Source organism: Eretmochelys imbricata, chromosome 6 (assembly GCF_965152235.1).
Source record: "Eretmochelys imbricata isolate rEreImb1 chromosome 6, rEreImb1.hap1, whole genome shotgun sequence".
Lineage (NCBI taxonomy): Eukaryota > Metazoa > Chordata > Testudines > Cheloniidae > Eretmochelys > Eretmochelys imbricata.
In genome coordinates, this window is record NC_135577.1 from 112,436 (window position 1) to 179,889 (window position 67,454).

Genomic DNA, 67,454 nt, shown 5'->3' on the forward strand with positions numbered 1-67,454 from the left:
AGTTCAGTCCTTGAGGGGGCCATTTAGGGATCTGGGGCAAAAATTGGGGATAGGTCCTGCTTTGAGCAGGGGGTTGGACTAGATGACCTCCTGGGGTCCCCTCCAACCCTGAGATTCTATGAATCAGTTATTGGGCTGAAAACAGAGCGTGTCAAACGAGATCAGTCCATGGGGCAGCAGGCTAAGAAGGCAGACGGTCTGAACCAGCTGAGATAGGAGGGAGAACACCCCAAGAACCAGTGTGACGTTCCCCAGGTACCATCTGGACCGACGGACAGGCCGTGTCCCCATCGTTCTCTCCTCTGGCGTGCCTCTCACGTGGCTTTGCCATGCGCGTCACCATCCCCGGTCTCCCCCGCCCCTCCAGCAGGTAACTCACCCCTGGCGGTACTGTGCGGGGCCTGGGGCCGGCCACTCCCGAGTTACCCCACAGAGCCACCCCGGACCCGCTCCCGCGCTCTCCTTCCCGCAGCTGTCAAATCCTTTGGGAGTCTCCCACCTGCCCCTTTCCTCCCGGCCCCCCGTTAGTATCTAGGCCTGTGTGTTAGCCCGCGAGAGACTTTTGGGTCTGATCTTTAACACTCTTATATCCTTCCTAACGCATGTGACCAAAGCCCAAAGAGGCGGGGTGGGACGTCTGCCCGCAGCCAGGTGGGGTGGAAAGAGAGAAGAGGTGAAGCTGACAAGTTGCTGGGCACAGAGCAGGTGTGAGTACTAGGATGAGTAAACGAGACCGCCAGTCAGGGAAATAACCCACTTCCTCCCCACCCCCCCACGTACCCATTCGCTGCACCAGCCCTGACTTGGACTCGAACTACGGTCCCTGGGTGGCGCACCCGAGATCACCTATCCACTGACACCTTAAAGACTCCCACACCCCGGTCTGGGTCTACGCTGGTTGTGGGCTAGGTCTGTATCTGGGAACCTGGGAACCGATACTCTGGAATCTCTCCTCACTCCAGCCTGACCCCCGCCGTACAGCACCTGCCTTCTTAACTTGGGTAAACTTCATGGTGAACATTTGCTTTAATAAAAGGTTTGGAGCGTACACTGGGAGGCTGCCTGGCTCCTCTCTGAAGCCAAGGTCAAGCAACCAGTCAGGAAGGGCGAGGGGCATCGGAGCAGGGAAGGGGGATGCGGGGTAAATGCTCCATGGTGTCGGAGTAGGGGAGGGGGACACAGGGTAAATGCTCTGTGGTGTTGGAGCCGGGAAGAGGGACACGGGGTAACTGCTCGGCAGTGTGAGAGCCGGGAAGGGGCTGTCACGGAGTGTGGGGGAGTCCAGGCCCTGCACCCCTCTTCCAGGGATTCACTGAAACTCTCAGCCAGCCAGTAAAACAGAAGGTTTATTGGACAACAGGAACACAGTCCAAAACAGAGCTTGTGGGTACACCCAGGACCCCTCAGTCAAGTCCTTCTGGGGGAGCAGGGAGCTTAGACCCCAGCCCTGGGGTTCCCTGTGTTCCTCCACCCAGCCCCAAACTGAAACTAAACCCCCCCAGCAGGTTCCCTGCTGCAGCCTCTGTTCACATTTCCGGGCAGAGGTGTCTCCTCCCCCTCCTGGCTCAGGTGACAGGCTCTCAGGTCTCCCATCCCCAGGGCACATTCCCAGGTCAACACTTCCCCCTCCCTGCAGCGTCACATCCTCACATCTCTCCCCCCTTCGAGACTGAACTGAGCGGGGTCACTGTGACCAGTGACCTGGGGAAGTTCGGGGCCCCCTCTCCGGGACAGCGCATCCGCTATCAGGTTGGCCCTTCCCTTCACGTGGACCACGTCCATGTTGTAATCCTGCAGGAGCAGGCTCCATCTCAGGAGCTTGGCGTTGGCTCCTTTCCTCTGGTGCAGCCAGGTCAGGGGAGAGTGGTCGGTGTAGACGGTGAAGTGTCGCCCGAAGAGATAGGGCTCTAGTTTCTAGAGGGCCCACACCATGGCCAGGCACTCCTTCTCGATGGCCGCATAGTGTTGCTCCCGGGGTAGCAACTTCTTGCTCAGGTACACGATGGGGTGTCTCTCCCCCTTTTCATCCTCCTGCATTAACACCGCCCCCAGTCCCGTGTCTGAGGCGTCGGTGAACACCACAAAGGGATTGTCAAAGTCTGGGTTTGCCAGAACTGGGCCACTGACCAGAGCCTCCTTCAGCGCCCGGAAAGCCTCCTGGCACTGCTCGGTCCAGACCACCTTGTCTGGCTTCCCCTTCTTGCATAGCTCCGTGATGGGGGCGGCGATGGTGCTAAAGTGGGGCACAAATCTTTGATAGTATCCTGCCATCCCAATAAAGGCTTGGACCTGCTTTTTGGTGTGGGGAGCGGGCCAGTCTCTGATCACCTCCACCTTGGCTGGTTCCGGCTTTAGGCGGCCGCTCCCCACCCGATGGCCCAGGTAAGATACTTCCGCCATCCCCACCTTGCACTTCTCCGCTTTTACCGTCAGCCCAGCCCCCTGGAGTCGGTCCAGCACTTGTCTAACCTGGGACACGTGGTCCTTCCAGGTCTGGCTAAAGACACAGATGTCATCAATATACGTCACGGCAAAACTCTCCATCCCCCTCAGTAGCTGATCCACCAGGTGCTGGAAGGTGGCCAGCGCTCCCTTGAGGCCGAACGGCAGGGTCAGGAACTCATAGAGCCCCAGAGGGGTGATAAAGGCTGATTTCAGCCGGGCATCTGCATCCAGCGGCACTTGCCAGTAGCCCTTTGTAAGGTCCATGGTGGTAAGGTACCGAGCTCCTCCCAGCTTGTCTAGGAGCTCGTCCGGCCTGGGCATGGGGTAGGCATCAGATACAGTGATGGCATTGAGCTTCCGATAGTCCACACAGAACCGGACCAACCCGTCCTTTTTGGGGACCAGCACCACCGGCGAGGCCCAAGGGCTGGCAGATGGCTGGATCACCCCCAAAGCCAGCATGTCCCGGACCTCTCTTTCCAGGTCCTGAGCAGTTTGCCCTGTGACTCGGAAGGGGGAGCATCTTATCGGCGGGTGCGACCCCGTCTGCACCCGGTGGACAGTCAGATTAGGGCGTCCAGGCTGGTTGGAAAACAGCTGTCGGTACGGATGCAGCACCCCCCTGATCTCAGCTTGCTGGGCAGGGGTTAGCTGATCCGAGAGGGGAATTGTTTCCAGGGGGGAACCAGCTCTGGTCCCAGGGAATAGATCTACTAAAGGGTCGTCTCCCTGCTCCTCCCACTGTCCACACATGGCCAACACCACCTTCCCCCTGGCATAATATGGCTTCATCATATTCACATGGTACACCCGGCGGTGGTGCGCCCGGTTAGACAGCTCCACCACACAGTTTACCTCATTGAGCTGCTTGACAACCTTGAAAGGGCCCTCCCAGGCGGCCTGTAGTTTGTTCTTTCTCACGGGGATGAGAACCATCACCTGATCCCGGGTGGCGTAGGCCCGGGCCCGCGCCGTGCGGTCATACCAGACCTTCTGCTTCCTCTGGGCTCTGGCCAGATTCTCCCTGGCCAGGCCCATGAGTTCAGCCAGTCTCTCTCGGAAGATCAGGACATACTCCACCACTGACTCTCCATCGGGAGAGGCCTTCCCTTCCCACTCGTCTCTCATCAGGTCCAGGGGGCCCCTCACCCTCCTTCCATATAACAGTTCGAAAGGCGAAAATCCGGTAGACTCTTGGGGCACCTCCCTGTACGCGAACAGCAGGTGAGGTAAGTACTTCTCCCAGTCCTGCGGGTGCTGGTTCATAAAGGTTTTCAGCATCATCTTTAGCGTCCCATTGAACCTCTCCACCAGCCCATTGGACTGGGGGTGATCCGCTGAGGCCCAGTCGTGCCGGACCCCACATTTCTCCCACAAGCACCGGAGCAGGGCCGACATGAAGTTGGAGCCTTGGTCTGTCAAGACTTCCTTGGGGAACCCCACTCGGCTGAAAATGGTCAGGAGCGCATCGGCCACGGTGTCTGCTTCAATGGAAGCTAAGGGCACCTGCCTCGGGGTAGCGGGTGGCAAAATCTACCACCCCCAGAATGTATTTCTTCCCCGACCGGGTCGTCTTGTTGAGAGGCCCCACGTTGTCCATGGCCACCTTCTGGAAAGGCTCCTCTATGATGGGCAAAGGTCTCAAAGCCGCTTTCCCCTTGTCCCGGGCCTTTCCCACCCTCTAACAGGGGTCACAGGATCGGCAATACTGCCAGACCGTGGTAAAGACCCCGGGCCAGTAAAAGTTCTGTAGCAATCTCTGCCGGGTGCGCCGGATTCCCTGGTGCCCTGCGAGGGGGATGTCATGGGCCAGGGACAGGAGCTTGCGGCGATACTTCTGGGGGACCACCAGCTGCCTCCTGGTCCCACAGGACTCTACTTCCCTTGTGGGAGCCCATTCTCGGTACAGGAACCCCTTCTCCCACAGGAACCTCTCCTGGCAGCCTCTCCTCATGGTCCGTCCCACACTGAGGTCGGCCAGGTCCCTGAGCTTCCGCAAGGAGGGATCTTTCCTCAACTCGGCCTGGAACTCAGCGGCTGGGGAAGGGATGGGGCCCGGTTCCCTCTCGCTGGCCGGGTCTGAGGCCTCCGCCTCTCTGAGCCGTGCCCCTCGGCGCTCCCTCCCCACCAGGGTAGGGTCCTGCGCCTCCGGTGTGATACCCTCCCCGAGATCAGGGCGCAGTGCCCCTCGCCGGCTCTGGCTACGGGTCACAACCAGGGCGGTCTGGGGCTTGCTTGGCCAGTCCTCTAGGTCTCCCCCCATCAAAACTTCAGTGGGCAAATGGTGGTGCACCCCCACATCCTTGGGGCCCTCCTTGGCCCCCCATTTCAGGTGTACCCTTGCCACGGGCACCTTAAATGGGGTCCCGCCCACCCCTGTCAGGGTCATGTAGGTGTTGGGCACCACCCGATCTGGGGCCACCACCTCGGGCCGGGCCAGCGTCACCTCCGCGTCCGTATCCCAGTATCCATTGACCTTCCTCCCATCCACCTCCAGGGGAACAAGGCACTCTCTCCGGAGGGACAGCCCCGCGCCCACCCTGTAAACCGAGCACCCTGAGTCCAGAGCATCCAGCCCTCTGGCGGAGCTGGCCTGGGGTACTCTTCCCTCCTGAGCAGGTGGTAAGCTGGCAGCCCCCTTTCCTGGGTCGTCTGCCCCTCGTCCAGCTGGGTCCCTACCCAATTAACCCTGGGTAGGTTGGGTCTGCTCAGTTTGTCCCTGAGCCTGGGGCACTGGGTCCGTACGTGGCCTCTCTGGCCACAGTGATAGCAGCTCAGGTCACGTTGGTCCCCTCGAGCGGGTCGGAGGGGCCCGACGCCAGGCGTTCCCCTTGGGAGGGGGTTCTCCCTATTTCCCCGCTGGGAGGCCCCCTGGTGACTCTCTCTCTGCATTGGGGGGGGCCTGTTCTTTTGGGACTCCTCCCGGCTACCCCCTGACCGACTGTTCACAAACTCGTCGGCCAGCTGCCCTGCGTGCTGGGGGTTCTCCAGCTTTTTGTCCACCAGCCACAGCCTCAGGTCGGAAGGGCACTGTTCATACAGTTGCTCCAGTACGATTAGGTCAAGCAGGTCCCCTTTAGCTCGGGCCCCAGCTGTCCACTTGCGGGCATACCCCTGCATCCGGTTGACCAGTTGTAGGTAGGTGACCTCAGGCGTTTTACGCTGACTCCGGAACCTTCTCCGGTACATCTCGGGGGTCAGCCCAAACTCACGGAGCAGGGCCTGTTTGAACAGTTCATAGTCCCCTGCCTCCGGCCCTGTCATCCGGCTGTGCACCTCCACGGCTTTGGGGTCCAGTAAGGGGGTGAGGAACTGGAGCCTGTCTGCAGGGTCAACCCTGTGCAGCTCACAGGCATTCTCAAAGGCCGTCAGGAAGCTATCTATGTCCTCCCCCTCCTTCCGCTGGGCCAGGAAGCACTTATCAAAGTTCCTTGCAGTCTTGGGTCCCCCCTCACTCACCGCAGACGGGGCCCCACTGCTCCTCAGCCTGGCCAGCTCCAGTTCATGTTGTCTTTGTTTCTCCTTCTCCTGACGCTCCCTCTCCTTCTCCTCCTGCTCATGTTGACGTTGTTTCTCCTTCTCCTCCTGCTCATGTTGACGTTGTTTCTCCTCATGTTGACGTTGTTTCTCATGATCCTCCAGCTCCCTCATTTTCATCTCCCTCTCCCATTCCAGCCGCCTCAGCTCCAGGGATGGGGAGCTCCGCCGGGAGGATCCCCTGCTGGCTGCTGGGGTCAGGGTGCCCTCGGTAGTCGCCGGGCTTCCCCCAACCCCTCCCCCAGACATAGGTAGGAAGGGTCTCGGGATGTCCTCGGCAGCAGTCTGACCCCTCCCAGCCCGGTCAGGCCCCAGGGCCCACGCTGCGTCCGCCGGGCGGCTTCCCTCAGGGACAGGGATCAGGTCATCCAAGCGATCCCTCTCCTCCAACTGGGCAATCAGCTGTTCCTTGGTGGACCTCCCGATGCACAGCCCCCTCTGCCTGCACAGCTCCACCAGGTCGCTCTTCAGGCGTTTAGCGTACATCTCCCTGCTGGCCACTCGCAGGCCGGGCAGCTTTCCACGGTTTCCAGGAAAAACCCCTTGTGTGCCAGTCCTTCTTGAGGTCACCACCTCTTTGCCAGGGTCGAGCTGCAGACTCCTCCGCCCCTGGGACCACTCGCCGCAATCCCCCGGGGGACCCTGTTACTGCAAAAGTCCTTCTCTCTGGTCACACACTCCCAGGGGTTAACCGCCCCCTGAAACCGTCTCTCTCTGAATCTTCAGCACGCCTGGTCCCCGTCAATCCCCCTTCGTTTTACTGCTCCCCAGTCACTTACTGCAGGAAGCGCCGTTCACGGCGTGCAGGACATCCCACCGCTACCACCAGTTGTCACGGAGTGTGGGGGAGTCCAGGCCCTGCACCCCTCTTCCTGGGATTCACTGAGACTCTCAGCCAGCCAGTAAAACAGAAGGTTTATTGGACAACAGGAACACAGTCCAAAACAGAGCTTGTGGGTACACCCAGGACCCCTCAGTCAAGTCCTTCTGGGGGAGCAGGGAGCTCAGACCCCAGCCCTGGGGTTCCCTGCGTTCCTCCACCCAGCCCCAAACTGAAACTAAACCCCCCCAGCAGGCTCTCTCCTGCAGCCTGTCTTCACATTCCTAGGCAGAGGTGTCACCTCCCCCTCCTGGCTCAGGGGACAGGCTCTCAGGTCTCCCCTCCCCAGGGCACAGTCCCAGGTCAACGCTCCCCCCTCCCCGCTGCGTCACATCCTCACAGGGGTGCACGAGGTAACTGCTCTGCGGCCTCAGAGCCGGGAAGGGGGACGCTGGGGAACAGACTCTGCTGCCGTGGAGACCTCTGGGTGTGTTTGCTTGGAACTAACCCCACTAAACAGCACCTTGGCTGCACGCCGGACGTCTGCTCTTGTGCTCTGTCTGCGTGAGAAGAACCAGGGCAGGGGGTGAAGGGAAAGCCCCCGAACACCCCATCCCCCGAGCCACATCCCGGGCGGTTATGGGGACCCCCCCAGGCTAGCACCCACACGGCGTCCCTGCGGAGGTGCCCATGCCCCTCGTGTCCCGGATGCAGCTCCCCAGGCTCACTCCCGCCAAGCGACCCCCATATCACAGCGGGAACAGCCCAGCCAGGCTGCGGTGGGTTCGCCGGCACGGCGGCTCTTCCGCCCAGCGGGGGCCGTTCTCGAACTGCCCTGCCCGAGCTCCCCCTGGCATTAATTTGGGGCGTCCTGTGGCTGGAGAGGATGCTCCGCGGGGTCCCCTTCTAGCCCTAGACCCTGTGACTCTCCAGTGTTGGACAGTTGCCTTTTGCTGTTACAATTCCCCTCTCAGCCAGTGACGGAGCGACAAACCGCTTTATTAAATACACAAAAATATAAAACTCTGCAGAAATGGGATCAGTTCCTCCCAAGTGCTATAAAATGTACAGGCAAGTGTCCCAGGGACCGAGCAGAGCTCGGGGGAGCCCAGGGCGGGGCTGGCAGGGGGCTGCGGGTCGGGAGTGAGGGGCACCGGCAGAGGTGGGGGGCAGGGCTGGGCTAGCAGGGGGCTGTGGGTTGGGAGTGAGGGGCACCGGCAGGGCTGGGGGGCAGGGCTGGGCTGGCAGGGGGCTGTGGGTCGGGAGTGAGGGGCACCGGCAGGGCTGGGGGGCAGGGCTGGGCTAGCGGGGGGCTGCGGGTCGGGAGTGAGGGGCACCGGCAGGGCTGGGGGGCAGGGCTGGGCTAGCAGGGGGCTGCGGGTCGGGAGTGAGGGGCACCGTCGGGGCTGGATGGGGGCAGGGCTGGGCTAGCAGGGGGCTGTGGGTCGGGAGTGAGGGGCACCGGCAGGGCTGGGCGGGGGGGCAGGGCTGGGCTAGCAGGGGCTGCGGGTCGGGAGTGAGGGGCACCGTCGGGGCTGGATGGGGGCAGGGCTGGGCTAGCAGGGGGCTGTGGGTCGGGAGTGAGGGGCACCGGCAGGGCTGGGCGGGGGGCAGGGCTGGGCTAGCGGGGGGCTGCGGGGCGGGAGTGAGGGGCACCCACAGAGCCATCCTTCCTGTAGCAAATTCCGCCGTTAATTACCCAAGGCCTCAGAGTGAGTCAAAAGGAAATTGTGACGAGCCAAGAGACACGAGCATCCTGCCCTGAACCACAATCACACCCTCAGCTCTGCCGGGGCCCCTCACTCCCGACCCACAGCCCCCTGCGAGCCCGGCCTTGTCCCCCAAGCTGTGCCGGTGCCCCTCACTCCCGACCCGCAGCCCCCTGCCAGCCCGGCCCTGCCCCCCCAGCTGTGCCGGTGCCCCTCACTCCCGACCCGCAGCCCCCTGCGAGCCCGGCCCTGCCCCCCCCCGCCCCCCAGCTCCACTCCTGGGCTGGCCTGCTGGTTTCTATTCCCGCTCCGGGAGGGGAGCGCTGTCTTGTGGGTTACCTCAGGGGATGGGACGGGGGTGGGGCTGGGAGCCAGGACTCCTGGGTTCTATTCTGTTCACACCCTAAACCCTTCACTCTGAATTCAAATGGACTCGAAGGGTGAATCATAAACAGGAAATTTGTGGCTAGGGACAGCAGAAAATCTTGCAAAAGAAACAAAGAAAGACTTGAGCAAGAGAGACAAGGAATCCCCCATTGTCTGGGTGGGCAGACGGAAACAGCCCCGGCCTCGCCCAGCAGGGGGCGCTGTGGGGAGGAGGGGGGATGCTGGTGTGGGGGGAGCTCCTGGCTACTCCAGCCCGGCCTCACCCAGCAGGGGGCGCTGTGGGGAGGGGGCAGGGTGCTGGCTGTGGGGGGAGCTCCTGGCTACTCCATCCTGGTCTCGCCCAGCAGGGGGCGCTGTGGGAGGGGGCAGGGTGCCAGCTGTGGGGGGAGCTCCTGGCTATTCCAGCCCGGCCTCGCCCAGCAGGGGGCGCTGTGGGGAGGGGGCAGGGTGCTGAATATGGGGGGAGCTACTCCAGCCCGGTCTTGCCCAGCAGGGGGCGCTGTGGGGAGGGGGCAGGGTGCTGGCTGTGGGGGGAGCTCCCGGCTACTCCAGCCCGGCCTCGCCCAGCAGGGGGCGCTGTGGGGAGGGGGCAGGGTGCTGGCTGTGGGGGGAGCTCCTGGCTATTCCAGCAGGGGGGCGCTGTGGGCGGGGCAGGCGATTGGGGGTGGGGCTTACACAGGGGGCACGGCTTCCTGCTCCATGGGGGGGGGCAGGGGGAATTCCCCGTTGGCAGGGGGGTCCGGGGGGGGCGAGGGGGGTCCGGGCGTCAAGGGCACTGTCCCATTGGCTTCCCCTGCCCCCTGTGGCCCGGGCTCGCTCCCCTGCTCCCCCGTGGCCAGCAGGGGCTCCGAAAGGGGCCCCTCGCCCTTCGCCCCGGCCACGTCCTCCATGGCCACCGAGGACACCCGGGAGTGGCGCTTCCCGAAGAAAGTGGTGAGCGTGGGCCGCCTGGCTTCGCCCGGCCCGGCCTGCTGCCCCCCGTCCCCGGCCTGCCCCTCGCCCCGCTCCTCCGGCAGGCTCACCGGCCCCGCCCAGGCGCTGGGCCCGGCCCGCCCGGCGCTGAAGCTGGTGGAGCCGGAGCGGCGGCGGCGCCGAAAGTGCAGCAGCAGGGGGAGCAGGGCCAGCAGCAGGGCGGCGACGATGGCGGGCGGCACGATCATGGCCAGGGGCAGCGGGCGGGGGCTGGGGGCCGGAGCGGCTGGCGGCGTAATCCAGGCGTCGAAGCCGGGCACCTGTTTGACAGGCGGGGTGGGGGGTAGGGCAGAGGGTGAGAGTTTGGGGGTGGTCTGGTCCTCCCCGGGGTGTCCGGTCGGATCGGCGCTGGCTGGCAGGGTCCTGTCGGGGCTGGCTGGCAGGGTCCGGTTGTGTCCAGTCCGATCGGTGCTGGCTGGCAGGGTCCGGTTGTGTCCGCCCCGATCGGCGCTGGCTGGCAGGGTCCGGTTGTGTCCGCCCCGATCGGCGCCCTCTGGCTTGGCGGGCTCCGTGGGGGCGCTCTTGCTCTGCCCGCTCCTGCCTGGCACTGTCTGGTTCTCCTGCCCCGGACTTGGGCTCCCTGGTTCCGTGCCCACTTGCCCCTTCAGTTCTTCTCGCTTCAGATCCACGTCGGGCTTTTCTCCACCCGCGGCCGTCGCCCCGGCTGGGCCAGACGACCCGGCGGCCTCCACAGCGGGAAGGGCAGATGGAGACACCGAGCCAACCGGCTGCTCCGTTGCCAGCGTCGGGGTGGTGGGGGGCATCTGCTGTGCCATGATGGGTGGACGCACGGCAAATTTGGCAGAGGGGCCGGTGCCGTTGCTGGCTAATTCGGCAGAGGGGCCGGGGCTGTGGCTGGCGAACGCGGCCGAAGGCGAGGCAGTTTCCGGGCCGGTACCGACGTGCTGGCTTTTCTCACGGGTGGCCGAGCGGTCGTTCCCCGTCCATGCGGGTGACGACTCTGCACAGGCTGCAGCGACCAGGAGAAGCAGGAGCGTAGCCGGGATTTTCGGCTGGGGCCAGGCCCCCGATTCCGCCATGGTGTCCCGTGCCGGGGCTCAAGGGACGGGTCCGGAGCAGAGAGGGGCCCGAAGACGCGCCAGACGGACACACACCAGCCTGGGAGTGGAAGAGAAAGTGGGTGAGTTTAAGGGCCTCTCCCAGCAGGGAGCGCTGCGGAGCGTCCCTCCAATTTCTTGGGTCCGTATTTATCCCAGGCTGCACCTGGAGCCAGATTTAGAATGAAGCATAAAAGGCGGAACTGAAACCCCCCAGATGCAGAGAGCACCACCGGCAGGGCTGGGGGGCAGGGCTGGGCTGGCAGGGGGCTGCGGGTCGGGAGTGAGGGGCACCGGCAGGGCTGGGGGGCAGGGCGGGGCCGGCAGGGGGCTGCGGGTCGGGAGTGAGGGGCACCGGCAGGGCTGGGGGGCAGGGCGGGGCCGGCAGGGGGCTGCGGGTCGGGAGTGAGGGGCACCGGCAGAGCTGGGGGGCAGGGCGGGGCCGGCAGGGGGCTGCGGGTCGGGAGTGAGGGGCACCGGCAGAGCTGGGGGGCAGGGCGGGGCCGGCAGGGGGCTGCGGGTCGGGAGTGAGGGGCACCGGCAGAGCTGGGGGGCAGGGCGGGGCCGGCAGGGGGCTGCGGGTCGGGAGTGAGGGGCACCGGCAGAGCTGGGGGGCAGGGCGGGGCCGGCAGGGGGCTGCGGGTCGGGAGTGAGGGGCACCGGCAGAGCTGGGGGGCAGGGCGGGGCTGGCAGGGGGCTGCGGGTCGGGAGTGAGGGGCACCGGCAGAGCTGTGCCGGGTGCGTGTGTGTGTGGGGGGAGCCAAGTGAATTTCACCCTATGGCCCAACCAGCCCCAAAATGCCCCCCCCAGAATTTTCCACCCTGCCTCCAGCTCACCCAACGGCTGGGCTGCACCTGCTGAAATATCAGTGCCCGACCCGCACCACAGAAACCTCGGAAAGAGCCCGACAGTTTCCAGAACAGGCGGCCCCACCCAGCTGGCACCAAGCCCTGGGCTCCTGCCCCAGCCCCGCCGGTGCCCCTCACTCCCGACCCGCAGCCCCCCGCCAGCCCCGCCGGTGCCCCTCACTCCCGACCCGCAGCCCCCCGCCAGCCCCGCCGGTGCCCCTCACTCCCGACCCGCAGCCCCCCGCCAGCCCCGCCGGTGCCCCTCACTCCCGACCCGCAGCCCCCTGCCAGCCCCGCCGGTGCCCCTCACTCCCGACCCGCAGCCCCCCGCCAGCCCCGCCGGTGCCCCTCACTCCCGACCCGCAGCCCCCCGCCAGCCCCGCCGGTGCCCCTCACTCCCGACCCGCAGCCCCCCGCCAGCCCCGCCGGTGCCCCTCACTCCCGACCTGCAGTCCCCTGCCAGCCCAGCCCTACTCCCCAGCCCTGCCGGTGCCCCCCACTCCTGACCCGCAGCCCATTGCTATGTAGCCAACTACCAGTCTCCTGCTTAACCCCCCACTCTAATTCCTCCCCCCCACATTCCCACACAGCAAGCTCGTTCTCTAGCTGATCCCACCGCACACACCAATTGCCCCCGTCATACCTCGTGGCTGGAAAGCTGGGGCCAGCTCGTGGCTGCAGGTGGGGCTGGGGTGTGTGGGGGGGTCTGAGCCCAGGACCAGCACGTGGAAGCTCCTGTGCTGCAGGACGGTGCGGGAACGAGTGAACGAGAAAGAGTGAAGAGGAGGAGAGGAAATGGTGAAAGACCTGGAAGGAAGTGGGGCCCTGGGGCAGCGGGGGGAGAAATGACGAGCTGCTCAGTTCCCTGTTTGGGGGGGTGGCAGAAAAGGGACCTGCGGGGATTTGGGCCCAGAAATTCAGAGGAGTCGGCTGGGAGCGGGGTGGGGTCTTTGGGAGAGGAAATAGGGGGGCTGGGAAATGGGCAACGGGACGTGGGGCCTGTCCCCTCTAGGGGGCGCCGGCTCCCATCCGGCCCCCGGTCAGGGGACTGGCTGGCTCGGGGGGGGGCAGGGAATGGGGCAGGGGGCCTGTCCCCTCTAGGGGGCGCCGGCTCCCATCCGGCCCCGGGTCAGGGGACTGGCTGGCTCGGGGGGGGGGGCAGGGAATGGGGCAGGGGGCCTGTCCCCTCTAGGGGGCGCCGGCTCCCATCCGGCCCCGGGTCAGGGGCTGGCTGGCTCGGGGGCGGGGGGCAGGGAATGGGGCAGGGGGCCTGTCCCCTCTAGGGGGCGCCGGCTCCCATCCGGCCCCGGGTCAGGGGGCTGGCTGGCTCGGGGGGGGCAGGGAATGGGGCAGGGGGCCTGTCCCCCCAGGGACAGGGCTTGTGTCTCGGCACAGATCTCAGACCCAGCCGTCCAGTCAACACTCTTTATTGCGCGAGTCGGTGCCGGGCCGTTCAAGCCACACGCCGGCCACCGAACGCCGGGCCTGGCCGAGCCCCCCAGGCCGTGCTCTGGGCAGCCGCGGCAAAGCAGGCGGGGGGTGAATGGGGGACACACCGAGCCCCCCGCCCGCCCCCAGGGGTTGTTAACGGAGCCAGGAGCTTCGGCCACTTCTGCACTTGTCCGTAGCCCCGTGAACTGGCCGCTGGCCGAAACTCCCCGTGTCTCACAGGGCGGCTCCTCTGCGCCCCATGGCGGGTGGGGGGAGGTCGGGGGGGTGCAGGCCCGGCTGAGCCCCCTGGCAGGAGAGAAGTAACAGTGAATGGGGCAAACAGAGCCCCGTGCCAGGGGACAATGGGGGGGTCCTCAGCGGGCTTGTGGGGCGCCCCAGAGTTTTCAAGGTGTCCCCCCAAAATCTCAGCTCAGCCCCAACATCCATGGGGTGAATGCTGCTTCTGGGGGCCACGGGGGGGGGGGGTTTGCCTCCTGATGCCCCCCCCGCGCCTGTGCTCACGGCCCCCTCCCCAGGCCGCCCCCTCCTCGCCGGAAGAAGTCGGAGATGTCCTGCAGGGTGACGTGGGGCTGGGCCCCCCAGGCTGGCGCCTCGGCGTCCCACAAGGCCGCGGTGCTGCCGGTCGGCCCCCGGTACCAGTCCTCGGCGCCGGGCGTGGGCCGCGGGATCCACAGCTCGCCCGCCTCCGCCTGGGGGGCTCCGTCCGGCTGGGGCGGGGCCGCCGGCTCGATCCACAGCGCCCCCCCCCGGCGCCACACGCTGGGCACCCCCCGGGCCCGGGCGGCCCGGAAGAGCCGCTCGCCCAGCAGGGCCGAGAGCACGGCGAAGAGGCCGGCCACCCCGGCCAGCGCCAACATGGCCGCCAGGCAGGGGACGCAGGGCGGGGCGGGGGGCGGCGAAGGGGGCGGGAGCGCGGGGACGGGGGGCAGAGACGGGGGCATCGTCGGCGATCCGCTGCAGAGAGAGAGAGAGAGAGAGAGAGATGGGGAGATAAATGGGGGGGTTCATGGGGGGGAGGTCCCAGCTCTGACCCAGGACTGGCTGTGGGGTGGGGGGGGACCCAGGGCCTGTCCCCTCTTCGGGGGGGGGGGCGCCGGCTCTGATCTGGCCCCAGGGCAGGGGACTCGGGGGTGCGGGGGATGGGACGCGGGGCCTGTCCCCTCTGGGGGGGGGATGCTGGCTCTGATCTGGCCCCAGGGCAGGGGACTCGGGGGTGCGGGGGATGGGACGCGGGGGGGCTGGCTCTGATCTGGCCCCAGGGCAGGGGACTCGGGGGTGTGGGGGATGGGACGTGGGGCCTGTCCCCTCTGGGGGGGGGGGGCTGGCTCTGATCTGGCCCCAGGGCAGGGGACTCGGGGGTGCGGGGGATGGGACGCGGGGCCTGTCCCCTCGGGGGGGGGCGGCTCTGATCTGGCCCCAGGGCAGGGGACTCGGGGGTGCGGGGGATGGGACATGGGGCCTGTCCCCTCTGGGGGGGGGGGCGCCGGCTCTGATCTGGCCCCAGGGCAGGGGACTCGGGGGTGCGGGGGATGGGACGTGGGGCCTGTCCCCTCTGGGGGGGGGGGCTGGCTCTGATCTGGCCCCAGGGCAGGGGACTCAGGGGTGCGGGGGATGGGACATGGGGCCTGTCCCCTCTGGGGGGGGGGGCGCCGGCTCTGATCTGGCCCCAGGGCAGGGGACTCGGGGGTGCGGGGGATGGGACGCGGGGCCTGTCCCCTCTGGGCGGGGGGGCGCCGGCTCTGATCTGGCCCCAGGGCAGGGGACTCGGGGGTGTGGGGGATGGGACGCGGGGCCTGTCCCCTCTGGGCGGGGGGGCGCCGGCTCTGATCTGGCCCCAGGGCAGGGGACTCGGGGGTGTGGGGGATGGGACGTGGGGCCTGTTCCCTCTCGGGGGTGGGGAGGCGGCTCTGATCTGGCCCCAGGGCAGGGGACTCGGGGGTGCGGGGGATGGGACGCGGGGCCTGTCCCCTCGGGGGGCGGGGCGGCTCTGATCTGGCCCCAGGGCAGGGGACTCGGGGGTGCGGGGGATGGGACGCGGGGCCTGTCCCCTCGGGGGTGGGGGGGCGGCTCTGATCTGGCCCCAGGGCATGGGACTCGGGGGTGCAGGGGATGGGACGCGGGGCCTGTCCCCTCTGGGGGGGGCCGCCGGCTCCGAAGCGGGGGATGGGCCATGGGCTACTCACGTCAGGGCCGGGAGTGGTGGGTGCCCGGTGTGCCAGAGGCTCGTGGGGGGTGGCGAGGGCCCGCGGGCTGGGCCGGGCGGTGCCCCATGGCTGGCCGGGGCCGTGTCGGGAGCCGGGCGGGGCTGGGGGGGATGTGGTCGATGGCGTGATGCAGCGTTTCCTGCCCCGGGCCGCCAGCGTGACTGACGTGATGGAAACGGCTTCTGGGGCTGGGGAGGGGCTCGGAGGGGGGTGCCCTGTCCTCAGAGCCCTGCGGGGACCCAGGCGTCCTGGCCTGCTCCCAGTTCAGGCCCCTCCCTTTGGTCCGCCAGGGCTCCAGCGTCTCCGGCACTTCCTGTCTCAAACCTGCGCCCAGCTTGGCTGGGAGTTCCCAGCCTGTGGGGATGGGACGCAGCGGGGAGGGGGAGTGTTGACCTGGGACTGTGCCCTGGGGAGGGGAGACCTGAGAGCCTGTCCCCTGAGCGGGGGGGGGTAACACCTCTGCCCGGGAATGTGAACAGAGGCTGCAGGAGGGAACCTGCTGGGGGGGTTTAGTTTCAGTTTGGGGCTGGGTGGAGGAACGCAGGGAACCCCAGGGCTGGGGTCTGAGCTCCCTGCCCCCCAGAAGGACGTGACTGAGGGGTCCCGGGGGTACCCACAAGCTCTGTTTTGGACTGTGTTCCTGTGGTGCAATAAACCTTCCTCTTTACTGGCTGGCTGAGAGTCTCAGTGAATCCCTGGAAGAGGGGGGCAGGGCCTGGACTCCCCCACACGCTGTGACAACGTAGTTCCCTGCCTCCGGCCCTGTCATCCGGCTGTGCACCTCCACGGCTTTGGGGTCCAGTCAGGGGGTGGGGAACTGGAGCCTGTCTGCAGGGTCAACCCTGTGCAGCTCGCAGGTGTTCTCAAAGGCCGTGAGGAAGCATCTATGTCCCCCGCTCCTTCTGCTGGGCCAGGAAGCACTTATCAAAGCTCCCTGCAGTCTTGGGTCCCCCCGCGCTCACCGCAGCCGGGGCCCCACTGCTCCTCAGCCTGGCCAGCTCCAGCTCATGCTGCCTCTGTTTCTCCTTCTCCTGACGCTCCCTCTCCTTCTCCTGACGCTCCCTCTCCTTCTCCTCCTGCTCATGCTGACGTTGTTTCTCCTTCTCCTCCTGCTCATGCTGACGCTGTTTCTCATGATCCTCCAGCTCCCTCATTTTCATCTCCCTCTCCCATTCCAGCCGCCTCCGCTCCAGGGATGGGGAGCTCCGCCGGGAGGATCCCCTGCTGGCTGCTGGGGTCAGGGTGCCCTCGGTATTCGCAGGGCTTCCCCCAACCCCTCCCCCAGGCCTAGGTAGGAAGGGTCTTGGGGTGTCCTCGGCAGCAGTCTGACCCCTCCCAGCCCGGTCAGGCCCCAGGGCCCACGCTGCGTCCGCCGGGCGGCTTCCCTCAGGGACAGGGATCGGGTCATCCAAGCGATCCCTCTCCTCCAACTGGGCAATCAGCTGTTCCTTGGTGGCCCTCCCGATGCGCAGCCCCCTCTGCCTGCACAGCTCCACCAGGTCGCTCTTCAGGCGTTTAGCGTACATCTCCCTGCTGGCCACTCGCAGGCCGGGCAGCTTCCCACGGTTTCCAGGGAAAACCCCTCGTGTGCCAGTCCTTCTTGAGGTGTGACGAAGTGGGACTGTTCTTAATGTTTCCTCTGAATATTGTGGGGGTGCCTCAGTTTCCCCTATGCAGGCTCACACAGCTTCCACCTGCCTGGGTCTGACCTCGGAGCATTCAGCCTCCTCTGCCCCTCCGTGCGCTTCCCACAGCGAGTCCGCCCAGGCGGGCTCCTGGGGAAGCCAGAGGGTCCTGCCCCCCGACTCCACACTCAGACGTGACTCTCAGCCAGCCAGTAACACAGAAGGTTTATTAGACGACAGGAACGTGGTCTAACACAGAGCTTGTAGGTGCAGAGAACAGGACCCCTCAGCTGGGTCCATTTTGGGGGGCAGTGAGCCAGACAACCCCGTCTGCCCTTCACTCCATGTCCCAGCCAGCCCCAAACTGAAACTCCCTCCAGCCCCTCCTCCTCTGGGCTTTGTCCCTTTCCCGGGCCAGGAGGTCACCGGATTCCTTTGTTCTCCAACCCTTTAGCTCTCACCTTGCAGGGGGGAAGGGCCCAGGCCATCAGTGGCCAGGAAACAGGGTGTCGGCCATTCTCTGTGTCCAGACCCCTGCACACACCTGCCCTCTAGGGCTCTGCAATGATTATACACCCTTACCCCACCCCCTAGAGACTTAAGAACTGCATAGGGGAAACTGAGGCACCCCCACACTATTCAGAGGAAACATTAAGAACAGTCCCACTTTGTCACATGAGGTCACCACCTCTTCGCCAGGGTCGAGCTGCAGACTCCTCCGCCCCTGGGACCGCTCGCTGCAATCCCCCGGGGGACCCTGTTACTGCAAAAGTCCTTCTCTCTGGTCACACACTCCCAGGGGTTAACTGCCCCCTGAAACCGTCTCTCTCTGAATCTCCAGCACGCCTGGTCCCCGTCAATCCCCCTTCGTTTTACTGCTCCCCAGTCACTTACTGCAGGAAGCGCCGTCCACGGGGTGCAGTACATCCCACCGCTAACACCAGTTGTCACGGAGTGTGGGGGAGTCCAGGCCCTGCACCCCTCTTCCTGGGATTCCCTGAGACTCTCAGCCAGCCAGTAAAACAGAAGGTTTATTGGACAACAGGAACACAGTCCAAAACAGAGCTTGTGGGTACCCCCAGGACCCCTCAGTAGAGTCTTTCTGGGGGGCAGGGAGCTCAGACCCCAGCCCTGGGGTTCCCTGCGTTCCTCCACCCAGCCCCAAACTGAAACTAAACCCCCCCAGCAGGCTCCCTCCTGCAGCCTCTGTTCACATTCCTGGGCAGAGGTGTCACCCCCCCGCCCCGCTGAGTCCCATGTTCACATGCCCCCCCCCCCCCGTTCACATTCCCAGGTCAACACTGCCCCCTCCCTGCTGCGTCACATCGTCACAGAGGCGTACAGCCGGATGACAGGGCCGGAGGCAGGGGACTATGAACCGTTCAAACAGGCCCTGCTCCGTGAGTTTGGGCTGACCCCCGAGATGTACCGGAGAAGGTTCCGGAGTCAGCGTAAAACGCCTGAGGTCACCTACCTACAACGGGCCAACCGGATGCAGGGCTATGCCCGCAAGTGGACAGCTGGGGCCCGAGCTAAAGAGGACCTGCTTGACCTAATCGTACTGGAGCAACTGTATGAACAGTGTCCTTCCGACCTGAGGCTGTGGCTGGTGGACAAAAAGCTGGAGAACCCCCAGCACGCAGGGCAGCTGGCCGACGAGTTTGTGAACAGTCGGTCAGGGGGTAGCCGGGAGGAGTCCCAAAAGAACAGGCCCCCCCCGATGCAGAGAGAGAGTCACCAGGGGGCCTCCCAGCGGGGAAATAGGGAGAACCCCCTCCCAAGGGGGACGCCTGGCGTCGGGCCCCTCCGACCTGCTCGAGGGGACCAACGTGACCTGAGCTGCTATCACTGTGGCCAGACAGGCCACGTACGGACCCAGTGCCCCGGGCTCAGGGACAAACTGAGCAGACCCAACCTACCCAGGGTTAACTGGGTAGGGACTCAGCTGGACGAGGGGCAGACGACCCAGGCAAGGGGGGCTACCAGTTTACCACCTGCTCAGGAGGGAAGAGTACCCCCGGCCAGCTCCGCCAGAGGGCTGGAGGCTCTGGACTCAGGGTGCTCGGTTTACAGGGTGGGCGCGGGGCTGTCCCTCCGGAGAGAGTGCCTTGTTCCCCTGGAGGTGGATGGCAGGAAGGTCAATGGATACTGGGATACGGGTGCAGAGGTGACGCTGGCCCGGCCCGAGGTGGTGGCCCCAGATCGGGTGGTGCCCAACACCTACATGACCCTGACAGGGGTGGGCGGGACCCCATTTAAGGTGCCCGTGGCAAGGGTACACCTGAAATGGGGGGCCAAGGAGGGCCCCAAGGATGTGGGGGTACACCACCATTTGCCCACTGAAGTTTTGATGGGGGGAGACCTAGAGGACTGGCCAAGCAAGCCCCAGACCGCCCTGGTTGTGACCCGTAGCCAGAGCCGGCGAGGGGCACTGCACCCTGACCTTGGGGAGGGTACCACACCAGAGGCACAGGACCCTACCCTGGTGGGGAGGGTGCGCCGAGGGGCACGGCTCAGAGAGGGGGAGGCCTCAGACCCGGCCAGCGAGAGGGAACCGGGCCCCATCCCTTCCCCAGCCGCTGAGTTCCAGGCCGAGTTGAGGAAAGATCCCTCCTTGCGGAAGCTCAGGGACCTGGCCGACCTCAGGGTGGGACGGACCATGAGGAGAGGCTGCCAGGAGAGGTTCCTGTGGGAGAAGGGGTTCCTGTACCGAGAATGGGCTCCCCCAGGGGAAGTGGAGTCCTGTGGGATCAGGAGGCAGCTGGTGGTCCCCCAGAAGTATCGCTGCAAGCTCCTGTCCCTGGCCCATGACATCCCCCTCGCAGGGCACCAGGGAATCCGGCGCACCTGGCAGAGGTTGCTACAGAACTTTTACTGGCCCGGGGTCTTTACCACGGTCTGGCAGTATTGCCGATCCTGTGACCCCTGTCAGAGGGTGGGGAAGGCCCGGGACAAGGGGAAAGCGGCTTTGAGACCTTTGCCCATCATAGAGGAGCCTTTCCAGAAGGTGGCCATGGACAACGTGGGGCCTCTCAACAAGACGACTCGGTCGGGGAAGAAATACATTCTGGGGGTGGTAGATTTTGCCACCCGCTACCCCGAGGCAGTGCCCTTAGCTTCCATTGAAGCAGACACCGTGGCCGATGCGCTCCTGACCATTTTCAGCCGAGTGGGGTTCCCCAAGGACGTCTTGACAGACCAAGGCTCCAACTTCATGTCGGCCCTGCTCCGGTGCTTGTGGGAGAAATGTGGGGTCCGGCACAACTGGGCCTCAGCTTATCACCCCAGTCCAATGGGCTGGTGGAGAGGTTCAATGGGACGCTAAAGATGATGCTGAAAACCTTTATGAACCAGCACCCGCAGGACTGGGAGAAGTACTTACCTCACCTGCTGTTCGCGTACCGGGAAGTGCCCCGGGAATCAACCGGGTTCTCTCCGTTGGAGTTGCTGTTCGGGAGGGGAGTGAGGGGCCCCCTGGAGCTGAGGCGGGGCGAGTGGGAGTGGGAGGCCTCCCCCGATGGAGAAGCAGTGGTGGGGCATGGCCCGACTCTCCGGGCAAAGCTCGCGGAGCTCGTGGGCTTGGCCGGGGGAAACCCGGCCAGGGCCCAAGGGAAGCAGAAAGCCTGGTTCGACCGCTCCGCGCGGGCCCGCAGCTACGCCCCGGGGACCAGGGGATGCTCCTCATCCCCGAGAGACAGAACAAACCACCGGCCCCCTGCGACGGGCCCTTTGAGGTCATCAAGCAGCTGAACGAGGTGGACCGTGTAGCAGAGCGGCCCAACCGGGCTCACAGCCACTGGGTGGGCCAGGCCAGCCTGACGAAGCCGCACTGGGACCGGGAGAGGCTGGTCCTGGCCGCGTGCGGCCAGTGGGGGAGCAGGGAGAGGATCCCCAGGTGGATCTATTCCCTGAGACAGGGGCCAGCCCTTTGCCGGGATCAGTTCCCCTCTCAGACCAGCTTACCCCCGCCCCCAGACGGAGACCCGAGGGGCGCTGGGTTCCTACCAGGAGCTGTTCTCCAACTGGCCTGGGCTCCCTAACCCGGCCGCCCACCAGCTGGAGACAGGAGCCCACCCCCAGTAAGATGCCCCCCATTTTGGGTCACTGGGAAAACAGCCCAGGACCTGGAGAGAGAGGTCAAGAACATGTTGGCTTTAGGGGTGATCCAGCCGTCCCCCAACCCTCGGGCCTCTCCCGTGCTGCTGATCCCCAAGGAAGACGGGTTGATCCGGTTTTGTGTGGATTACCGGAGGCCTAAGGCCATCACCAAGTTCAATGCCCACCCCACGCCTAGGCCTGACGAGCTTCTAGACGAGCTGGGGGATGGGGTCGTTATCACCCCACGATGGATCTCACCAAGGGCTACTGGCAAGAACCTGGGGATCCGGATGCCCGACTGCAATCTGCTTCTATCAGCCCCTGGGGCTCTACGAGTTCCTGGCCCTGCCTTTCGGCCTAACGGGGGCACCGGCCACCTTCCAGCGCCAGGCGGACCAGCTCCTGAGCGGGAGGGAGAGTTTGGCCGTGGCGGATTTCCATGACATCCGTGTCTTTAGCCAGACCTGGGAGGACCACGTGTCCCAGGAGAGAGGGGGCCGGGTCACCTCCAGGATGTAAAAGCTGCCAAGTGCCAGGTGGGGCTGGCCGAGGTGTCGTACCTGGGCCACAAGGTGGGGGGCGGCTGCCTAAAGCGAGAGCCGGCCAAGGTGGGGGTGATCAGAGCTGGGCCTGCCCCCCAGAGTCCAGGCTTTCATTGGGGTGGCGGGCGACTACCGGGGCGATGCTCGGGACCTGCTCCCCACGAAGCCGGGCAGGGCTCTGGGGGAGCCTCCTCTCGGGGAGCAGCCTGTCTGCAGGGCACACAGCTCCCCCGGCTCCACCTTCCTGGGTCCGACCTCGGAGCCTCCAGCCTCCTCTGCCCCTCCGTGCGCTTCCCCCAGCCAGTCTGCCCAGGCGGGATCCTGGGGGGCCAGAGGGTCCTGCCCCCCGACTCCGCAGGCAGCCGGGACTCTCCGCCCGCTGGGGACCCAGAGGGTTTATTCGTCGACAGGAGCCCGGCGCAGAGCTTGTTAGCACAGAAATCAGGGGCTTTCAGCCACGTCCATCTTGGGGAGTCCTGGGCCAGACGCCCTGGACTCCCCCCCTCCAGTCCCCCCACGCAGCCCCCCAGCCACCCCACCTCCAACACCCCCCTTTGCTCCTCCCCCTTCTCTTTGTCTCGCTTCGGGCCAAAGATGTCACCTGGTCGCACCCCCCTCCTGGGTCTCAGGTCACACAGGCACCCTCACCGGCCCCTGGGGCCCCAGCGAAATCACACCCCCAGGTCCCACCCCTGAAGTGCTGGTGCAGCACACAGGGAAACTGAGGCACACCCAGTATTGGGGCAGGACTGTAAGACTCACGTGCAACAGAACGAGGTGAATATAACCCCCAGGTCGTCACACTGCTAACGAGCTCTGGCCTCCGCTGGGCGCACGCTGGCTGCCGAATGGGGGGCAGGGCCCCTCCGGCTGCCCCAGGGCCCGTCCAGGGGACTCGCTGCAAGGAGCTCACGGGGTGAACAGGGGGCTGGACGCTCCGAGGTCGGACCCAGGAGGCCCCTTGCCCTGGACAGCGAGTCCTGCGGGGAGTCCCCCGAGTCCTGGCTGAGCCTCATTCAAGGCAGTTCCACAGCACCGGGCCTGGGACTCCGGGACAGAGGGGTCCCAGTGCCGGGCGAGGGGTCCCCCGTGTGCCCACCCCTCCCCCCCGCCCCAGAGGGGCCACGACCCGGCGCTGGGCGAGGGGTCCCCCATGTGCCCAGCCCTCCCCCCTGCCCCAGAGGGGTCACGTCCGGGCGCCGGGCGAGGGGTCCCCCGTGTGCCCAGGTCTCCCCCCCGCCCCAGAGGGGTCACGTCCCGGCGCCGGGCGAGGGGTCCCCCGTGTGCCCAGCCCTCCCCCCCCACCCCAGAGGGGCCACGACCCGGCGCCGGGCGAGGGGTCCCCCGTGTGCCCAGCCCTCCCCCCCCGCCCCAGAGGGGTCACGTCCCGGCGCCGGGCGAGGGGTCCCCCGTGTGCCCAGGTCTCCCCCCTGCCCCAGAGGGGTCACGTCCGGGCGCCGGGCGAGGGGTCCCCCGTGTGCCCAGCCCTCCCCCCCGCCCCAGAGGGGCCACGACCCGGCGCCGGGCGAGGGGTCCCCCGTGTCACCAGCGGCCCCACCCCAGAAGCAGCCGCGTCTCGCCCCGCGCCCTGGAAGGAAAAGCCCGGCCGCGAACGCGCCAGCAGAATTTAATGCCGAGCTGGCAGGTTCGATTCAGTTACGAAACCCCCAACCCCGCGCCCGAGCGGCCCAAGTTTCCAGGGTCTTGTCGGTCGCCCCCTTTGCAACGAAAAGCCAGCGGGGAGAATCGGGGCGAAGCCGCAGCCCACAGCCGCCGAAACCCGAAATTAAACCCGGGCCGGAAACAGCCACAGCCCCCGGGGGGGGATTTTGGGAGCAGTGAATTCATACAAATTCCCAGCCTCTCCCAGTGGGGGGCGCTGTGGGGCGCTGGCTGGTTGGGGGGGGGGAACTCCTGGGGGGAGGTCAGTGGTTGGGGGCTGAAATGGGGCCCCGGGGGTTGCTGGGGTGGGGCTGGGGAAAGAGGGGGCGCAGGGCTGAGAAGTTGGGGCAGCATTAAGGGGACAGGAGGGGGGCTGTATTCACAGTGCAGCCTTGGGAATTTGGGGGGGAAGGGCTGGTTTTGGGGGTTCCTGGCTCCAGTGCAGCCTCAGGGGAGCTTGGGGGGTGGGGCGTGGGAGGGATTTGGGGCTCAAGGTAGGTTTGTTTCTAGTGCAGACTCAGAGAGATTCAGGGGTGCTTGGGGGAAGTTTTGGGGGGTCGGGGGGGTGTCGTTTCCTGAGCAGACGCAGGGGAAATGAGGAGCGCAGGGCAGGTTCGGGGGTGGGGGCATTGACAGTGCAAACTACGAGGACTTTGGGGGTGCTGTGGGGTGGTTTGGGGGGCTCAGCTTTCCAGTGCAGAGACAGGGGAATTTGGGGTTGCTGAGGCAAGAGACGGGGAGTCTCATTTCCAGTGCAGGCTCAAAGGAATTTGGGGGTGCAGTGGGGTTCATTTTTCCAGTGCAAACTCAGGGGGTTTAGGGGGGCTCAGGGGGTGGCCGTATTCCCAGTGCAGACTCAGGGGGTTTGGGGGTGCAGGGAGGTTCGGGGGGGGCTGGGGCGGCTGTGTTGCGGCACGGACTCGAGGGGTCCCTTTGATTTCAGCTCCAGGACCCTTGGTCTTTTCCCCACCAGTTCAGCAGGCAATTCGGGGTGTGTCCCGCCGCGGCCGGCTGGCTCCGTCCCCCCCTTTCTCCTTCCGTCTGGCCACCCCCGAACCCCAAATCTGCCGCCAGCCGCCTTCATCTCTCGTCCTTCTTCGAAACTTTCGACGAATGCCAGGCCGTCGACCTGCGGGGAAACGAGCGTTCGAATGCAGCACGGGGGGCTGGCGGGGGAGCCGTGGGCAGCAGGGTGGGGGGCTGGCTGTGGGATGGGGTGAAGGTGCTGTGGGGCGCAGGCCGGCGGGGGGGGCGCCGTGGGGCGGGGGGCACTGTGGGGCGGAGGCCGGCGGGGGGGCGCCGTGGGGCGGGGGGCGCTGTGGGGCGGAGGGTGGCGGGGGGCGCTGTGGGGCGCAGGCCGGCGGGGGGGCGCCGTGGGGCGGGGGGCGCTGTGGGGCGCAGGCCGGTGGGGGGGCGCCGTGGGGCGGGGGGCGCTGTGGGGCGGAGGCCGGCGGGGGGGCGCCGTGGGGCGGGGGGCGCTGTGGGGCGGAGGGTGGCGAGGGAGCGCTGTGGGGCGCAGGCCGGCGGGGGGCGCCGTGGGGCGGGGGGCGCTGTGGGGCGCAGGCCGGTGGGGGGGGCGCCGTGGGGCAGGGGGCGCTGTGGGGCGCAGGCCGGCGGGGGGGGCGCCGTGGGGCGGGGGGCGCTGTGGGGCGCAGGCCGGCGGGGGGGCGCCGTGGGGCGGGGGGCGCTGTGGGGCGCAGGCGGCGGGGGGGCGCCGTGGGGCGGGGGCGCTGTGGGGCGCAGGCGGCGGGGGGGCGCCGTGGGGCGGGGGACACTCACCGGATGAAGGTTTTGAAGGCGGCCGAGTTGGGGTTGATGCACAGTGGGACCCGCGTCCCCTTCTGCTGGTCCAGGATGAAGCTGTGAACCAGCTCTGCAAAAGAGGGGGGCAGCTTCAGATCCGGGGGGGCCACGGGGGGGGGAATTCACTGGGGGGGCTGGAGAGGAGGTGGGGGGGGAACAGATCGAAACCGGGAGGGTCCCTTGTGGGGGTGGAGGGTGGCTGTGGGAGCTAGAGGGAGTCTATGGGGGTTCATTGCAAGGGGGGCTGGTGTTTGGGGGGGCTGTGAGGGGTATCAGGGGTTTGGGGTCACAGCAGGAGGTCCCAGGGGATGAGGGTCAGTTTTAGGGGGGCTGTGGGGGCCCCAGGGGTAGGTCAGTGTGTGGGGTGATGGGGGACAGGCAGGGGACACGGCAGGAAGGGTCAGTGTGTGGGGGGTGAAGGGGTCCCCAGTGGGGAGAGGCAGCATGTGGGGGTGATGGGGGCCTGGTGGGGAGGGTCAGTGGGGGGCAATGGGGGGCCGTGTGGGGGGGTCAGAGTGTGGGGACAGTGGGGGGGGCAGCGGGAGCCCAGCGGGGGGGCAGTGTGGGGGCCCAGTGGGGGGGCAGCAGGCGCTGGTGGGGGGGCTCAGTGTGTGTGGGCGGCGGGGGGGCGCGGGTGGGCGGCTTATCAGCATTGTGGGGGTGACGGGGGTCCCCAGTGGGGGAGGGTCAGTGTGGGGGGACAACTGGGGGCCTGGCGGGGGGGTCAGTATGTGAGCGGGGGGCAGTGGGGGCCGGCGGGGAGGTCAGTGTGTGGGGGCGGCGGGGGGGCAAATGGGGGCGGCGGGGGGCGGCGGGGGGCAGCGTTTGTGTGGGGCCCGGCGGGGGGCGACAGGGGGCCGCGGGGGGCGATGGGGGGGCGACAGCGGGGCGACAGGGGGCCGCGGGGGTGACGGGGGGCGAATGGGGGCGACGGGGGGCGGCGGGGGGCGGCGGGGGGCGATGGGGGGGCGACGGGGGGCGGCGGGGGGCGAATGGGGGCAAATGGGGGCGGCGGGGGTCACCTTTGGGCCTGCCAGACGGAGCGCAGGGCACCGCTCGTCGGCGTCGTCGAAGCGGGGGGCCGCGGGGGGCAGCGTGTGGGGCCCGGCGGGGGGCGACAGGGGGGCCGCGGGGGCGATGGATGGGGGCGACAGGGGGGCGGACGGGGGGCGGCGGGGGGCGGCGGGGGGGCGATGGGGGGGCGACGGGGGGCGAATGGGGGCGGCGGGGGTCACCTTTGGCCTGCCAGACGGAGCGCAGGGCCCGCTCGTCGGCAGTCGTCGTCGAAGCGGGGGGGCCCGCGGGGGGCAGCGTTGTGTGGGGCCCGGCGGGGGGCGACAGGGGGCCGCGGGGGCGATGGGGGGGCGACAGGGGGGCGACGGGGGGCGGCGGGGGGCGGCGGGGGGCGGCGGGGGTCACCTTTGGCCTGCCAGACGGAGCGCAGGGCCCGCTCGTCGGCGTCGTCGAAGCGGTGGGCCGCGGGGGGGCAGCGTGTGGGGGCCCGGCGGGGGGGCGACAGGGGGCCGCGCGGGGCGATGGGGGGGCGACAGGGGGGCGACGGGGGGCGGCGGGGGGCGGCGGGGGGCGGCGGGGGGTCACCTTTGGCCTGCCAGACGGAGCGCAGGGCGCCGCTCGTCGGCGTCGTCGAAGCGGGGGGCCGCGGGGGGCTCCAAGGTCGGGGGCGTAGACGCGCCCCGAGGCCAGGCGGGGGCAGCAGCGGCAGATGGTCGTGTGGAAAGCGGAGTCGCCCCTCCTGCAGGTACGGGTGGGCCAGAGCCTCCCGCGCCGAGATCCGCCGGGCCTGCCGAGAGCCAGCGTGGGACCCCGGCGTCCGGGGGGACCCCCCAGCCGCTCCCCGGGGGCCCCGGCGTCCGGGCAGGGAACCCCCAGCGCTCCCGGGGACCCCGGCATCCAGGCGGGGAACCCCCACTACTCCCAGGGGCCCCAGCGTCCGGGCAGGGAACCCCCAGTGCTCCCAGGGACCCCGGCGTCCGGGCAGGGAACCCCCAGTGCTCCCGGGGACCCCGGCGTCTGGGCAGGGAACCCCCAGTGCTCCCGGGGACCCCGGCATCCAGGCGGGGAACCCCCACTACTCCCAGGGGCCCCAGCGTCCGGGCAGGGAACCCCCCAGTGCTCCCGGGGACCCCGGCGTCTGGGCAGGGAACCCCCAGTGCTCCCGGGGACCCCAGCGTCTGGGGCAGGGAACCCCCAGCACTCCCGGGGGGCCCCGGCGGTCTGGGCAGGGAACCCCCAGCACTCCCAGGGGCCCCGGCGTCCGGGCAGGGAACCCCCAGCGCTCCAGGGACCCTGGCATCCGGGGGGGGGCAACCCCCAGTGCTCCCTGGGACCCTGGCGTCCGGGCGACTCACGGGGTCGAAGACCAGCAGGCGGCAGAGCAGGTGAACGGCCTCGTGGGTCGCCTCCCCCGACAGCAGGTGCAGCACGGACAGCGCGGGCTGGACAGACGGACGGACACGGAGCCTGAGTGGGGCTCCTCCCCCAGCCCCCCGCTTCCCACAGCCCCCCCGTCCCAGCCCCCCGCTTCCCCCGCCCAGCCCCCGCTTCCCACAGCCCCCCCCGTCCCAGCCCCCCGCCCAGCCCCCCCGCTTCCCACAGCCCCCCCGTCCCAGCCCCCCGCTTCCCCACAGCCCTCCGTCCAGACCCCCGCTTCCCCGCCCAGCCCCCCGCTTCCCACAGCCCCCCCGTCCCAGCCCCCCGCCTTCCCCCGCCCAGCCCCCTGCTTCCACAGCCCCCGTGCCAGCCCCCCATTTCCCCCGCCTAGCCCCCCGCTTCCCACAGCCCCCCCGTCCCAGACCCCCGCTTCCCCCGCCCAGCCCCCCGCTTCCCACAGCCCCCGTCCCAGCCCCCGCTTCCCCCGCCCAGCCCCCCGCTTCCCACAGCCCCCGTGCCAGCCCCCCGCTTCCCCCGCCCAGCTCCCCGCTTCCCACAGCCCCCGTCCCAGCCCCCCGCTTCCCCCGCCCAGCCCCCCGCTTCCCACAGCACCTCGTCCCAGCCCCCCGCTTCCCCCGCCCAGCCCCCCGCTTCCCACAGCCCCCCGTGCCAGCCCCCCGCTTCCCCCGCCCAGCCCCCCGCTTCCCACAGCCCCCGTCCCAGCCCCCGCTTCCCCCGCCCAGCCCCCCGCTTCAAACAGCCCCCCGTCCCAGCCCCCCGCTTCCCCCGCCCAGCCCCCCCGTTTCAAACAGCCCCCCGTCCCAGCCCCCCGCTTCCCCCGCCCAGCTCCCCGCTTCCCACAGCCCCCATCCCAGCCCCCCGCTTCCCCCGCCCAGCCCCACCGCTTCCACAGCCCCCCCGTCCCAGCCCCCCGCTTCCCACAGCACCTCGTCCCAGCCCCCCGCTTCCCCGCCCAGCCCCTCATCCCAGCCCCCCCATCCCTGCCCCACCCCCTGATCCCAGCCCCCCTCATACCTTCCCCCCAGCCCCACGGCCCCCTGGGGTCTCACCGGTTTTGTGGCGCCCCCGCAGCACGTGGGCCCGGGCCCCCTCGCAGGCCGAGCGCAGGGCGTGGGGAGGGGGGGTGCCGAGCAGGTCGGTGATCAGGTCCAGCTGCGGGGGGCGGAGGGGAGTTATTGGGGGGTGCGAGAGCCTCCCCCCATGCAACCCCACCCCCCACTAGCCTCTCCCCCTGATTCCCCTTCCCCACTCCCTCCCCTCCCCCCAGATCCCCTCCCCCACCTCTCCCTCCCCCCATCCCCTCCCCACTCCCTCCCCTCCCCCACCTCTCCCCTCCCCCCAATCCCCCTCCCTCACCTCTCCGCTCCCCCCCATCCCCTCCCCACTCCCTCCCCTCCCCCACCTCTCCCCTCCCCCCAATCCCCTTCCCCACCTCGCCCCCAGATCCCCTCCCCACTTCCTCCCCTCCCCCCAGACCCCCTCCCCCACCTCTCCCCCCAGATCCCCTCCCACTCCCTCCCCTCCCCCCAGATCCCCTCCCTCACCTCTCCGCTCCCCCCGAATCCCCTCCCCACTCCCTCCCCTCCCCCACCTCTCCCCTCCCCCCAATCCCCTTCCCCACCTCGCCCCCAGATCCCCTCCCCACTTCCTCCCCTCCCCCCAATCCCCTTCCCCACCTCGCCCCCAGATCCCCTCCCCACTCCCTCCCCTCCCCCCAATCCCCTTCCCCACCTCTCCCCCAGATCCCCTCCCCACTTCCTCCCCTCCCCCCAATCCCCTTCCCCACCTCGCCCCCAGATCCCCTCCCCACTCCCTCCCCTCCCCCCAATCCCCTTCCCCACCTCGCCCCCCAAATCCCCTCCCCACTTCCTCCCCTCCCCCCAATCCCCTTCCCCACCTCGCCCCCAGATCCCCTCCCCCACTTCCTCCCCTCCCCCCCAATCCCCTTCCCCACCTCGCCCCAGATCCCCTCCCCCACCTCGCCCCTCCCCCAATCCCCTCCCCTCCCCACTCCCTCCCGTCCCCTCAGATCCCCTCCCCCACCTCTCCCCTCCCCCATCCCTTTCCCACTCCTTCCCCTCCCCCCAGATCCCCTCCCCCACCTCTCCCCTCCCCCCATCCCCTCCCCACTCCCCTCCCCTCCCCCACCTCTCCCCTCCCCCCAATCCCCTTCCCCACCTCGCCCCCAGATCCCCTCCCCACTTCCTCCCCTCCCCCCCAATCCCCTTCCCCACCTCTCCCCCAGATCCCCTCCCCACTTCCTCCCTCCCCCCAATCCCCTTCCCCACCTCGCCCCCAGATCCCCTCCCCACTTCCTCCCCTCCCCCCAATCCCCTTCCCCACCTCGCCCCCAGATCCCCTCCCCCACTTCCTCCCCTCCCCCCAATCCCCTTCCCCACCTCGCCCCCAGATCCCCTCCCCACTCCCTCCCCTCCCCCCAGATCCCCTCCCCCACCTCTCCCCTCCCCCCATCCCCTCCCACTCCCTCCCCTCCCCCCAGATCCCCTCCCTCACCTCTCCGCTCCCCCCAATCCCCTCCCCACTCCCTCCCCTCCCCCCAATCCCCTTCCCCACCTCGCCCCCAGATCCCCTCCCCACTTCCTCCCCTCCCCCCCAATCCCCTTCCCCACCTCGCCCCTCCCCCAATCCCCTCCCCTCCCCACTCCTCCCCTCCCCCCAGATCCCCTCCCCCACCTCTCCCCTCCCCCCATCCCCTCCCCACTCCCTCCCCTCCCCCCAGATCCCCTCCCCCACCTCTCCCCTCCCCCCATCCACTCCCCACTCCCTCCCCTCCCCCCAGATCCCCTCCCTCACCTCTCCGCTCCCCCCAATCCCCTCCCCACTACCCCTCCCTCCCCCCCTCTCCCCTCCCCCCAATCCCCTTCCCCACCTCTCCCCCCAGATCCCCTCCCCACTTCCTCCCCTCCCCCCAATCCCCTTCCCCACCTCGCCCCCAGATCCCCTCCCCACTTCCTCCCCTCCCCCCAATCCCCTTCCCACCTCGCCCCTCCCCAATCCCCTCCCTCCCCACTCCCTCCCCTCCCCCCAGACCCCCTCCCCATCGCTCCCCTCCCCCACCTCTCCCTTCCCCCATCCCCTCCCCACTCCCTCCCCTCCCCCCAGATCCCCTCCCTCACCTCTCCCTCCCCCATCCCCTCCCCACTCCCTCCCCTCCCCCCAGATCCCCTCCCTCACTCCCTCCCCCATCCCCTCCCACCTCCCTCCCCCCCCCAGCCCCCCGCCCCTACCCCTCCCCACCTCGCCCCTCCCCCAATCCCCTCCCCTCCCCACTCCTTCCCCTCCCCCCAGACCCCCTCCCCCACCTCGCCCCTCCCCCCAATCCCCTCCCCTCCCCACTTCCTCCCCTCCCCCCAATCCCCTTCCCCACCTCGCCCCTCCCCCAATCCCCTCCCCTCCCCACTCCCTCCCCTCCCCCCAGATCCCCCTCCCCCACCTCTCCCCTCCCCCATCCCTTTCCCACTCCTTCCCCTCCCCCCAGATCCCCTCCCCCACCTCTCCCCTCCCCCCATTCCCTCCCCACTCCCTCCCCTCCCCCCAGACCCCCTCCCCCACTTCGCCCCTCCCCCAATCCCCTCCCCTCCCCACTTCCTCCCCTCCCCCCAATCTCCTTCCCCACCTCGCCCCTCCCCCAATCCCCTCCCCTCCCCACTCACTCCCTCCCCCTCCCCCCAGATCCCTCCCCCACCTTGCCCCTCCCCCAGTCCCCTCCCCTCCCCCCAGATCCCCTCCCCCACCCTCTCCCTTCCCCCCATCCCCTCCCCACTCCCTCCCCTCCCCCCAGATCCCCTCCCCCACCTCTCCCCTCCCCCCATCCCCTCCCCACTCCCTCCCCTCCCCCAGATCCCCTCCCCCACCTCTCCCTTCCCCCCATCCCCTCCCCACTCCCTCCCCTCCCCCCAATCCCCTTCCCCACCTCGCCCCCAGATCCCCTCCCCACTTCCTCCCCTCCCCCCAATCCCCTTCCCCACCTCGCCCCCAGATCCCCTCCCCACTTCCTCCCCTCCCCCCAATCCCCTTCCCCACCTCGCCCCTCCCCCAATCCCCTCCCCTCCCCACTCCCTCCCCTCCCCCCAGACCCCCTCCCCCATCTCTCCCCTCCCCCATCCCCTCCCCACTCCCTCCCCTCCCCCCAGATCCCCTCCCCCCAATCCCCCCACCTGCTGGATGGGGCTGGGGGCCTGGAAGAGAACCCGCCGGCTCAGCAGCTCGGCGAAGATGCAGCCGACGGCCCAGAGGTCGACGGGGGCTCCGTAGTGGGGGGTGCCCATGAGGATCTCGGGGGCCCGGTAGTACTGGGTCACCACCTCTTGCGTCATGGGCTGCCCCTCGTCCGGCTCCTCCAGCCGCGCCAGCCCGAAGTCGCAGATCTGCCGCGGGGAGGGGGGTGAGCCCGGACGCCTGGGTCCCCCCGGGAACGCTGCGGGGAGCCCAACCCGGACGCCTGGGTCCCCTGCCCATCCCAGTTTCTGGGGAGCATTGCAGGGCCCCCTAGTGGAACTGGCCCAGACGCCTGGGTCCCTTCCCCTGTCCCGGTCTCTGGCAGCCGTCCCGGACGCCTGGGTCCCTTCCCCTGTCCCGGCGTCTGGGAGCCATCCCGGACGCCTGGGTCCCTTCCCCTGTCCTGGCGTCTGGGAGCCGTCCCGGACGCCTGGGTCCCTTCCCCTGTCCCGGTCTCTGGCAGCCGTCCCGGACGCCTGGGTCCCTTCCCCTGTCCCGGTCTCTGGCAGCCGTCCCGGACGCCTGGGTCCCTTCCCCTGTCCCGGTCTCTGGCAGCCGTCCCGGACGCCTGGGTCCCTTCCCCTGTCCCGGCGTCTGGGAGCCATCCCGGATGCCTGGGTCCCTTCCCCTGTCCCGGCGTCTGGGAGCCATCCCGGACGCCTGAGTCCCTTCCCCTGTCCCGGTCTCTGGCAGCCGTCCCGGACGCCTGGGTCCCTTCCCCTGTCCCGGTCTCTGGGAGCCGTCCCGGACGCCTGGGTCCCTTCCCCTGTCCCGGCGTCTGGGAGCCATCCCGGACGCCTGGGTCCCTTCCCCTGTCCCGGCGTCTGGGAGCCATCCCGGACGCCTGGGTCCCTTCCCCTGTCCCGGTCTCTGGCAGCCGTCCCGGACGCCTGGGTCCCTTGCCCTGTCCCGGTCTCTGGCAGCCGTCCCGGACGCCTGGGTCCCATCCCAGAGGCTGGGGGGGCGTCTCTCACCTTGAGGACGCAGTTGCTGTTCACCAGCAGGTTCCCTGGCTTGATGTCCCGATGGAGAACGCCGGCCGAGTGCAAATATTTCAGACCTGCAGGGAGGGAGGCAGCGTTGTGGGGGGGTGTTGGGGACCCCTGAAATCTGCCCTTCTTCCTGCTCAGGGACCCCGCCCAGGTTCCCCTCCCGTGCCGAGATAAGCGGGGGAGGAGGGCAGGAGCCGAGAAGGGGCCGGTGACATATGGGGGGAGGCAGGGTGGCCCGGTGGGGGGCAGAGGGGGGGTTGGAGTGTACTGGGGATGGTGTATTGGGGTGGCTGAGGATGGATATCTGGGGGGCCCTGGGGATTGGGTGAGCTTGGGGGGGGTGGTCGAGGGGACTGGGGAGACTGGGGGGCTCTGGGAGGCTCTGGGGATCTGTGGAGGGTCTAGAGGGTTTCTGGGGTCCCTGGGAGGTTTGGGGGGCCCGGGGAGGTTTGGGGGGTCCTGGGGGGCCCTGGGAGTTTAGGGAGGCCCAGGGAGGTTTGGGAGGCCCTGGGAGGTTTGGAGGGTCCTGGGGCACCCTGGGAGGTTGGGGGGGCCTGGGGAGGATTGGGGGGGGCCTGGGAGGTTTGGGGGCCCCAGGGGGGTTGAGGGGGCCCGGGGAGGTTTGGGAGGGCCCGGGGAGGTTTGGGGGGGGCCTGGGGAGGTTTGGGGGGGCCTGGGAGGTTGGGGGGGCCCGGGGAGGTTTGGGGGGGCCCGGGGAGGTTGGGGGGGCCTGGGGAGGTTTGGGGGGGCCTGGGAGGTTGGGAGGCCCCGGGGAGGTTGGGGGTGCCCAGGGAGGTTTGGGGGCCCCGGGGAGGTTGGGGGGGCCCAGGGAGGTTTGGGGGGGCCCGGGGGAGGTTTGGGGGCCCCAGGGGGGTTGGGGGAGCCTGGGGAGGTTTGGGGGGGGCCTGGGAGGTTGGGAGGGCCCGGGGAGGTTTGGGGGGGCCCGGGGAGGTTTGGGGGGGCCTGGGGCACCCTGGGAGGTTGGGGGGGCCCTGGGGGGCCTGGGAGGTTTGGGGGCCCCGGGGAGGTTTGGGGGGGCCTGGGAGGTTGGGGGGGGCCTGGGAGGTTTGGGGGGGCCGGGGGAGGTTTGGGGGGGCCGGGGGAGGTTTGGGGGCCCCAGAGGGTTTGGGGGGGCCCGGGGAGGTTTGGGGGGGCCTGGGAGGTTGGGAGGCCCCGGGGAGGTTGGGGGGGCCCAGGGAGGTTTGGGGGCCCCGGGGAGGTTGGGGGGGCCCGGGGAGGTTTGGGGGGGCCCGGGGGAGGTTTGGGGGCCCCAGGGGGGTTGGGGGGGCTGGGGGAGGTTTGGGGGGGCCCGGGGAGGTTTGGGGGGGCTGGGGGAGGTTTGGGGGCCCCAGGGGGGTTGGGGGGGCCCGGGGAGGTTGGGGGGGCTGGGGGAGGTTTGGGGGCCCCAGGGGGGTTGGGGGGGCCCGGGGAGGTTTGGGGGGGCCCAGGGGAGGTTTGGGGGCCCCGGGGAGGTTTGGGGGCCCCAGGGGGGTTGGGGGGGCCCGGGGTCTCACCGCGCAGGATCTGGTAGAGGAAGACCTTGATGTGCTCGGCGCTCAGCGGCTGGGGGGACACGATCACCTTGTGCAGGTCGCTCTGCATCAGCTCCGTGAGCACATAGCTACCGCCCGGCGCGGGGTCAAGGGCGCAGCTCGGGGGGCAGAGCCCCATGGCCCCCCCCGCTCCCATCCCCCCGGGCCCCCCAGCTCCCTGCCCCCAGCCTCGCCTCTGTCAGCGGGTAGCTACAAGTGCTGCCCCCGATAACCCCCCCGGACCCCTAACCGCCCCCGGCACCTCCCACTGCTGCCAGTTACCCCCCAGGGCAGCCCCCCACGGTTCCCCCAGCCCCTCCCCCACGGGGGCGGATACATCTCCTCAAAGCAGTCGATCTGGGGGGGCTGCAGGATATCCAGCGCTGACAGCACCTGGGGGGCACCGACGGGGGGGGTGAGACAAAAGAGGGGAGCCCCCAGATACCCGCACAGGGTCCCAGAGCCAGCCCCATGGCGTCCCCGGGACTGGCCAGCCAGAGCCCCCAGCCCCACCCCTCTGCCCCCCACTGCAACCCCCAGCCCCACGGCATCCTCCATACAGCGACCCCCACTCCTCTGTCACAGCCCCTCCCACTGACCCATAGCCCCCAGCCCCACTGCAACGCCCAGCCCCACAGCATCCTCCATACAGTAAACTGGTAAATTATAGGGCTTCATAAACACCCCCCCTCAATCCAACCCACAGCCCCCCACAACTGCTACCCCTGCCCCATCCCTCCCAAACCCTCAGGCCCCCCATCCTGGTGCCCCCCTGCCCCCCCGCCCCCCCTCACGTTCTCATGTTTGAAGGAGCAGAGCATCTTGAGTTCCCGAAACACCCGTTTGCAGGAGACGAGATTCTGGAAAACATTCGGCATCTTCTTCAGGGCGACCCGCTTCCCGTCCCGGGGGTCCGTGACCGACCTGGGGAGACAGACGGACGCGGTGCCCCTCACTCCCGACCCACACCCCTGCCAGCCCCGCCCTGCCGGTGCCCCCCACTCCCGATCCGCAGCCCCCTGCTAGTCAAGCCCTGCCCCCCCGCCCTGCCGGTGCCCCTCACTCCCGATCCGCAGCCCCCTGCTAGTCAAGCCCTGCCCCCCAGCCCTGCCGGTGCCCCCCACTCCCGACCCGCAGCCCCCTGCCAGCCCAGCCCTGCCCCCCAGCTCTGCCGGTGCCCCTCACTCCCGACCCACAGCCCCCTGCCAGCCCAGCCCTGCCCCCCAGCCCTGCCGGTGCCCCCCACTCCCGATCCGCAGCCCCCTGCTAGTCAAGCCCTGCCCCCCAGCCCTGCCGGTGCCCCTCACTCCCGACCCACAGCCCCCTGCCAGCCCAGCCCTGCCCCCCCAGTCCTGCCAGTGCCCCTCCCTCCCGACCCGCAGCCCCCTGCCAGCCCAGCCCTGCCCCCCCGCCCTGCCGGTGCCCCCCACTCCCGATCCGCAGCCCCCTGCTAGTCAAGCCCTGCCCCCCAGCCCTGCCGGTGCCCCCCACTCCCGACCCGCAGCCCCCCGCTAGCCCAGCCCTGCCCCCCAGTCCTGCCAGTGCCCCTCCCTCCCGACCCGCAGCCCCCTGCCAGCCCAGCCCTGCCCCCCAGCCCTGCCGGTGCCCCTCACTCCCGACCCGCAGCCCCCTGCCAGCCCAGCCCTGCCCCCCAGCCCTGCCGGTGCCCCCCACTCCCGACCCACAGCCCCTGCCAGCCCAGCCCTGCCCCCCAGCCCTGCCGGTGCCCCTCACTCCTGACCCGCAGCCCCCTGCCAGCCCTGCCCTGCCCCCCAGTCCTGCCCGTGCCCCTCCCTCCCGACCCGCAGCCCCCTGCTAGTCAAGCCCTGCCCCCCAGCCCTGCCGGTGCCCCTCACTCCCGACCCACAGCCCCTGCCAGCCCAGCCCTGCCCCCCAGCCCTGCCGGTGCCCCTCCCTCCCGACCCGCAGCCCCCTGCCAGCCCAGCCCTGCCCCCCAGCTCTGCCGGTGCCCCTCACTCCCGACCCGCAGCCCCCTGCCAGCCCAGCCCTGCCCCCCAGCCCTGCCGGTGCCCCTCACTCCCGACCCACAGCCCCTGCCAGCCCAGCCCTGCCCCCCAGCTCTGCCGGTGCCCCTCACTCCCGACCCGCAGCCCCCTGCCAGCCCAGCCCTGCCCCCCAGCCCTGCCGGTGCCCCTCACTCCCGACCCGCAGCCCCCTGCCAGCCCCGCCCTGCCCCACAGCCCTGCCGGTGCCCCTCACTCCCGACCCGCAGCCCCTGCTACCCCAGCCCTGCCCCCCAGCTCTGCCGGTGCCCCTCACTCCCGACCCGCACCCCCCTGCCAGCCCAGCCCTGCCCCCCAGCTCTGCCGGTGCCCCTCACTCCCGACCCGCAGCCCCCTGCCAGCCCAGCCCTGCCCCCCAGCTCTGCCGGTGCCCCCACTCCCGACCCGCAGCCCCCTGCCAGCCCAGCCCTGCCCCCCAGCTCTGCCGGTGCCCCTCACTCCCGACCCGCAGCCCCCTGCCAGCCCAGCCCTGCCCCCCAGCTCTGCCGGTGCCCCTCACTCCTGACCCGCAGCCCCCTGCCAGCCCAGCCCTGCCCCCCAGCTCTGCCGGTGCCCCTCCCTCCCGACCCGCAGCCCCCTGCCAGCCCAGCCCTGCCCCCCAGCCCTGCCGGTGCCCCTCACTCCCGACCCGCAGCCCCCTGCCAGCCCCGCCCTGCCCCACAGCCCTGCCGGTGCCCCTCACTCCCGACCCGCAGCCCCTGCTACCCCAGCCCTGCCCCCCAGCTCTGCCGGTGCCCCTCACTCCCGACCCGCAGCCCCCTGCCAGCCCAGCCCTGCCCCCCAGCCCTGCCGGTGCCCCTCACTCCTGACCCGCAGCCCCCTGCCCCCCAGCTCTGCCGGTGCCCCTCACTCCCGACCCGCAGCCCCCTGCCAGCCCAGCCCTGCCCCCCAGCCCTGCGGGGCCCCCCACTCCCGATCCGCAGCCCCTGCCCCCCAGCCCTGCCGGTGCCCCTCACTCCCGACCCGCAGCCCCCTGCCAGCCCCGCCCTGCCCCCCAGCCCTGCCGGTGCCCCTCACTCCTGACCCGCAGCCCCCTGCCAGCCCAGCCCTGCCCCCCAGCTCTGCCGGTGCCCCTCCCTCCCGACCCGCAGCCCCCTGCCAGCCCAGCCCTGCCCCCCAGCCCTGCCGGTGCCCCTCACTCCCGACCCGCAGCCCCCTGCCAGCCCCGCCCTGCCCCACAGCCCTGCCGGTGCCCCTCACTCCCGACCCGCAGCCCCTGCTACCCCAGCCCTGCCCCCCAGCTCTGCCGGTGCCCCTCACTCCCGACCCGCAGCCCCCTGCCAGCCCAGCCCTGCCCCCCAGCTCTGCCGGTGCCCCCACTCCCGACCCGCAGCCCCCTGCCAGCCCAGCCCTGCCCCCCAGCTCTGCCGGTGCCCCTCACTCCCGACCCGCAGCCCCCTGCCAGCCCAGCCCTGCCCCCCAGCCCTGCGGGGCCCCCCACTCCCGATCCGCAGCCCCTTCCCCCCAGCCCTGCCGGTGCCCCTCACTCCCGACCCGCAGCCCCCTGCCAGCCCAGCCCTGCCCCCCAGCCCTGCCGGTGCCCCTCACTCCCGACCCGCAGCCCCCTGCCAGCCCGGCCCTGCCCCCCAGCCCTGCGGGGCCCCCCACTCCCGATCCGCAGCCCCTGCCCCCCAGCCCCCGGCTCTTACCACACGACTCCGAAGGCGCCGTAGCCGATGGGCCGGTCCGGTTCGGGTTCCACCGTCATTCGGGCCGGTGCCGGCGGGGTCTGGGCCAGCGCCGGCTGATGCTGCTGTTGGGGCGACCCCCCCTGCACCCCAGCGGGGCAGTAAAATTTCTGGGGCGCCCCCAGCCCAGCTGCCAGGGGGGGCTGGATCAGCCCTGTCAGTGCCCCCAGAACATTGCTACACAGCTGGGTCTGGAGGGCGGGGTTGGGGCCCTGGAAGGCCATTGGGGAGCAGCTGTGGGGTTCGGGGGGATGGGCAGGTGCCGCAGGGGTGGGGGGCTGGAGCCGGGAGGCTGGAGGGGAGGATTAGGGGGTGGGGGGATGGGATGAGAAGCAGACCCTAATGGGGCGGGTGGGGGGGGGATGCTGGGAGTATCGAGGTGTCTGGGGGAGTGGGCAGGATGAGGAGGGGCTGGGGTGGGAACTGGGGGTGCTGGGAATTGGGGGGCTGTGGGGCCGGGATTTGGGGGGCAGGGAATTGGGGTCCGTGGGGCAGGGAAGCGGGGGGCTCTGGGCGGGTTATTGGGGGGCTGGATGTGTCGGGGGAGAGAAGCTGGCGGGGCTGCACTTTAAGCTCCTACTGTAAACAGCCCCGGCTGGGCTGGGGGGGCAGGGCGGGATCGGGGGCACAGGGCCCCCCCAGTACTCAAATCGCATCCATCCCCCCCGAGCCCCGGGGCGGGGATGCGGGGCTGGGGGCGCAGCGGGAGGGGACGCGTGGGGGGGCGCAGCGGGGGGGGGGTGGCGAAGGGCTGGGGGGCAGCGGGGGGGCGGGGGGGTCCCCCCGCGATGGGCTCCGGGAGCGGCCCCAGGCCCGGCGCGGCGCAAGGATGCGGCGGCTCCGGCTGGTCCTTTGTTAAAGGCAACGGCGGGGGGGGGGGGGACGGAGACTCCGCCCAGCTGGGAAAAATCCCCCGGACAGAAATCGGGCAGGGGGTGGGGGGCGTGAGGGGGGGGTGGGAGGGATAGAGAGAGAGAGAGGGGGGGTGGATGGGGACAGATAGATAGACAGATAGATAGATAGACAGAGGGGGTGGATGGGGATAGATAGATAGATAGATAGATAGATAGATAGATAGATAGACAGAGGGGGTGGATGGGGATAGATAGATAGATAGATAGATAGACAGATAGATAGACAGAGGGGGTGGATGGGGGTAGATAGAGAGAGAGAGAGAGATAGAGAGATAGAGGGGGTGGATGGGGGTAGATAGAGAGATAGATAGACAGAGGGGGTGGATGGGGATAGATAGATAGATAGATAGATAGATAGATAGATAGACAGATAGATAGACAGAGGGGGTGGATGGGGGTAGATAGAGAGAGAGAGAGAGATAGAGAGATAGAGGGGGTGGATGGGGGTAGATAGAGAGATAGAGGGGGTGGATGGGGGTAGATAGAGAGATAGAGAAGGGGGTAGATAGAAGGGGATGTCTGGAGATACACAGTCAGTGAACTGGTAAATTGTACAGTCAATTGCTTGAACTGTGGCCCTATCCCCTGCTCTGCCCCTTCCCCCTGAGACCCCGCCCCTGCCCCGCCCCTTCCCCAAGGCTCCGCCCTCACTCCAACTCTGCCCGCCTCCACTCCACCCCCTCCCCCGAGGCCCCGCCCACCTGCCGCTCCCTGCTCTCCACCCTCCTCCAAGCGGCTGACGGGCAGCGTCACTGGCCTGCTGTGGCGGGGGGGTGCTGAGTATCTTCCCCCCATGGGTGTTTGAGCCCGGGGCACCCCGGAGTCGGTGCCGACGCCCGGCCCCCGGCCAGCCCTGGCTCCGTCGGGTTCCAGCCGCGCGCCGGGTGAGGGTTCAGCGTGACTCCAGGCCGCGTCTCTCAGGCCCCGTCGCGGGAGCAGGTCCTGTTTTACACTGAGCGCTCGGTTAGGGGACGTTCCTGGCCCCGGTTCCCCCAAACGAAGCCCGCTCTGTTACGGACCAGCCCCGCTCTGGGCCCGGCAGCCGTTCCCGCAGCCACGGTCGCCTCTTGGCCCTGACACACCGGGCGCTCGGTTTTCCGGTCTGCCGATTGTGCCCCCCCACCGCGGGGGGGTGCGAATCTCAGTGCCCACCGCACAGCGCTACTTGCCGAGGTGAATCCGCCCCGACTGCAGCCGCAGCCAAAAGAAAAGGGAACTTGCCGCGCTGGGCGGGTTGTGAGATCTGGAAGCACAGCCCGGCTTGGGGGAAACCCGTCGCCCCGACGGCCCTTTTGCCCAAAGGTGTGGTCTCTTCTTTCCAGACCCTGCCCACGTGTTGGGCCACCGTCTTTTGCGAGGACAGCCTGGCATCCCCATAGCTGGGCTGGGCTGCCTGATGTGCCCAGGACCACAACGAAACTCCGTGACCTCAAAACCAAACTAGGCAATCCGCCACTGCAAAACCACAGCAAGGGCATCAAGGAAACGCCTTTGCAAAACCCCACAAAAACAACACCAAAGCCGTTGCGAAAACAACCAGGACGACAACGGTAAAAACTACCAAATCATTGCAGAGAGAACCCGGAAAAACCATCGCAAAAACCTCACAGCAAAGACCTCACAAAAGTGACAAGGAAGAAGTTGCAAAACCGCCGAACCCCAGAACACTGCAAAGAGAACAAAGGCAAAGATTGCAACCATGCAAAATCAGCAGCAAAAACGTTGCCAAAAGAAGGAGAAACCGTTGCAAAAATGACAAGGAAAAAGCAACACCACCACAAAGCCAACACAAACCCTGCCATCGCCCCAAAGTCAGCGACAAAAACTTTGGCAAAAGCCAGGAGAACACTTTGCAGAAACGAAACAATTACAAAACCCACAAAGCCTGGGCTGTCGCGTGGTGGTTTGCGTTTGAAATCACACTCCACGCCCGGGCAGCCCCGAATCGAGCTGGCATTGGGTGGGCAAGCCGCTGCTTTGGATATCTGCTCATGGAAGAGGGATTATAACTTCTCATTCTACAGAATGAGACAATATATTCATGTCATGTTTAAGAAAAGTTTTGTAAATGAGTTCCAACAGTTCATGGATTAGGACCCCAATCTTATGGGGATCCAGGAGCTTCTGTAGGGATTATTGAGGTTCATCTTTCTATCGACCCAATGGGACCCAGTGCTCAGTCTAGAAGGTACCATCCGAGAGGCTTCGTTTTGCAGTTCTCAGACTGGGGATTTGTGTCTCCAGAGGTAACATGCTGGTTAACAGCAAAAATGTTTTGAAATAAATAAATAATATAGAGAGGTGAAGAATAACAGACCTCAACCTTATTGTCCCTCTGCAAATTTGTGTACCCGGAGTCAATCCCTCACCTCACTCTAACAGGGCAACGTTTCAAAAAGTTCACTGACTAGAAGATTGTTGGGGGCGGCATCGATCTGGACAAGGAGAAGTCTGGAGATCAATGTGAGAAGGGAGGGCCGGGCAGTAGAAACAGAAGTGAACCTGTTTGAGCGACATATTCCAGAAGTCTTGAGGTCTTTCTGAGTGTGGCCTTCATTGATTTGAGGTCTACCAGACATCCTCTCCCTAGAAGGGAAAACCGAGAATGGCAGCAGGCCGTAAGAGAGACCCAGTTTGGGAATATGTTAATGCAGTTTTCCTTTCTACCTGTGGCTACTGCGTATGAAGGTTATAACAACCAAGAAGAATGCACTTTTATGTAGAAATCCATGATTAAATCGAGTCTTCCTGACTAGTGATTTAAATCATGATTTAAATCAAATCCACCCTGTTTTTCATTCCACCTTTAGAGCCATTTGTGATCACAGAAACGAAACGCCACAAAAGGAAGGGGGGGACGGACGACAAAAGCTTTTGTGACAAGATTTTTTACAACATGGATCACTGTAAAACACTCGTTACCCCTCTTTTGCCCCTCAGGCCCCAGGTTCCTTCGCACGCAGCTCTCAAACGAGCGCCAGACACGGGCAAATTTGAAAAGAAACTTTTGTTAGCCTCAGATTTTGTGATGTCTTATGAACTTCCTTGGGCTTTGGCCAGTTGGGGTCCCGGTTCCGACAAGACCCCCTTGTTCCCAACGCCCGCCGTGGTACTGAGCGCAGGACGGCGCCCACGAGGCTGGTACCTGGGTACGACGCTCGTCTCTCTGGTCCGCCTCGTTGGGATGCTCCAGGACCGGTCCGTGGAGTAACGCCCGGTACAGCCTGATCCGGACACTTCAGCCCGAGCTGTTGCCAGCACCTGCGAGGTGTCCCGGGGCGCTGGGCATCGGCGGGACGGGGTGTGCGGGACCAGGCCAACGTGGGCCATGGAGACGCCTGGGGTACCTGCCCACCAAGGGAGAGCTGAGGTGGGGCAGACCATCTCTTCCTGGGCCAGTGGCTGTTGGGGAGCGCCGGAGATGAGTTTCGAGCTCCACGGGGCTGTTCTGCGGGTGGGATTAACACCGCCCGGCGCTGAGTGCGGGGTCCCGACGAGCCCCTCCCCAGGGTGGGCTATGGATCTCCCTGCCTCGGTGTCGCTGTTAGCCCGGCACGTAGACGTCAGCAGGCAGATAGGGCGTATGGAGAGCGGGAGAGAGCTAGCTAGCTAGATGGATGGAGTGGGGGCGAGGGGGCTGGGAGCCAGGACTCCTGGGTTCTCTCCCTGGCTTTGGGAGAAGAGTGGGATCCAGGGGTTAGAGCAGGGGGACTGGAAATCAGGACTCCTGGGTTCTCTCCCCAGCTCTAGGAGGCAAATGGGGGGGCTGGGAGCCAGGACCAGGGCGTTGAACTGAATCGGCCACTAGGCGGCAGCAGGAGCCGACAAAAGAAACCATCGGCCGCAGATATTGGGAATGGGACACGGGACCTTTCCCCTCTAGGGGGCGCTGGTCCCGACCCGCTCCTGGGTGGGACTGGCTGGATCGGGGTGGGGATCGGGACACGGGACCTTTCCCCTCTAGGGGGCGCTGGTCCCCGCCCGCTCCTGGGTGGGACTGGCTGGATCGGGGTGGGGATCGGGACACGGGACCTTTCCCCTCTAGGGGGCGCTGGCCCCGACCCGCTCCTGGGTGGGACTGGCTGGATCAGGGGTGGGGATCGGGACACGGGGCTTTTCCCCTCTAGGGGGCGCTGGTCCCCGCCCTCTCCTGGGTGGGACTGGCTGGATCAGGGGTGGGGATCGGGACACGGGGCTTTTCCCCTCTAGGGGGCGCTGGTCCCCGCCCGCTCCTGGGTGGGACTGGCTGGATCAGGGGTGGGGATCGGGACACGGGGCTTTTCCCCTCTAGGGGGCGCTGGTCCCCGCCCGCTCCTGGGTGGGACTGGCTGGATCGGGGTGGGGATCGGGACACGGGGCTTTTCCCCTCTAGGGGGCGCTGGTCCCCGCCCGCTCCTGGGTGGGACTGGCTGGATCGGGGTGGGGATCGGGACAGGGGACCTTTCCCCTCTAGGGGGCGCTGGCCCCGATCTGGTCTGTTTTTAGCTGGGGCCTGGCCTGACATGGTAATTGACACATGGGGGGAGGCCTCGTTCTTTGGAAGAGGGGGCCAGGGAGGTAAACGAATCCCCAGGCTGGACATTTGTGCTCAATAAGAGAAGTGAATAGGGCAGCAGGCTGAAAAGACAGAACGTCTGAGCCAGCTACGATAGGCGGGAGAGCTCACAGGGCATCATTGACAGTGAAGTAGACCCCAAGGACTGTCACGGACTCACAGGACTCGGGCCCACTCTCAGCCCCGTACGGTCCCAGGGGGGAACCCCCTTCAGTCAGACAGCCCTTCTCGGGGGTCCACCCTCTCCCAGGGGATAAGCCCCTTCACCTCCTGGAGCCGGACCTCTCTGAGCCTTAGCACGCCTGCCTCTCGCCCGTGGGCCCCCTCAGAGGGTCCACTCGCTCTGGGCCCCCGGGGCCTCCACTCCCAGAGGGGATAATGCCCCCTGTTCTCCGGACCGGAGCGACTCTCAGCCCGCGTAAAACAGGAGGGTTTATTGAGAGTCTGAACCCAGCACAGGAAACCCTCAGGGCCCTCAGGCCTGGCCTCCCTCAGCCCAGCACATCCCAGTCTCCCCTGCATCCAGGGGGCTCCGGCTGCTCCCTCCCCCCAGTCCCGAGCCCCCCTGCTTCCCAGCTGGGCATCCGATTTCACCGGCCCCAACAGCTCCTCCCCTGTCCTTTGTCCTCCGTCCCAGGTAACCAGGTCGCTGGGGCCCTCTCTCCTCCGTCCTTTGTTCCCCTCTGGCTGGAACCGGCTGGTCAGGTCACCGGGGTCTCTCCGCAGCCCTTTGTCCTTCCACTGGCCAGACCCCTCTGACGGCCAAGCTGGGCTGGCCTCTTAGTCTCCAGGTTACCAGTTGTTGGGGTTCCCCATCTCCAGGCCATTGTCTGGGGATCCCGGCTGCCAGGCGAGGTCACACCTGTTCCTCTGCAACAACACACCCTCTCCCACCACCTTGTTACACATGCAACGCATGGGGAAACTGAGGCACGTCCACGCTATTCATGTAAAACGATACCAAAATCCCCAACTTTGTCACCTAAGCGAGCTGCTCTGTCGGAATCGCAGAATCTAACAGGGCAGAAAGCTATGTGCTAGGAAAACCCCTTAACCCCATTGTTGGGAACACTGGGGCATGGCCACTGGGTAACTCGAGGGGATGGAAGACCACGAGTGTCGATGAAGCCCCCTCGCGCTAGGCCCCGGTGTCCTTGGCCCCCCCCGCCTGGAGGCACACACAGCAGTTATACTGAGAATCTGCAACAGTATGTTGCAGAGTCAGACTGCCTGAAACTAAGCAAGGACAAACGGGAGATATGGAAGAACAATGCTGAATAAAGCAGCTTTATGTATAGTTTAACAAATGATACAGAGAATCAGGGAACTAGCTGGGAACTGGATTGGCTGGCTATATGGATACTTGGAGCAGCTTACTATTGGATAAGTATGCTGGGAAAAAGGATGTATAAAAGCCTGTGTAACTTCCTGCTCTGTTGTACAGGATTTGAGATTCAAATCTCCCTGTACCTTTTTGAAGCTTCAAATAAACTTTTTCTGCTTCTCCACCCCGTTGTGATTATTGGGTGCAGCACACCGGGTAACGAACCACTCAAGCTGTTGTTCAGCCTCTCGGCACTGGGTGCCGGCAACAGCTTTTGGCGTCCCTGGGTGGGCTCGAGGCTGCAATTTAGCCTTGCCCGGACCCCTCCTGGAGGTCGAGGATTGCGGCGAGAACCGACGCCCAGCGCGCACCGGTGAGTTCATCGGGGGCCTCAGAGGAGATGCGATTTGATCGACCCCGGAGGGCACAACGGTGCAATGCACTCATATAGTGGAGAAGCAGTTGTGGACGGCGGTGAAGAACCGGTCCCTTAGACGTGGGGGAGGAGCAGCTGCAGGCCACGGTGAAGAACCGGTCCCTTGGATAAGGTAGGAACCTTTTAAAATCCGGATTGTATGCTCTGTTGGAACCTGGGGACGCCCAGAGTTACCCTGTAGGTATGGGACAGGGACAGAGCTCGGGGGTTAGGGCACGGTGTACGCCCCTAGAGTGCATTCTAGCAAACTGGAAGGTATTTGGTGCGGATCCAATGACTAAGAGCCAATTAAAACGATTCTGTACAGTTGACTGGCCTCAATATCAACTAGAGGACCAGGAGTGGTGGCCACCAGGAGGGTCAATTAATTACAACACGATCCTTCAGTTACTCCTGTTCTGTCAGAGAACAAGGAAATGGAATGAACATATGTATGCGCATTTGTTTCTGACTTTATGTACTCGACCAGATATTTTACAGCGCTGTAATCTGACTCCGACTGGTTCGGTAGCAGCTAATGTTAGTCCCCAGACCCCCAACCCCCACTGTAATGGCAGAGCCGGTGTCCCCTTCGGCCCCCACACTCCCACCGTATAAGGGTAGGATGCCTCGGGTTACAGAGATTGCCCCCTCGGTGGGACTCTATCCTTTGCTTACCGAGACTGTTGTGGCTTGCCCAGGGGCAGACGGACGTCAGGCTACCACTATGCAAGTTTACACCCATGTGCCATTCAATCCAATAGACTTAGCAGCTTTTAAAACACAGGCTGGGGAATTCTCAACGAACGCAAGCAGGTTTATTTCAGTCTTTGAGGGGTGCCTCGGTAGTCACAAGCCGATTGAAACGACTGTAATATCCTCCTGAGAACCCCGTTGTCTGAAGTGGAGAGGGATCAGGTTACAGCTAAGGCAAGGGGAGCGTCAGCGTTCAAGTGGAAAAAAAAAGAAAGGAATCTATCTGTCAAGTTCCTCTCCAAATAATTGTAAGCGGCTCAGGACATTTCTGGGTATGGCAGGCTTTTGCAGGATATGGATCCCAGAGTTTGGACTGTGGGCTAAACCCCTGTACGACTGTGTAAAAGGAGCAGATCATGACCCCTTCTATTGGACCCCAGAGGCTGACAGGGCATTTAAAATCCTGAAAAGAAAATTGATGGAAGCCCCGGCTCTGGGCCTGCCGGATCTCTCTAAGCCGTTTCAGTTGTATGTACATGAACGAAGGGGGGTGGCCCTAGGAGTGCTCACACAGCTGTTAGGAGCATGGAGACGTCTGGTGGCTTATTTTTCTAAGCAATTGGATCAGGTTGCAAAGGGTTGGCCGGCATGTTTACGGGCGGTCGCAGCTACTGCCCTATTGCTTGAGGAAGCGGAGAAGCTAACATTGGGAGGGGTTATGCAAATCTATACTCCCCACATGGTCCGAGCCTTATTGGATGCAAAGGGAGGGCTTTGGCTCACCCAGGCTCGGATTGCTCGGTACCAGGCTAAGCTGTTAGAGAACTCTGAAATCACCTCACAGCCTTGCCCCTCCCTTAACCCAGCCACCCTCTTGCCAGAAACAGAGGAACAGAAACATGACTGTTTAGAGATCATAGATGCCCAGTACTCCAGCCGTCCGGATTTAAAGGATGTACCCCTCCCAAATGCAGATTATGAGTGGTACACTGAGGGTAGCAGTACTGTAACAGATGGGCAAAGGAGGGCGGGTTATGCTGTTGTGACCCTCCATGACACTGTGGAAGCTGAAGGTTTGCCTGCTGGGACCTCTGCCCAGCTTGCCGAACTAACAGCCCTGACCCGTGCACTTGAACTGTCAAAAGGAAAGCGGGTCAACATTTTTACTGATTCAAAGTATGCTTTTGGGGTGCTGCATGCTCATGCTGGCCTATGGAAGCAAAGGGGAATGCTGACAGCCCAAGGCTCCCCAGTCAAGTACGGGCCCCAAATCCTCCGGCTCCTAGAAGCTGTACAACTCCCCTCAGAAGTGGCGGTGGTACATTGTAAAGCCCATCAAAGGGAGAATCAAGATGTGGCCAGAGGTAACGCCCGGGCAGATAGAGAGGCTAAGCATGCTGCCACCCTGCCATCCCCTCAGGCTGAGAACGCCCATATGCTGCCCTTATCCCATCAGTAGGGGAGCTTCCAACCCCTCAGTACTCTGGGGAGGAGAGACAGCTAACTGACAAACTCGATCTCCGGGAAAAGGAGGGATGGCTCCATTCCCCAGAAGGGAAGGTCCTCTTACCAAAGGGCCCAATCCGGCCAGTGCTGCAGAAACTACATCAAACTACTCATGCTGGCAGGGAAGCACTTATCCAACTAATGGGAAAATATTTTATCACTTCTGGACTCCGACCCCTGGCTGCCCAGGTACAAGCGGGCTGCTTAGTCTGCCAAAAGAATAACCCCCGACCGGGACATCCTGTGCCACCAGCTGCCCTAGAACCCACTCCGGGCCCTGGACAAGTGTGGCAAATAGACTTTACTGAGTTTCCCCGGACCCAAGGGTTCAAATATCTCCTTGTCATAGTGGATCGGTTCAGCGGATGGCCGGAAGCCTTCCCATGCCGTAACTGCACTGCCAGGACAGTGGCCCTCAAGTTTGTTAAGGAGATCGTTCCTCGCTTTGGACTCCCCCTGTGGATGGAATCTGACAATGGGACACACTTCACGTCAAAAATCATTCAAAGCATCTCACCTGCCTTACAGATCCCCTGGAAACTCCATACGCCCTGGAGACCGCAAGCCAGTGGGGTAGTGGAGCGGACCAATCAGACCCTTAAACGGCATCTCTCAAAAGTGTGCCAAGAAGCCTCACTGCGATGGCCTGATGCTTTGCCCCTCGTCCTACTCCGTTTCCGCGTTCTCCCAAAGGGTAGATTAGGGCTCAGTCCCTTTGAAATTATGTTTGGAAGGGCATGGCCTATGAATGGCACCCCGGTTCTGTCAGGGGAATGGGAGTTGGGTAATGGTTTTTTGTCACAGTATATGTGTTCCCTGTCTGCTGTTCTCTTGTCTCTTCACAGGTATACCAAGGATTCCCAGCCTCTCCCCTTGGACACTCCCATCCACTCCTTACAGCCCGGTGACTCTGTGCTTGTTCGTACCTGGAAAGACGAGCCTCTCCAGGAAAGGTGGAAAGGACCCTATACCGTCCTGCTGATTTCCCATACAGCGGCAAAGATCGAGGGACACAAGAACTGGATCCATCACTCTCGTCTGAAGGCAGTACCTGCCCCCTCGTCAGCAGGACAGTGGACCATCCAACCTGCTGACTCCTCATCTAGTGACGATCTCGGGCTAAAGCTACTGTTTAAAAGACACAAATAGCGGGCACCTTAATGCTAAAATGGGCCCACCCAGGTACTAAAGACCCTGGGTTGGGAAGACTCTGGTGATAATTAATTGGGTAACATTGTTATTCTCTGTATTGGTATTTCCAAACTGTGCATATCGGGAGCATAACTCCTTTGTTTTGCTTGCGCACCATGTTACTAATTTAACGAACCAGACTGATTGCTGGGTATGTGCTCCAACTCCACTGTCCCCCAAAACGGGAATGACCCTTGACATGCTGCCCTTGACCCTAGCAGAATTAGCCACCACCAAAGAGCAGGAAAGAACGGACTCACCGTTCTGGAACAAGACTTCTTTACAGCAAGCCACCTATCAGGACCAGGAGTATTCAGTTGCAGTACTCACTGAGGGAGTGTTATGTTTTACCCGAAACCAATCTGATCACTATGGGCGTCCTGTGGGAAAGAGCTCCTCTGTTATTACACAGTGGGCTGATGGGTATTGGACAAAGACCAAAAGGGGAGGCCAACAGTGTGGGTGTAATGGTTCCTCCCCTTTTAGGGAAACACTTACAAATAATCTTACCACAAAAAAGGGGTTTGGAAATGTAACTTGCCGTCCAGTTAACATCTCCAATGTAGCAAGCCAATGGTGGGTTTGTAGTGGTCCCTATGGCGAGTGTAATTTAAACGGCACAATCAGAAACGCCCCCACTTGTACCCAATCAGGAGGATGGGATGTCCCCCTAGGGGCATATGAACTGTTTGGAAAAGCAGCCTTAAATATCCCAGGAATCCCCTTAAGAAATAGTCCTTACTGGGCCCTACAGGGTCACTATTTTGTATGTGGCCGAAAGGCTTACAAGGTACTGCCAGCCAACTGGACAGGTCGCTGTTATATAGCTCATGGAGTTCCTCATCTTTCCATAACTGCCACACTGCCCAAAGGAAAGATTAGAAATGCCCGAGACACCTCTGTTGAGTCACGAGAAAAGACCCTGCGGCGACTGACTAAGGCATTGGAGGGCAATATGAAGAATCCCCTCACAACCGAGAAGCTGGTAGGGTGCTCTGTACTGGGAATAGCGCCACTGTTTACCGGGCCAGCCCTGGCATGCATAGGCCGCTATACTATAAGGCTGCAGATGGTACTTGAGAAAGTGGCCTTAGAGTTAGAGGACTCGGTTAGTGATTTAGGGTCAGCAGTAAAAATATTAAATAAAGAGGTACAGCAGCTCAGGACCTTTTCCCTCCAAAACAGGCTGGCTTTGGACTATCTCTTGGCATCCCAAGGAGGGGTTTGTGCCCTCGTCGGGCCCCAATGTTGTGTATATGTAAATGATAGCAGTTATGAGATCTATGAAAAGGTGGTACAGGCTGAGGCCCATGCCCGAGCCAGAGCACAGGTTGCCTATACTGCCCCAGAGAGCGATTGGTTGCAAACCTTGTTTTCAGGCTGGGGTTTGTCGTCTTGGCTGGGTGGTTTATTTAGCCTGTTATTGAAAATTCTCTTTCCTGTATTGCTTGTATTACTGGTATTATGCTGTGCAGTCTCATGCGTTAGGGCCCTTTTGCAAAAGTTAATAAGTCATTCTCTTCAGGGCTATCACAAAGTGCTTATGCAAAGTCCTATTGTAAAGAAATAAGTAGCCCAAGTGAGAAAACTCAGAGCCAAGGCTGTTGAGTGTTCTCAAAGGGGGGAGTTGTTGGGAACACTGGGGCATGGCCACTAGGTAACTCGAGGGGATGGAAGACCACGAGTGTCGATGAAGCCCCCTCGCGCTAGGCCCAAGTGTCCTTGGCCCCCCCCCCGCCTGGAGGCACACACAGCAGTTATGCTGAGAATCTGCAACAGTATGTTGCAGAGTCAGACTGCCTGAAACTAAGCAAGGCCAAACAGGGGAGATATGGAAGAACAATGCTGAATAAAGCAGCTTTATGTATAGTTTAACAAATGATACAGAGAACCAGGGAACTAGCTGGGAACGGGATTGGCTGGCTATATGGATACTTGGAGCAGCTTACTATTGGATAAGTATGCTGGGAAAAAGAATGTATAAAAGCCTGTGTAACTTCCTGCTTTGTTGTACAGGATTTGAGATTCAAATCTCCCTGTACCTTTTTGAAGCTTCAAATAAACTTTTTCTGCTTCTCCACCCCGTTGTGATTATTGGGTGCAGCACACCGGGTAACGAACCAACTCAAGCTGTTGTTCAGCCTCTCGGCACTGGGTGCCGGCAACACCATCCTGAAAAGCCTCACGTGTGATAAGGTTTGGATGTCACGCTGGGTTGCCAGCACAAGAGGTCCATGTGAATTTTAAAAAGAGAGCGGGGAAGAAACACGGAACAGAATCGTAAGGCAAAGACTGTAGCCTTGAAAAAGAAGAGTCAGAAATGCACAATATTGCAAACTATGCCTATGGCTGTTAAATGGGAAAGACAACACACCACAAAACTGGCGGGGCAAGTAACAGAAACACAAAAAGAGTTAAAAGAAGCAGGAGAAGCCCCAGAGGCCTGGGATGGGCTCCCGCTCTCCTAGCCCGGGGGCAAGCAGCCCGGAGACAGCAAGTCCGGGAACAGAATAAAACACTGGAAAAAGCTATAAAAAATCTGCAAAACCAGAGCTGGGCCGTCCCCTGTTATAAATATTGGTGGTGACCAGCGGGCTTCAGGTAGCCCCCCCGTGCCTGAAGAGTGGGGAAAGAAATGGGAAAAGGTGGCCCGAGCAAAATTCAGACATGAAAGGGGCCACTGCCGTTCAACCAGCACCATACGGGAGAAGCCAGGCTCCGGTGACGGCTGGACCGGGCGGGCGCCTGTCAGAACCGGAGACGTGCATGCCTGGAGGGAGAAGTCGTGGATAACACCATCCCCGGGTTGGAAAGTCAGAGGAAGGGGGCAATGGAAGAGTTCACAGAGCACAATCAGAGATGGGAGCTGGGACTCGAACGCAGGGGAGTGAAGAAAAAGGAATTTCAACGTGAAAACCGAGCCTGAGCCGGTTCACGCCGAGAACGGATGCGTGAAGACACAGAGTTGCCCCAAGCCAGTTCAAGGGCGCTCCCGCCAGCCACTGGGCATGCAGATGACAGCGACAGGCCCTGGGGAGACAAATGCAGGTTTGGCAAGAACAGGTAACTCCCCCCACTTTGCTCTCAGAGCCAGGATAGAAACCTGGGGTGCAGGTTCCCAACTGCTTGAACCCACAAAGCTGCACTCCTCGCTCGGAGCTCAAAATCCAGCCTTCTTTCTCAACTATTGATACCTGCCGGCTACGTTTCCCCGTGTGTCCTTTCTCAGTTTGCCAAACTCACAGCTGCCTGGACCTTAAGATCCCTTGATGGAGTTAATCTCGCTTGGCTCAGGTGGCTTTTTACAGGAACCTCCCAAAGATACAAAGCCCTGAACAGAACAACAAGCAAAGAGAAAACAAGATCAAAACTTGACTTTAAATCATTCCAGTGAATTAATTCATTTAACCTCCCCAGAACGCAAGAGCTGGAGTTACTCCTCACGGTCGTGAAGATACGAACAACAGAAATGCAAACTCTGCTTCTCATCCTAACCACTGACGAATGTCTGCAACGTGGCTTTCCCTTGTTTCCATCTAGCAAGGGTTGAGAATAAAGTTAATATAAAGTCATGGGAAATGCCTTTGGTTACTAAATTAATACAACAGATCAGGCAAATCATCTGATTTTTTAGCAATCGTTATGAAAAGTTTTAACTAAAAAGGTAACAACTTGCTTATTTCCATGTTTAATCCTCCTGCTTCCCTGCCTGGTTTTTTTAAACACATTGTTTTAGGAATTAAGCTCTGGATGCCGTATCTTGTGTCGCTATAACCAGGCTTCTGGGGCCATTTGTTCTGAGGTGCAAGTCTGTCCCGCGTCGCAGGCCGTGCGTGTCACGTGACGGCGATTTTACGGTGCTTCTCTTCCTGCAACAAAAGTCAATTTTGCACTTGCGAAGCAGACCGTGGTACTGCTGTCTTTCACCCTTCCGGCCGGGGTAACCATCACCAGCGTACTCAGACCAGTGGGTTTTGCCAAGGTGAGACAAGGTCTGAGTTACACAGCCAGGGCCCATCTGTTTCTGCCGTGACAAACTGCGATTGCGAACAGAAGGGGTCTTTCGTTAATCACGGGGGCTTTTCAGGCAAAGAGAACAGACGTCAGGGGAAGATCGTCATTAAGGCAAAGGCAATTGGGACGTTCTGCGCCCGGGGGAGCGTGCAGCAACCCCCCCGGTCCTCGTTTCCGAGCCTCGGGACCTCGCGCAGAGAGCAGGCCCGGGAAGGCGCCGGGGGGAGGCCGTGGTCGGCGGGAGGTCGGTTCTCTGTCCAGAGCTGCGAGCCGTGACGCACACGGAGTTACGAGGCTGGTGTCGCAGGGGGGTCCCTGAACCCGGCCGTGCGCTGGGGGGGTCAGCCCGCCACCCGTGACAAGACATTTCTATCCAGGCCTCGCACGTAATGTCCCTGCCCCACCGCTCTGCTTTCCCTTGTGCGCCCCGAGCGCGGTGGGGCAGACGGGAGCAACGCCCGTCCCAGGCGGTAACCGGCAGGGCCCCGGTCGGGTGTGTCGCTCTCTGCGACACCCAAGGGCCAGAGGACACCCCGAGCCTGGGAAAGGATCGCAGGGCTTGGTGCTCAGGGGGTGTCACGGGTGCACACACAGACTGTACCTATCTACCCATATACAGGACCCCTGCACATCCCCTCTTATCCACGTATGCTAATTATTGGGGAGGGCCCCCAAAGCTCGACCGTAAAGCGACAGGTCTCCGTCAAAGCCCCGGCCCCACCGTCCGGCATGGACAGAACCGGACAGTAACGTCTGCCCGTCCGTCGTAGCAGGGAAGAGGTGGCTCAAGGGACAGATGGGGCAGGAAGGGATGGGTGGTAATGTAAGGTGGCCAGATAACAGTGTTATCTTGGGGTGCAGGGGAGGGTTGGGGTGCTGGCTCTGGGAGGGGGCTCTGGGCTGGGACAGAGTGTTGGGGCGCAGGAAAGGGGGGCAGGGCAGGGGCAGGGGATTGGGGTGCAGGAGGGGGTGAGGAGTCTGGGCTCTGGGAGGGAGTTTGGGTGCAGGAGGGGGCTCCGGGCTGGGGCAGAGAGTTGGGGTGCAGGGGAGGTTCAGGGTGCAGGAGGGGGTACAGGGTGCTGGCTCTGGGATGGGGAATCAGGGCTGGGGGTTGGGGTACAGGAGGGAGTTTGAGTTGCTGGCTCTGGAAGGGGGCTCACGGCCTGGGATTGGGTGCAGGGTTTGGGGTGCTGGCTCTGGGAGGGGGCTCAGGGCTGGGGGTTGGGGTCAGGAGGGGGAATGGGCTGTGGTGGGGTTGGGGTGCTGGCTCTGGGAGGGGGCTCAGGGCTGGGGATTGTGGTGCGGGGGGGTTCGGGGTGCAGGAGTTTACATGGGGGGGCACCAGTCCCTGTGGTGGGTCGCTAGGTGCAGGGTTTGGGGGTTACATGGGGGGGCACCAGTCCCTGGGGGCGGGTCGCTGGGTGCAGGGTTCGGGGCAGAGGTGCTAGGTGCAGGATTTGCTGTGTCAGCAGGGAGCCCGTTAGCCGTGGTTGTGCCCACGGCTAACGGACGCCCCCCCCAAGTGCTGATTTCGCAGCCTCCCCCGAGAAAAGTCAGGGGGGCTCTCGGCTGGGCCGTTGGCCGTTACACCGCAAGGGACTGATACCCATCCGTCCGGGTCTGGCGCAAGCGATGGCTATCAGCCCTGGGGGCAGTGATGGGCGGGGCGGGCAGGGGGGGCGGGCGCTGAGCCGGTGATAACTGGGGGGTCAGCGCCCCGTGGGCACACGCCTGGGCACGTCTGCACACGGGGGTACCCAGCTCCCGCCCCAGGGCTCCTCGCACGCTCCCCCCTGGTGCCAGCAGCTCGGCGGCCCCCAGGGCTTCGCCCCTCGTTGGGTTTCGTCCCCAGCTCTTCGCCCTGCTCGCGTGAGTCCCCCGGGGGGGGAGCCTCCGGCCAGATCGCGGGGGTGGGGGGTTCCCCCTCCCAGGGTGCAGGCTGCCTCTAGCACCCTCCCGGCCACGTCTCCGGGTTGGGGGGGCTGCCCTGTCCCGGAGCCGCCCGGCCTTTCCCTGCCCGGTTCCCGGCCCCTGTCCCGGAGCCGCCCGGCCTTTCCCTGCCCGGTTCCCGGCCCCTGTCCCGGAGCCGCCCGGCCTTTCCCTGCCCGGTTCCCGGCCCCTGTCCCGGAGCCGCCCGGCCTTTCCCTGCCCGGTTCCCGGCCCCTGCCCCGGAGCCGCCCGGCCTTTCCCTGCCCGGTTCCCGGCCCCTGTCCCGGAGCCGCCTGGCCTTTCCCTGCCCGGTTCCCGGCCCCTGTCCCGGAGCCGCCCGGCCTTTCCCTGCCCGGTTCCCGGCCCCTGTCCCGGAGCCGCCTGGCCTTTCCCTGCCCGGTTCCCGGCCCCTGTCCCGGAGCCGCCCGGCCTTTCCCTGCCCGGTTCCCGGCCCCTGCCCCGGAGCCGCCCGGCCTTTCCCTGCCCGGTTCCCGGCCACTGTCCCGGAGCCGCCCGGCCTTTCCCTGCCCGGTTCCCGGCCCCTGTCCCGGAGCCGCCCGGCCTTTCCCTGCCCGGTTCCCGGCCCCTGTCCCGGAGCCGCCCGGCCTTTCCCTGCCCGGTTCCCGGCCCCTGTCCCGGAGCCGCCCGGCCTTTCCCTGCCCGGTTCCCGGCCCCTGTCCCGGAGCCGCCCGGCCTTTCCCTGCCCGGTTTCCCGGCCCCGTCCCGGAGCCGCCCGGCCTTTCCCTGCCCGGTTCCCGGCCCCTGTCCCGGAGCCGCCCGGCCTTTCCCTGCCCGGTTCCCGGCCCCTGTCCCGGAGCCGCCCGGCCTTTCCCTGCCCGGTTCCCGGCCCCTGTCCCGGAGCCGCCCGGCCTTTCCTTGCCCGGTTCCCGGCCCCTGTCCCGGAGCCGCCCGGCCTTTCCCTGCCCGGTTCCCGGCCCCTGTCCCGGAGCCGACCGGCCTTTCCCTGCCCGGTTCCCGGCCCCTGTCCCGGAGCCGCCCGGCCTTTCCCTGCCCGGTTCCCGGCCCCTGTCCCGGAGCCGCCCGGCCTTTCCCTGCCCGGTTCCCGGCCCCTGTCCCGGAGCCGCCCGGCCTTTCCCTGCCCGGTTCCCGGCCCCTGTCCCGGAGCCGCCCGGCCTTTCCCTGCCCGGTTCCCGGCCTCTGTCCCGGAGCCTCCCGGGCTTTCCCTGCCCGGTTCCCGGCCCCTGTCCCGGAGCCGCCCGGCCTTTCCCTGCCCGGTTCCCGGCCCCTGTCCCGGAGCCGCCCGGCCTTTCCCTGCCCGGTTCTCGGCCCCTGTCCCGGAGCCGCCCGGCCTTTCCCTGCCCGGTTCTCGGCCCCTGTCCCGGAGCCGCCCGGCCTTTCCCTGCCCGGTTCTCGGCCCCTGTCCCGGAGCCGCCCGGCCTTTCCCTGCCCGGTTCTCGGCCCCTGTCCCGGAGCCGCCCGGCCTTTCCCTGCCCAGTTCCTGGCCCCTGTCCCGGAGCCGCCCGGCCTTTCCCTGCGCGGTTCCCAGCCGCCCGCCTGGCTTTGGCCTCAGCCGGGAGCTGGCACCGGGTAACGGGCCCCTTCTCAGCCTCGGGCATCCACCAGCGCCCACCCCGGGGGGTGGGGGGGACACCGCCTGGGGCACCCCTGGGAGGGCTGCAGACGCCAGGGCGGGGGTGAGATGCGGGGCGCTCAGCCTCTCGCCGGCTCCCACACAGGATGCTGCTCCTGCAAATCCTCGGCGTGACCCTCCTGCTCCTGGCTCAGTCGGCCGGGGAACAGGGACGTAAGTAGAACCAGCCCCCCATGCTGCCGGTGCCCCTCGCTCCCGACCCGCAGCCCCCGGCCAGCCCAGCCCTGCCCCCTCCGAGCTCTGCCGGTGCCCCTCACTCCTGACCCGCAGCCCCTGCTAGCCCAGCCCAGCCCCCCCAGCTCTGCCGGTGCCCCTCACTCCCGACCCACAGCCCCCTGCCAGCCCAGCCCTGCCCCCCAACTCTGCCGGTGCCCCTCACTCCCGACCCGCAGCCCCCTGCCAGCCCAGCCCTGGCCCCCAGCCCCGCCGGTGCCCCTCACTCCTGACCCGCAGCCCCCTGCCAGCCGAGCCCTGCCCCCCCGCCCTGCCCCCCAGCTCTGCCGGTGCCCCTCACTCCTGACCCGCAGCCCCTGCTAGCCCAGCCCTGCCCCCCCAGCTCTGCCGGTGCCCCTCACTCCCGACCCGCAGCCCCTGCTAGCCCAGCCCTGCCCCCCCAGCTCTGCCGGTGCCCCTCACTCCCGACCCGCAGCCCCCCGCTAGCCCAGCCGTGCCCCCCAGCTCTGCCGGTGCCCCTCACTCCCGACCCGCAGCCCCCTGCCAGCCCAGCCCTGCGCCCCCCAGCTCTGCCGGTGCCCCTCACTCCCGACCCGCAGCCCCCTGCCAGCCCAGCCCTGCCCCCCAGCTCTGCCGGTGCCCCTCACTCCCGACCCGCAGCCCCCTGCCAGCCCAGCCCTGCCCCCCAGCTCTGCCGGTGCCCCTCACTCCCGACCCTCAGCCCCTGCTAGCCCAGCCCTGCCCCCCAGCTCTGCCGGTGCCCCTCACTCCCGACCCTCAGCCCCTGCTAGCCCAGCCCTGCCCCCCAGCTCTGCCGGTGCCCCTCGCTCCTGACCCGCAGCCCCCTGCCAGCCCAGCCCTGCCCCCAGCTCTGCCGGTGCCCCTCACTCCCGACCCGCAGCCCCTCCCGATTCAGTGTATGAATCTGGCTCTGATCCAGTTTCACTCTGTCTTTCTCTTGCTCCCTCGTTCCAGGCCATCGCCGACACTCATATTCCGGGGAGTTCGGCTCGGCCTCAGGGACCCCGTTTTCCTACTCAGGGCCAGACCGATGGGGCCCCATCACGGCTTTACGGATCTGGGAGCATTGTAACAGCTACATCAGTGGGTGCGTGGCGGGGGCAAGATGGGGGGAGGGTTGGCGGGTTTGGGGGGCAGCGAGGGGAGAGAGGAAATGGGGGGAGGGTCGGCGGGTTTGGGGGGCAGCGAGGGGGGTGAGGGATTGGGGGGAGGGTCGGTGGGTTTGGGGGGCAGCGAGGGGGGTGAGGGATTGGGGGGAGGGTCGGTGGGTTTGGGGGGTAGGGAGGGGAGAGAGGGATTGGGGGAGGGTCGGCGGGTTTGGGGGGCAGTGTGGGGAGAGAGGGATTGGGAGGAGGGTCGGCGGGCTTCGGGGGCAGCGAGGGGAGAGAGGGATTGGGGGGAGGGTCGGCGGGTTTGTGGGGCAGTGAGGGGAGAGAGGGATTGGGGGGAGGGTCGGAGGGTTTGGGGGACAGCGAGGGGGGTGAGGGATTGGGGGGAGGGTTGGTAGGTTTGGGGGGCAGGGAGGGAAGAGAGGGATTGGGGGAGGGTCGGCGGGTTTGGGGGGCAGCAAGGGGAGAGAGGGATTGGGGGGAGGGTCGGCGGGTTTGTGGGGCAGCGAGGGGAGAGAGGGATTGGGGGGAGGGTCGGCGGGTTTGGGGGGCAGGGAGGGGAGAGAGGGATTGGGAGGAGGGTCGGCGGGCTTCGGGGGCAGCGAGGGGAGAGAGGGATGCGGGAGGGTCGGTGGTTTGGGGGGGCAGCGAGGGGAGAGAGGGCTTGGGGGAAGGTCGGCGGGTTTGGGGGCCAGCGAGGGGAGAGAGGGATTGGGGGTAGGGTCGGCGGGTTTGTGGGGCAGCGAGGGGAGAGAGGGATTGGGGGGAGGGTCGGAGGGTTTGTGGGCCAGCGAGGGGAGAGAGGGATTGGGGGGGAGGGTCGGAGGGTTTGTGGGGCAGCGAGGGGAGAGAGGGATTGGGGGGAGGGTTGGTGGTTTTGGGGGGCAGCGAGGGGAGAGAGGGATTGGGGGGAGGGTCAGTGGTTTTGGGGGGCAGCGGGAGGAGAGAGGGATTGGGGGGAGGGTTGGCGGGTTTGTGGGGCAGCGAGGGGAGAGAGGGATTGGGGGGAGGGTTGGTGGTTTTGGGGGGCAGCGAGGGGAGAGAGGGATTGGGGGGAGGGTCAGTGGTTTTGGGGGGCAGCGGGAGGAGAGAGGGATTGGGGGAGGGTCGGCGGGTTTGGGTGGCAGTGTGGGGAGAGAGGGATTGGGGGGAGGGTTGATAGGTTTGGGGGGCAGGGAGGGGAGAGAGGGATTGGGGGAGGGTCGGCGGGTTTGGGGGGCAGTGTGGGGAGAGAGGGATTGGGAGGAGGGTCGGCGGGCTTCGGGGGCAGCGAGGGGAGAGAGGGATTGGGGGGAGGGTTGGTGGCTTTGGGGGGCTCTACCCAGATCTTGGGGGGCTGCTCTCACCCCTCTCCCCTGCCCCCCAGCATCCAGCTCAAGTTCGGGGAGAGGTGGGGCGAGATGTACGGGGCCAAGACCCAGGCGCAGCTCGAGGTGACCCTGCTCCCCGATGAGCGGATCACGCAGGTCTCGGGCAAACAGTACACCTACATCTACCAGCTCATCGTCTCCACCAACAAGGGGCGCATCTTCTTCTTCGGCCAGCCGTATGGCAACTCCTTCAACGCCGTCCCTCTCTCCGGCACCGAGTACCTGGCCTTCCTCACCGGGCACTACAGCGGGGGGTCCCTCACGGGCATCGCCATGCACTGGGCCGAACCGAGGAAGCAGGAGTGAGAACGCCCCGGCGGGATCCCAGTGGCAGGGAGTTCCCCAGGCTAAGGGCAGCTTTTCTCCATTTACCCTTCTTAGCTTGCAGTCCAGAGATCATGAAGCCAATTCCTTACTAGAAGTAGCAGTTGATGAATTAGCAGTGAGGGGGGTGAGGGATTGGGGGGAGGGTCGGTGGGTTTGGGGGGCAGCGAGGGGGGTGAGGGATTGGGGGGAGGGTCGGTGGGTTTGGGGGGCAGCGAGGGGAGAGAGGGATTGGGGGGAGGGTCGGTGGGTTTGGGGGGCAGCGAGGGGAGAGAGGGTTATATGATCTCATGAAATTAACAAGCAGCAAAATCAAGTGGCAGGAAGTTCCACAGGTAACCCCTATCATGGTGTGTTTACCTCCTTGTCCCCTCCCCTTAGGGCACTGCGATACAATGTTTTTCCATAATTAGTTGCTGATTAATTGCAGCCTGTTTGTGCTAGCGAGGTGCTAATTAAAACCCTAAAGCATGAAACGCTGCTCTCCGATGTCTTGGATTCTCAGCCGTCGTCGTTGTGGGCTGTTTATTCTGTCAGGCGTGGGTCTTTTCTCACAACCCCAAATTGCCGAGCTGGGCACCGGGCCTAGCTGGGGGACAAAAGAAGGAGGGGTCACCTGATCTGACGAGAGGGGGCCACAGAGAGGGACCCAGGTGATCCCACCACCTCCCCCGGCTGGATCCCGGCCCAAGGCTGCTGCGCGGGGCCTTGCCGTGGGGCTGAGCAGGTGGGAACTCTGGGTACCGAAGCCCGAATCTGGTTGAACACCGGTTCGTCTGGGATGGGGACGGGGTTAGTATCACACGAAGACCCGTTAGACCCGGGCGAGGGGCGCGAACGAGCCAGGAGCCGCCCCGGGGAACTGCTCGGAGCCGCCCAACGGCTGCTGGCTCTGGGAGCCGGGTGGGCGACTCTTCCCGCCCATCCGGCAGGCAGCCGGCTCCCACCCTCGTTCGGCTGCCCGGAGCCTGGTCCTGCGGCAGGGCCCCATTCCCGGCACACACGCCGGGGATTTTCCCTTCGCCCAAACCGGGCAACTTCCCTGGCCTGTCTCTGCAACCCAGCCACAACCCACGCCCGGGGGCTCCCCAGACAAAGGGAGACGTCTCCCTAGGCAGCCCAAACGAACCCGCCTCGACCCCGGGTCCCACCCCTGGGCTAACGCGCCAGACCCCGCTGTCCTTCGCCGGGAGGAGGGAGGTTGAAGGCTGGGTCGGCCTTGGGCCCTGCTCCGCCCTGCCGAGTGCTGAGCAACAAGGAGGAAAGTTGGCTCAAGACACAGCTCTGGACAAACACGATCTCTGTTGCTTGCGGGCAAAGCGTGGGGGCGCTGCCCAGGAGCTGCTGGGGGACAAGGCCCAGGAGGAGAACAGTTGCCAGGCTGGGTGCTGAGAAACCCGGGGATTTTGGGGGGGGTTAAAAATCCTGAAATGGGGCAGAAAAACTTCTGACCTCCCAGTGAAAGTCCATGAGCGTTGGGGCAAACCCCGGGAGGGCTGAAGCAACACGTCTTCGGGGAGATTCCCGAGGCCCCTTCAGCCCGACCACGCCGTGAGCCTGTGAAATGCCGGGGTCTTTTATTGACCTTCAGGGTTCTGGCAAGGCTGGAGTAACAGGGTGTGACTCCGGATTGACCCTGGGGGAGCTGAGATCAGAACCCGGCCCTGACCCCACTGCTGTCAGGAGTGACTCCGGATTGACCCTGAGGGAGCTGAGATCAGAGCCCGGCCCTGACCCCATTGCAGTCAGGGGTGACTCCGGATTTAGCAGCAATATTAAGCCCTTTCTCCACCTCTGATGGGCCCCAGTCCCTAGCAGAGACACGGACGCACAAGGAAGCTGATTTAAGGAGCTGGGGTTATTCTCTGCTGGGAGCAGCTGGATGGTGGTGGTGGGGGACCCAGGAGTCCTGGGTTCTCTCCCCAGCTCTGGGAGGGGAGCGGGGTCCTTCACCCTGGTGCATCTCACACAGAAGTGTGGGTTTGTGTGGAGGTGGGGGGTTGTTGTATCCCATATGGTGGGAGAGGAGATGGTGTGGGGTGTATCCCCCATGTCAGAAGGCTTTTCCCCCATCATGGGTGCTGGGGTGGCTGGGGGGCGAGTGTCCCAAAGACACAAGGAAGAGAGGATTTGTGCTGGTTCCAAATTGCTGCTGATTTATTGACACCGACTCTGCTGGGACACAAATGTCGGTGGGAGGGGGGTTAATATTTGGGGGGCCTGGGACTCCCGGCAAGGGGGGAGGTTGGGGGATCCAGCTGATCCGGCCCCAGGTCCCTGCTGAGCCCTTGCCTGCTCCCTGCAGCTGGATGGGAGCCGGCGTCCCCTAGAGGGGAAAGGCCGCTCCCCATTCCCCCGCCCCCCACAGCCAGCCAGTCTCACCGCGCCCTGGGGCCAGATCAGAGCTGGCGCCCCCTAGTGGGGAAATACATTCATATTTGCTTATATATAAAAATATCTAGGGTGACCAGATGTCCCAATTATATCCGCTCCCCCCAGAGTTCGGGGCTTTGGCTTATATAGGACCCTGTCCCCCCACCCTGTCCCAATCGTTCACACGTGGTCACTGGTCCCCCAGTGTCTCTGCACTCACACAAACCCAGGCAAAAAACGTCGCCATCGGTCTTTGAAATGGGCGGCTGGGTGCAGAGACCCAAACGCCTCTGAGTTGGCTTTAAGGGAGTCGCCTTTGTAGATTTTGACATGGGACTATGACCATTTGGGGTTTAATGGCTGTAAAGCGCTAATGCTTTGAACCAGGGAATCAGTGTTTGGCCCCCCGTGTGGCCACCAGGCAGCGGTGAACAAGGAAATAGATCCAAATAAACCTTGATATTGTCTGTCCAAAGTGTATGAGGCTCGGCACTGCGTCCTGCTCAGCCTGGCTGTGTCGCCGTATGGAGCCTCGGGGTGTGTAACGCGGTTTCCAGCCAAAAAAAGCTAACCCTGCCCCAAAAGTGTGTGCGTGTTGGGGGAGGGAGATTAGGGGTGCAGGATGCCTGGGTCCCACCTCACCTTGGCCCTCTGGGGAGGGAGATTGGGGTGCAGGACACCTGGGTCCCACATCATGTTGGCACCCGGGGGGTGTGACGAAGTGGGACTGTTCTTAATGTTTCCTCTGAATAGTGTGGGGGTGCCTCAGTTTCCCCGATGCAGTTCTTAAGTTTCTAGGTGGTGGGATAAGGGTGTATGATCATTGCAGAGCCCTAGAGGGCAGGTGTGTGCAGGGGTCTGGACACAGAGAATGGCCAACACCCTGTTTCCTGGCCACTGATGGCCTGGGCCCTTCCCCCCTGCAAGGTGAGAGCTAAAGGGTTGGAGAACAAAGGAATCCGGTGACCTCCTGGCCCGGGAAAGGGACAAAGCCCAGGGGAGGAGGGGCTGGAGGGAGTTTCAGTTTGGGACTGGCTGGGACATGGAGTGAAGGGCAGACGGGGTTGTCTGGCTCACTGCCCCCCAAAATGGACCCAGCTGAGGGGTCCTGTTCTCTGCACCTACAAGCTCTGTTTTAGACCATGTTCCTGACATCTAATAAACCTTCTGTTTTACTGGCTGGCTGAGAGTCCCGTCTGACTGCGAAGTTGGGGGGCAGGACCCTCTGGCTTCCCGAGGACCCCGCCTGGGCGGACTCGCTGTGGGAAGCGCACGGAGGGGCAGAGGAGGCTGAATGCTCCGGGGTCAGACCCAGGAAGGTGGAAGCTGGGTGAGCTGTGTGTCCTGAAGACAGGCTTCTCCCGGAAAGGAGACTTCCCCAGAGTCCTGCCTGGCTTCGTAGGGAGCAGTTCCAGAGCATCGCCCAGGGACTCCGTGACAACTGGTGGCAGCGGTGGGATATACTGCACCCCGTGGACAGCGCTTCCTGCAGTAAGTGACTGGGGAGCAGTAAAACGAAGGGGGATTGACGGTGACCAGGCGTGCTGAAGATTCAGAGAGAGACAGTTTCAGGGGGCGGTTAACCCCTGGGAGTGTGTGACCAGAGAGAAGGACTTTTGCAGTAACAGGGTTCCCCTGAAAAAAGAAAAGGAGTACTTGTGGCACCTTAGAGACTAACCAATTTATTTGAGCATGAGCTTTCGTGAGCTACAGCTCACTTCATCAGATGCATACCGTGGAAACTGCAGCAGACTTTATATATACACAGAGAATATGAAACAATACCTCCTCCCACCCCACTGTCCTGCTGGTAATAGCTTATCTAAAGTAATCATCAGGTTAGGCCATTTCCAGCACAAATCCAGGTTTTCTCACCCTCCACCCCCCCACACAAATTCACTCTCCTGCTGGTGATAGCCCATCCAAAGTGACAACTCTTTACACAATGTGCATGATAATCAAGTTAGGCCATTTCCTGCACAAATCCAGGTTCTCTCACTCCCTCACCCCCCTCCAAAAACCCACCCCCATACACACACAAACTCACTCTCCTGCTGGTAATAGCTCGTCCAAACTGACCACTCTCCAAGTTTAAATCCAAGTTAAACCAGAACATCTGGGGGGGGGGGGGTAGGAAAAAACAAGAGGAAATAGGCTACCTTGCATAATGACTTAGCCACTCCCAGTCTCTATTTAAGCCTAAATTAATAGTATCCAATTTGCAAATGAATTCCAATTCAGCAGTTTCTCGCTGGAGTCTGGATTTGAAGTTTTTTTGTTTTAAGATAGCGACCTTCATGTCTGTGATTGCGTGACCAGAGAGATTGAAGTGTTCTCCGACTGGTTTATGAATGTTATAATTCTTGACATCTGATTTGTGTCCATTTATTCTTTTACGTAGAGACTGTCCAGTTTGGCCAATGTACATGGCAGAGGGGCATTGCTGGCACATGATGGCATAAATCACATTGGTGGATGTGCAGGTGAACGAGCCTCTGATAGTGTGGCTGATGTTATTAGGCCCTGTGATGGCGTCCCCTGAATAGATATGTGGGCACAGTTGGCAACGGGCTTTGTTGCAAGGATAAGTTCCTGGGTTAGTGGTTCTGTTGTGTGGTATGTGGTTGCTGGTGAGTATTTGCTTCAGGTTGCGGGGCTGTCTGTAGGCAAGGACTGGCCTGTCTCCCAAGATTTGTGAGAGTGTTGGGTCATCCTTTAGGATAGGTTGTAGATCCTTGATGACGCGTTGGAGAGGTTTTAGTTGGGGGCTGAAGGTGACGGCTAGTGGCGTTCTGTTATTTTCTTTGTTAGGCCTGTCCTGTAGTAGGTAACTTCTGGGAACTCTTCTGGCTCTGTCAATCTGTTTCTTCACTTCCGCAGGTGGGTATTGTAGTTGTAAGAAAGCTTGACAGAGATCTTGTAGGTGTTTCCCCTGGGGATTGCAGCAAGCGGTCCCAGGGGCGGAGGAGTCTGCCGCTCGACCCTGGCAAAGAGGGGGTGACCTCGAGAAGGGCTGGCACACTAGGGGTTCTCCCTGGAAACCGTGGGGAGCTGAGAGCACACAGGCCTGTGAGTCCACAACAACTTGAGAGGAGCGGAGTGATGGCCTGTCCCCGTCTCCTTAAGAAGGACATTGTAACCCTGTGCAGAAAGAGAGGGTTGAGCAGAGGAAAGTTCACCAAAGCACAGTTAATCGTGCAGCTGGAGGAGGATGACCGCTCTAAGGAACAGATTCCTGACCCCAGATGGGGCTACAGCAGGATCTGGGAGCAGCTGGAGTGGTGGCCAGGCATCGCCAAGACTCCTGTCCCCGACCAGACGAGGGTCTTCACGATCGGGTTCCCCATCGCGGGATCGGAGACGGACGGGATTGGAGCTGAGTCCGAGAGAGCGCGAGGACTGTGGGAGACAGCGAGAGCCCAAGAAAGAGCTGCAGAAGCAGCAGCAGCATGAACTGGCGGTGGGGGAGCGGAGAGGCCTAGGGGACCTCCCCGGGGTGAGTGGGGATAGACCTGGGGGGGCCAGTTCCGCAGGGAACCTGGAGACTAAATTGCTGCCCCTGGTTAAGGAGGGGGGGGATGTGGATGCCACCTCACTGCCTCTGAGCAGGCTGGAGATTTGAACCAGGGGGACCCTGCGGAAAAGCCCCGGTGTCTAGCTCCCTTGCTGGGTCCCAAGGCCATAGACTCCGTCAGCCAGATGGGTGGGGAGGTGGACAGGCTCCCACTCCTGACCCCAACCTCTATGTCTGTGTGGAGTCTCCTGGGGTCAGGCCCCTCGGACCCACAGTGGGAGCGGAAGGGGATGGTCAATGGGGAGACATTCCTGGGGTGGCGAGATCCTGGGACAGAGAGAACTGGTGTCAGGCCCCGGGTGGTGCAGCCTCAGATGCTGAGGGGCTGTGTGAGCTGGGTGAGGGTCCCAGGGACGAAGCCCCTTGCCCTGCCTATGGCCCAGATCCCTGTGCAGACCCAGGAGGGGTGGGGCTGGCTGGCCGTTGGGGTTCTCCAGGACACCAGCTGCGAGACCCTGTTGTGGGGTGACTGTGTCTCTTTGGGACAGGATCCAGGCCCTGCTCCGGAAAGGGCCGAGGGTTTGAATTTGAATCCAGGGAACCAACTGGCGGAGAGGGAAATGGTCAGTGAAAATGCAGATGACCTGGCTGGCAGCAGGGAGGAGCTGCTAGGCTCAGGCTACCTGCCTGCCTGTAACCAGACCCCTGGGGCTGGGTGGGACAGAGAGATGCTCCCTGCCCCCCTTGCACACCGGAGAGGGGGCTCCCGCTGGCTCTGATGCCGTGAGGAAAGCAGCGAGCTCGCTGCCTACCCCCACTGGGACAGCAAGGGCAGCGCTGAGCAAGGGGGGAGCTGAGACCCCAGCTGAGTGGGGGAGACACAGGCAGGGCAGGGCATCTGTGGGGAGCGGCAAGGTGCTTGGTAAGGAAAGTTTGGATGAGCCCAGGCAGCCTTGTGAGCTGATGGCTGTGTCCAGTCAGCAGGGTGGGAAGGCGAGGAGAGTGGAAGAGGAGTGTCCCTGGACCTTACCTCTTAGCTGTGTGGAGAATTGGGACAGTGAAGGAAACGTGTCTGTGTCTGTCAGGGGTATTGACTTGCCTGTGGAGGGAGCTACCCTGGTCTCCAGGCAGTTGTCTGTGACCAGCCTTGTGTGCTGGGACAAGGGGAATGAGATCCCAAGCTGTGTGTCTGGGAAAGGAGAAAGTGTGTCCGGCTCTTCTTTGTCCGTGGAGCAGACAAGGGGCCTTTCAGCCTGTGATGGTTGAGGGTCGTGCAGTTGTCTCAGAGCTGGTTCTGGATTCAGCTAAAGCCCAGGAAGGGAAGGGTCCTAAGTTTGTGTCTGCTCGGGAGAATGGCCCTGTAACTAGGTCGCATCCAGTTAGTGTCTATGTAAAATCCCAGAGATCAGACAATTCTGGTGCTTGTATTTTGCCTGTTGCTAGTGTGTGGCTGGGAAAGGGTGGAGCAACTCTGTCTGATCAGGGTGAGATCCTAGCCAGGGCACAAGGAGAGCATGAAGGTGTGTGATTGTGTTACCTACTGAGGGTGTGGAAACCTGTAGCAAGAAGGAAAAGATTCCTGAACTTGTGTGTGGCAAAGGGAAGGAGAATGCTTCTGACCTTTTATCTAGGAAGTCTGTCAGTTTGCTGGAAAGGGGATTGTGTAGGAATCCGCCGGATGGGCCAGAGGTAATTCTGGATGTAAGGGAGACCCAGAAAGAGTCTGTTGTTGCTCAGGAAAGTGTTCCTCTAGAGCACGCCCTAGGTGAAGAGGGTAAGGGCAGAATTTCTGTGAAGGGTGAATTGTTGCATAGAAAAGCCCTAGGGGGAAAGGAATCCTCATGGAGTCTTTGCAAGCAGTTTCCTGCAACTGAAGGGGGTGAAAGTGATTTAATCAAGAGAGTTTCAGTTCCTAACAGCCAGAAATTTTCTGTTGTGAATGGATCCACTGACTTTCCTGTTGAAAGATCCAGCGTGGATAGCTTTGAGAGGGTCTCAGATGAAGTGAAAGCTGTTCAGAAAGTTAAACAGTCCTATAACCAAGTGGCTGTGTTTGGCCAGCTTGTTGGGGAGACAAGGTTGTGGAGAAAGGGATGTCTCCATGCTGGTTCTGTAAGTGAACAGTATGTGGCCCAGGTCAAGATGGGGGCTCTTAACCAAGAGAGTCCGAATTGCAGCCCTCCAGACTGGAGCGCTGGGAGAAGACTCGATCCCAGTTTGACCCCCGGGGGTTTTGGGGTGGCCAAAGGGCACTGGCCACATAAACCTTCCCACATGCGGCCTGCGAGTGCTATCGACCACCCCCGACCTAAGGGAGGGCGTGAAACTGGAAGGACCTGGTGTAACTCCTACCAAGAATGGGA

The 67,454-nt window shown here is 64.8% G+C and overlaps 4 protein-coding genes across 4 annotated transcripts; 1 reads left to right on the plus strand and 3 right to left on the minus strand.

The window, feature by feature from the left end:
- Positions 1-9,569: 9,569 nt before the first annotated feature.
- SPN (sialophorin) lies at positions 9,570-12,785 on the minus strand. Its single transcript, XM_077818838.1, has 2 exons — positions 12,421-12,785; positions 9,570-10,989 (listed from the first exon to the last, which is right to left on the minus strand). Exon 2 carries the CDS (start codon positions 10,908-10,910, stop codon positions 9,570-9,572), a length of 1,341 nt encoding a protein of 446 aa, XP_077674964.1. The 5' UTR covers positions 10,911-10,989; positions 12,421-12,785.
- A 403-nt stretch (positions 12,786-13,188) lies between these two features.
- Positions 13,189-15,711, minus strand: C6H16orf54 (chromosome 6 C16orf54 homolog). Its single transcript, XM_077819736.1, has 2 exons — positions 15,413-15,711; positions 13,189-14,183 (listed from the first exon to the last, which is right to left on the minus strand). Exon 2 carries the CDS (start codon positions 14,168-14,170, stop codon positions 13,727-13,729), a length of 444 nt encoding a protein of 147 aa, XP_077675862.1. The 5' UTR covers positions 14,171-14,183; positions 15,413-15,711; the 3' UTR covers positions 13,189-13,726.
- Positions 15,712-24,359: 8,648 nt separating this feature from the next.
- On the minus strand, positions 24,360-38,274 carry LOC144266295 (serine/threonine-protein kinase NLK2-like). The gene is given in 13 exon segments (XM_077819737.1): positions 24,360-24,489; positions 25,140-25,233; positions 26,583-26,651; positions 26,834-26,900; positions 26,902-26,964; positions 27,533-27,622; positions 28,629-28,727; positions 31,754-31,963; positions 32,789-32,874; positions 34,321-34,427; positions 34,676-34,731; positions 35,133-35,262; positions 38,012-38,274. Coding segments are annotated over 13 exon segments (1,383 nt in total). The 3' UTR covers positions 24,360-24,440.
- A 16,135-nt stretch (positions 38,275-54,409) lies between these two features.
- On the plus strand, positions 54,410-59,296 carry LOC144266720 (zymogen granule membrane protein 16-like). The gene is made up of 4 exons (XM_077820205.1): positions 54,410-54,534; positions 56,292-56,359; positions 57,356-57,488; positions 58,877-59,296. Exons 2-4 carry the CDS (start codon positions 56,293-56,295, stop codon positions 59,184-59,186), a joined length of 510 nt encoding a protein of 169 aa, XP_077676331.1. The 5' UTR covers positions 54,410-54,534; position 56,292; the 3' UTR covers positions 59,187-59,296.
- Positions 59,297-67,454: the final 8,158 nt, after the last annotated feature.

Bases quoted from the DNA above. Each gene is read 5' to 3' on its own strand.
- LOC144266720 (XM_077820205.1), top strand. From the start codon at position 56,293: ATGCTGCTCCTGCAAATCCTCGGCGTGACCCTCCTGCTCCTGGCTCAG. The intron at 56,360-57,355 runs GTAAGTAGAACC...CCCTCGTTCCAG, and splicing joins GTCGGCCGGGGAACAGGGAC to GCCATCGCCGACACTCATAT. The intron at 57,489-58,876 runs GTGCGTGGCGGG...CCTGCCCCCCAG, and splicing joins TGTAACAGCTACATCAGTGG to CATCCAGCTCAAGTTCGGGG.
- SPN (XM_077818838.1), bottom strand. From the start codon at position 10,910: ATGGCGGAATCGGGGGCCTGGCCCCAGCCGAAAATCCCGGCTACGCTC.
- C6H16orf54 (XM_077819736.1), bottom strand. From the start codon at position 14,170: ATGCCCCCGTCTCTGCCCCCCGTCCCCGCGCTCCCGCCCCCTTCGCCG.